General features: G+C 36.3%; 1 protein-coding gene and 1 non-coding gene across 2 annotated transcripts; both read right to left on the reverse strand.

Moving 5' to 3' along the window:
- Nucleotides 1-5,937: 5,937 nt before the first annotated feature.
- CRISPLD1 (cysteine rich secretory protein LCCL domain containing 1) lies at nt 5,938-49,206 on the reverse strand. The gene is made up of 15 exons (XM_006202399.3): nt 48,785-49,206; nt 47,495-47,814; nt 24,923-25,041; nt 24,443-24,575; nt 23,298-23,413; nt 22,329-22,429; nt 20,473-20,613; nt 20,071-20,131; nt 19,895-19,961; nt 19,563-19,693; nt 17,803-17,846; nt 17,629-17,701; nt 12,979-13,054; nt 9,725-9,855; nt 5,938-7,058 (listed from the first exon to the last, which is right to left on the reverse strand). The coding sequence occupies exons 2-15, from the start codon at nt 47,750-47,752 to the stop codon at nt 7,007-7,009; spliced, it is 1,503 nt and encodes a 500-aa protein (XP_006202461.1). The 5' UTR covers nt 47,753-47,814; nt 48,785-49,206; the 3' UTR covers nt 5,938-7,006.
- LOC116286043 (U1 spliceosomal RNA) lies at nt 20,273-20,436 on the reverse strand. The gene has a single exon (XR_004195808.1). It is a non-coding gene; the product is annotated as a U1 spliceosomal RNA (small nuclear RNA).
- Nucleotides 49,207-72,089: the final 22,883 nt, after the last annotated feature.

Here is a 72,089-nt window from a genome sequence, read left to right on the forward strand (position 1 = left end):
AAAAAGGAACCATTATGTAGAGATGGATACAAATAGAATGATTGCAGAGTGTTCTCTTCAGAAACTACATAAGCCAGGAGTCAATGAAATGTCATCTTTAAAATGCTAAAAACAAACAACTGTCAACACAGAATTCGATATCCAATGAAAACAGTTCTCAAAAATTAAAGCAAAATAAAGACTTTTGAAGAATACCTGTAATAAATTTGTTAGTGATTTTCTTTAAAGTAAGCAGACGAATGAAAATCTATCAATCAAGCAGTATTATAAGAATCCTTGAGTGGTAATATTATTATCAAATAGTCTCTTGAACAAAATTATTATCAGATTTTTATATAGATCATATATTGAAATGATCATCCTTTAGATGCATTGGGTCAAATAAAAATGAACTTGCTCATTTTTTCTTCTATTAACGTGGTTTAAAAAAAAAATTTAAGATGGTATATGTGGCTCATGTAAAATTTCTTTTAGACATTGCTGGACTAGAGAGTCCCAAAATAGACCCACATATACATAATCAGTTGGTTTTTAACAGAGGTATCATGATAATTCAATGAGAAATGATAGTTTTTTTAACCAAAATTGGAAAACTGCATATTCATATGGAAAAAAAACTTCCACCTTAAGATTTATATAATGCACAAAAATTAACATGAGTGGATCATAGTCTTAAACCATAAAACTTAGAAGAAACCAAAGGAGAAAAAAATCCTTTCTACTTGACGTAGCTAAAGGTTTCTTAGTTATGACAAATAGCATAAACCACAAAACAAACAAACAAAAATTAAATTGGACTCCATCAAATTTAAATCTTCTGCTCTTTGAAAGACACCATTAAAAACAAAGATATTTATACTTATATGTATATACTACTTAAAATACATATTTTATACACATACATAACTTACATATTTATATATGTATGTATACGAGAAAGGCCTCATATCTAGGATATATAAAAAACTTACCATTATAGTACAGTAAGAAAAAGACACCAATCTAATTTAAAAATAAGCAAAAGATTTGAATAGACACTTCACAGAGTAGATATACAAATGACACATGAAAAAACTCTCAACATTATTATTCATCAGGTAAATGCAAAGTAAAACCACAATGAGAGCACACTACCCATGGGTCCAATGGCTAAAATTAGAAAGATTAATCAAATTTGAAACAGGTGGAGCAACCACGAGCTCTCCTATATTATCTGTGGGAATTTAAAATGGTACAACTACTTTTAAAAGAAGTTGGTCAAAAATCTTTTAAAGTCAAACGTGTGCTTGCTATATAACCCAGCAGTTCTTCTACAGTGTACCTAAAAGACATGAAAATAAATGTATAGACAAAGCCTTGTACATGAATATTCATAGCAGCTTTATTCACACTAACTAAAACGTGGAACAATTTTAATGTCTGCAAGTAGATGCATGGATGAGTAAATTGATGGATATTTGTACAATGGAGTACTAGTCAATGATTGAAAAATAAAAATTACTGATATATGTAACACCGTGAGTAAATTTTTAAAACATTATGCAGAGCAAAAGACAGACACAGAGCAACACATATTATATGTATGTATATATATATATATATATATCATTATTTTTATATGAAACCCTAGAGAAGATAAATCTAATAGTGACAAAAAGTATAACAGTAATTGCCAAATCTGGGGGCATTTGGAGGATTGACTAGAAATAAGTGCTACAAAATTTGGTAGCTTTATGGAAATGTTTTATATATTAATTATGATGGAAGTACATACAAATGTATAAATTTATCAAAACTCCTGTTATGAGTTGAATCGTGTCTCCAAAATTCACGTTTAAATCCTAATCCCCAGTACCTCAGAATGTGACTTTATTTGGAAATAGAGTCACTGCTGATGTAATCAGTTAAGATGAAGTCACACTGGAGTAAGTTGGTCCCCTAATCCAATATGACATCTCTACTTATAAAAAGGGAAATTTGGACACAGACACACACACACAAAGAGCATGCCATGTGAATATTGGGTTTATGCCACATGCCAAGAAATCCACAAAAATGCCAGCAAACCAACAGAAGATGGGAATAAGGCATGGAACACATCATTCTGCAGAGCTTTCAGAGGGAGCATGATCTGCCAACACCTTGATCTCAGACTTTCTAGCCTCCAAAACTGTGGGCCAATACATTTCTGTTGTTTAAGCCACTTGGTTCTTGGTACTTCATTAGATCAGGGCGAAGAAACTAACACAACTCATCGGAGTGTGTGACAAATGCATACAGTATCTTGAATGTAAATTATACTTCAATAAATTTGATTTTAAATGATTGAATCTAGTTCATTAATATCTGAAACAAAGTACATGTAACTTCTGAGAGTCCACACGGACGTGAATCACTTAATCTTTTGGAATCCATGTTCTAATACATAAGTTTGGGAAAACAATTTTGCCTCACAAGTTTGTTGCAAAAATCAAATAATATATATGAAATGTAAAGCTGTGTTTCTAACACATAATTGGGGCTCAGTACATGTCACTCCTTCTGTTTCTGACACAATCGTCTGCAATCCATTGCTTTCCACATGTTAATCATGTAAGAATCAAACCTTTCAGATCCCAGTAATATGACATAAAGCACTTTTTTGTAAAATGCTTTACAACTCTAAGATTGATAATATTATAAAACGTATTCAATGCTTTCACTTCTTTGCTCAGACTCTGAATACCTGAGTGTCTTTTGAGCATATCAGTGTCACGTCATAGTATTATTCAGTTTCAATACCTCTAAGCTCCACTAGTGCATTTGACCTCAAGGACATCCTGTGCAGTCTGCTCTGCTCCTCCACTTGCTTCTCCAGACTCAAACTGTACAACGTCTCTTGTTTTATGCCCTCAAGACACACTCAACTTTGGTTTTTTGTTGCTGTTGTTTCTAGAATGTTTCTGCAGTAAGGCATTTGCACTTTCTGTTCTTTCTGTTCCTTCTCATCCTTAAGATCTAAGCTTTAACGTCAGCTCCTCAGCAAAGTCATCCTTCCTCTCTCCCACTAGGTCAAGTCCCACTTTTATTTTTTTTATTTAATCTTTCTATTGAAGTACATCAATTACAATGTGTCAATTTCTGGTGTACAGCACAATATCCTAGTCATGCATGTACATACATATATACGTTTTTATGTTTAAGTCCCACTTTTAAATACACATGGTACTATGAACAGTTTCTTTGTATTTATGCAGTCCTACAAACTTCAGGGTTTACGAGCATATTTATTTGTGTGTATTTCTAAGTAATATCTGTCTTGCTCAATAAATTCTAATCTCCTGAGGGCATTTTTGCTTATAAGCACATATGGACTTAATATTTTTGGAATGAATGAAAGCAGAAAGCTTCAGGAGGGGCTATGATTTTTTCATTTGTTTGTGTTTTTTATTGTATTGTTTCCAACACAACCTGTTCTCATATAGCTTTAAAAAAAAATCTTTGTTTTAGCATAAGTTAAGAGCTCAATCAGGCTGGGATTTAACATTTCTAATGTTCTATTTCTAATGTTATTTTAAATGAATCCATACATACACTTGTAAATATTTATTCCTGATTTCTACTTCATCTTACATGCGTGCTCCTTTTTACAACTGAGCTTATCAGATACAGCCCTGTGGAAGCCCTCTGTTTTCATCTTCAACAGCATGGTCATAAAGGTATTAATTATGGTTTTCATTGGAAGATATTTTTAGTAATCATTGAAAAAATGAGTTTCCACAATTTAATGGTCTGGTACAAATATATTTGCTTATCAGCATTATTTTACACTCTGATTATTTTGTGGAACGTAACAGGGATTGGAGAATAAGAGGAAAATGTTTAACTGCTAGCCGTAATAGTAGAGTTCTAGAGTTTGTCCTGTCTTTTAAAAATCTAACACGTGTAATTTAGCCTTTAATTCTAGCAAATTAGTGAGAGGTTCAGCTAATTCGACTAAACTCTTTCTTCAGCTCCTATATATTATGGTGCCAGGGTTGAAATACCACCTCAGATAGTGTTTTAAATCAACCTCAACAGTGTAATTCTTTGTGCAATAAATTCGCTTAAACCCCAAATCTGATGTTAGTATGTTTGTGAAAACTACAGCTCTGTTTCTTTGCTTAACTGACCATGTTCTTCAAAAGAGTTTATATTTCTTTTAAGAACGCTGTAGGAATGCGAGAGAAAAGTCAAGATTTCAATACAATATTGAATAGAAAATATACATTATAACATATAAGCTATCAAACAGATTAAGAGAGAAAAGTTTTGATTACTCTGCTTTGCTTGAAGTGCACAATTTTTATTAGATGCAGAACATTAAAGTCATAATTAACTCGTGGTCTTTGAAAGCTAAAATAATGATATTAATACTGTTATATAAGCCTTGATCTGTTTTAAGTCCACATTTGGAATGTTTATCATAAACAATTTTAATTGGCTATATTTTATCTTCTGCTGTGATAACATGTACAATGTTTATTTACGTCATCAAGAATAAAATTAGGAACATTTATTATATACTACTACTTAGAGAAGGTAAAAATTACTGTATCTCTGGGGTAGAGAGATGGATAAGAATATTACTATTCTCAAGGAGCTTATCTTTAAAGAAGTAAATATAGTACAAGGCAAAATTTAAAAATTAGTATGAGTAAATTAAAAGGGCATATTAGAGAGCATTATTTTATTCTTACTGGGAGAATTGCAGAAAATTCCCTGGAGAATTTCACATTTAGTTAACTGCTGAAGGATCAGTAGCCTAGTATGACAGGTGCACACTTTCCCCAAGGTAAGTAACAAAAATGATATTAAAAATAAAAACTAACATATTGACCACATATTATGGGTTTAATGTTCTTGTAAGTACATTATACATAGCATCTCAGTTAACCCTTAAAACAATCCCTATGAGGTATTATTTGTCCCATTTTCCAGGTGAGGTAACTGAAATAGAAAATAATTTAGCTTACTCCAGGCCACACCTTGTCACTGCTAAGTTATATGGAGCAAGACTATAGAGATTCTTAAATGCTTTTGGAAGGTGATTTGGTTTTCTTAAATAATGGAGACTTATGGAAGAGAGTAATTCCAGTACAGAATAAATGATGCACTGGAAAGGAATGGAGAGGAACAAAACGAAAAGTCTCCAGTTGTTGACATTGCAATAGTACAGAAAACATGATGAGTAGCTAAACTAAAGACAAACATAAAAATTTTTATACTGACAGAACTAATGGGGTTTCCTTATGGCTGGGGGAGCAGTGAGGAACAGAAGATGAATCTGACTAAAGTTTACATTTCAACCACAGTATTTAAGAAGGTGTACCTGTCTTTGAGGGAAAAAAGTGTTTTCACAAAATTTGCTAACTTTTGCAATTTTTAATATATAAATGATGACTTTTTGATTACCTATATTTTGAACCCGTTTCCAGCCAATATTGACAACTGATCATGATGTTGGTCTCTTCACAATTTGCTCTCCAGCAGCTGTTCATGTGAACCCCTTTTCTTTCCTTTTTTTGGTATTATCCTGCTCTCTTGCTTTCTCTGATCCTTGTGTGTAATGTTTCTATCTGCTCGTAAATGCCTACTTATCTACTTTCTAAAAATATGTGAAGTATTTGTTGTCAATTCTTTTATAATCACTTTGTAGCTTTCACATTCTTTCCTTCTAGTTTATAAATTAACCTCTCCCCCTCCCCAAATTTCCTTTGATACAATGCTTCTAAATATATGACTATCTTCTCTTTCACAAACAAATACCAAAATAATCAGCGTGGCTTTCCCCACATCTGGTATTAGGGGTGCTGATTATATTAATGTCAATAAGCCAAATTTAAAAAGACTTGACAATTTTGTTACCTGAAAATAACTTCTAAATCAAAGTAAGGATACAAAGGGGACTGAAACAACACTTTGAAATATGATTAATTTTAATATGTTTTCAGGGAAAGAGTAAATTCACCAGCAGAAAAAAAATTACCAAAGTTAACATTTTACAGATTTTCAGTCTCAAAGCACAATACATATTTCATACAAACAAACATATCACCATTATAGGTACCATAATATGGCAACATTTATACACAAGGCCATTTACCATTAAGAAAATTCAGTGGCAATGGTGATGCAATGCATTAGTTCATCTTTGTTAAACTTTTTGCTATTATACTTCCTGGCCTGCAGGAGTATTTGCCAGGATACAAAAGGAAATGTGTGACCTCAGTTTGAACAATGCATAGAAAGCTCTGGTTGCCCACACTTCACCCTCTATTTACTATGTGATCACTAGAAATGTTTTTGTATCACTACCCTGACTTCATTCCATGTACTATTAAGGCCATTCCCAAGGAATCAAACATTTGTACAGATTCACTTGTATATTATGGAATTATTTTATAAAAAAATAAGTGCAATATCAGGACTTAATATTCTATATGCCTAGACTTAATAAAAGAGAAAACCTATACAGGTATTATGTAGAAAATAATTTGATATATATGGAATAGGTAATCATAACACTGAACTGGGGAAAACGTAGTACGTTTTTGTCATTTTTATAGTTATTATTTCTGTTATTATTGTTTTTAAATGCACCAGAAGATTTACTGAGGGCCATTCACATTCAATGTTTAGATTCATTTTATTAGTGGCATATACAAAGCACCGTATCATATCATATATGAAATGTAGAACAATTATGACTACCTAATTAACTGTAAAAAATAACTGCTAAGAAAATATAGCAATATTTAACACAGGATTTCTAAAACCATTACATATTCATTACTTTTCCCAAAGCTAATAATGTCCCATGTTTTATTTTACAGATGAAGTCTATCAAGATTTATAGGCATTTTGGCACTTTTAGGGGGGCTGAAAATAGTTGATATCTTCTGTACAGTAATGTTACAGTTTTATACAAAATTCAGAAATATGGCATTTGGAATAGTCTTTATGATTCTCTTCCAAGTGTTCCATTTCACACAACAGCAAATACTCTGAATGCCTTTCCTCCTGGGGGATTCTGTAAACTGCAAAAAATACACAAAGTATATTGATGTCATCTCCACATGTAGTCCTTCAAACAAATCATGCTCTCTTATGACAGTCAAGAAAGTTGCTCTATGAATCCAGATGGCCAACTTTCTTAGACTCCCATAATTTATAGCTATTGGAAAGCTTGAGTGAGGGTGATGTAATTCTTTAAATCATGGTTGTATGCTGACTGCAAGTTTACTAAAGAAATTTAAGGTGCATAGGAAATTATAATTTCCTAAGCCTGACAAAATTTAAATTATATAGTTAGTATACTTATTAATATTTTTAAGACTATGGCTTCAAAAAAGTTTTACTGAGGAAATTTAATGGTCAAATCTGAAAGGTCCTAAGAATTTCTTCACTGAAGTGGAAACACACACACACACACACAGCACTAAAGTTCATTTCAGAGGTATTTGAAAACAGAACTTTAAAGCAATACAGAATCATCCTTTTTACTCTTTATTAAATTATTTGTATTTTATTTGATAATACTAATCAAGGTATATGTTTTGTTTAAATACCTCAAGTTAAAACCAGGTTGACAATGCCGTTAATCATTATTTATTCTAATACAGTGTAAACTTTTAAAGTTTATATTTTTGCATAAGGTTTTAATTTTCTTAATAATATAAAAAACTTTTAGAGATAAACACAATAAATGCTAAGAGCAAGACAAAATGCAATTTCTTTTATACAGTTATTCATGTACAAGAAAAGAAAGAGAATTTTTAGAATGAAGAAGAGATGAGAACGTCACAAGTGTATACACACAACATTACACAATAAACACACACAGGCGCCAGGTTTTTCATACAAGCAGATGGCCAACTGAAAGTCATTTATGTTTGTAGGAAACAGGTAGACAATGTGTTCCAGAAAGCAAATGTGTTTGGTGTTTCTTCTTTATACACAGTGAAACATTGGAAAAATACATATTTCTAAACCTCTAGAACTAGTGCTGAATCTGAGTTCTGACTGACTAGTTATGTGACCTTGGGCAAATCATTTAACCTCTCTGAGCCTCAATTAACATGCCTGTAAATTAGGGTTTATAGAACCAGCTTAATAAGGCTATTTAGTGGAGCTGAGTTAATACAATTAAAAGGTCCAAAAGCATCTGGAAAATTCATGGCAGGTGTTCAAAAAAATATTTTTCTCAGTTTTCCTAGAATATCATCTATCTTATAGTTTTAAAATAAACTTAAGGAATATGACAAGCAAGTGAAACCACATCACTCAGTTCAGCTTATGAAACTGCAATCATACTCAATAACTCTAGAATCTACTTTATATATCATATTTAGTATTCATGTATATAGATAAACATACGGGAGGAGAGAAATGGAGAGAGAGAGGGATGGAGGAAGGGTGTGTGTGAGGAGCGAGCTCTGCATGTTTTTCATTTCAGAGAAGAAATTCTTAGGATCTCAGCTTTGTCCATTAAATTTCCTCACTAAAATTTTTCTCGAAACTATAGATGTTAAAAATATAAGTATGATGGCAATATAATTTAAATTTTGTCAGACTTGGAAAATGGTAAGCACTCTGGGGTATTGCTATGAGCCTGATGAGCCAGGTGTAGAGAAGTCACCTTCTTAACAACGGCTCCTTGATACAGTCTCATCTGAAAAGAGATGCTAGGGGGAGGGTGTAGCTTAGTGGCAGAGCATGTGCTTAGCATGCACAAGGTCCTGGCTTCAATCCCCTGTACCTCTACTGAAAAATTTATAAAATGAAAAATTAATTAAAAATACATAAAGAATAACATACATAAAATAGAGTTAAGCAGCAAAACAAAACCAAAAAGGAAAATAGATGCTAAACACAAAGCTTCCATGTAAAAAGATGGGACCCGGATGCTCATGTGGAAGGCAATCTAGACACTGCATGATGCACCTTTTGGTGTCCGTTAGAGAAATTTCACCATAGTGTAAACCCTCCACTGGCAAATTTGAAGAACCCAGTAAATGTGTAAAAGTTAGGGACTTTTTTGTATCTATACAAAATACACGGGACTTCATATTACCTCCACAGGTACCAAGTATTTGAAAAATCATTGCAGTTTTTTTTTCTCTTAAGTTTTATTAAGTCACATGAATTTTATCAAACCACTAAATATATGACACCAAATACAAGAATGCCTGAAAGAGTTCATTTATATCGTACTAGGCATCCAACTTCCAATCAAAAAGAGAATCTGGTTCCAGGGAAAATCAGACTCATTGTTTGTGTCAAATACTCTGTCAGAGAACTGGATTAGAGAAATATTCAGTGCCTTGCTCACCTAGAAAGAATTACATATAAAAACTAATCTAGAAAATCCAAAAGAGGATGAAAGAAATTTCCTTATTATAAGATCAATTAACAAAAGAGTGGTTCTGACTCGTATCCGATTTTCACGTTGATTTTTATAAGCCTGCAGGAGACAGGCACCTCTGGTACTACAGCTTCTCCCATCCCTCGAAGACCGACTATTACACAGTGTGCAAAGGACACACACCAGCTCAGTCAGGAAACTTCAAACCCACTCTAAAGCCAGATGGTTGTAAAGCAAGTATAGGGATAGATGATATAGATAGATGATAGACAGATAGATAGGTAAGTTTATCTAAATATTTGGATATATGTTTATAAATACACATATCAATGTATTTACCTTTCTGAGAAGATTCCATTCTGAAAAGAAGCAGTGTAAGTCTTTCTTTTGTCCACAGGCATAACGTCAACATAGCCACCATGATTTCGAACCACCCCAGCGTGTACTGCTGCTCTGCAGATACTGGACAGCTGAGGGAGCAAGGAAAAACCCATCACTGTTAGGAGATGTCTGCTGAACCTGGTCAGCCTACTCTCCTGGTCGCTGACATCTGTCTCTATATGGATACCCAGTGAGCAGCTGCGGGATGTTTTGTATGTAAAGAAATGTTTTCAAAGTCACAAAGTTGAGGCCAATTTTGAGCAAGGCAGATCTGAAGGCAGATCTTAAGGGTGGCGGCAATGATAAGATGCCTTCACCATCTAATCTGTCCAGACAGCAAGCTTTTACTTTTGTTGAAGCAATAAAATGCAAATTCACTCCTTTTATCCCTTAAGGGCCTATTTCTTATTCTTAAATTTCAGCCTTTTGCTAATGCCTAGTCGAGCCACTCTGACCAAATGTTCACAGGTTGGATTATCTGGACCTCATTTATATTCAGTTTTGACTTAAAAAAACACAAACATAGTTCTGTATATCGTTAGTCCCTCTTCCAAAATACAGGCATATATTAAATGGAGAGGTTTTTCCTATTAGATAATATAATCTGCCCAGAGAAAACGTGCCCAAAAGAGTAACCCCCGCAAAAAAAAATACGAAGAACGAACATAGCTCTACCTAGATTTGCAACGTTCATGACTCTCATCTGACATGAGGTACTGAGAAAGTTCTATTTTTGCATTGTATCAATTATAGAATCTGAGCTGAACAGAATTTCTATAAAGGAGAAAATGGTTTCCTTTTTTTTTTTTTTAAACAACTGAGTTCCTTTGGTCAATTAAAGTCTTCTGCAGATTTTAACAGTGGCATTCATCCAAATATTCTACCAAAATTTGTCAATTGCTGAGTATAGCCTGAGGAAATCCCACAAAATGAAACACTTGAACTGTTTCAGGATAAAGCAATCCACCTCATAGCCCCACGGGTCCTTTCTGATCCCGCTGGTGCGTTCTTATCTCACTCACATGTGAGTGACTTAATGTGCTTTTTTAAGTTCACATAAGCATGTGCATCTTATGTGACCTTGCTTTATTACTGCGCTCTGAACTCTGTAGCATCAGTCAGTATTTATTAGATCAGAGACCGAATGCCAAGCTGTTTAATCCTTTTCATGTTTTTGCTATATCACAAAATACCATCCATCTAAAACCCCATATCCTTACTCTGAGAAAGCAGTTTATTCACCATTTAAAGTCCCGCACAGAATAACATTTGTGTCCAATATGGTTCGTAACAGATGGAATTAAAAATAACTCTGGACACATTTCAGTATTTATCCTGTTCTGTTAAAAGGGTATTATCAGCATTTTTCCCAAGGCAATAAGAGTGTTTAGATACAACATTCACTAAATCCAAGCACTTAATATGGTTCAAAACTATTGTTTTGCCATAACTATGCAGTCAGCAGGCATTCCGATTTGAGTTCAAAGGTCAGAAGAGATTTTCTTTTTCTACTCACACTTTGTAAGAATTAATATATCACAAAAAGAAAGGCTACATCTGTGAAAACAGTGGAACATTTTTAATAAATGCAGAAATTAACTTCATCTGTAATGAATGAGAAATGAAAGCTTAAAGTAATAGAATGCACAAGTTCTAACTCTACAGATGGAGAGAGAGAGAGAGAAAAAAAAAGATGCGGGAGGGAGGGAGATTGGTAGATTGTTTCTCATCTTTCCAAATCTTGTTTTAAAAAGATAATGTAGGGGACAGAAAGATTGATTGATTAACAAATGGTTGAATCTCTGACTCTGTACTTAGCACATAAGAGAAATTTTTACATTTCCAAATTCTTCCACATAGTAAAACATAATTTCTTACCCCATTTCATGAGGTAGGAAGATAAAATGATCTCAGGATACAGTTCTAACAAAACCTTAACTCTAGCAAAGACACGGCTTATAGGTATAGAAATGTATAGGATATTTTGGAGCTGGGAGAGAGACTTGGGTTTTGGAGAATCATTTTAAATGTAAAGCTGAACTGGAAAAGAAAAAAAAAACTGGACCTAAATGAACTCACCAAGAGAAATAAGGTGGTAACACATTTCAGGCCTCTCTTCACAATCATATTTCCATATTAGTCTTTTTTTTATCTAGATAGTTTTTTTAATTTTTTCTTTTCAATTGAAGAAGAGTCAGTTACAATGTATCAATTTCTGGTGCAGAGCATAATGTCCCAGTCATGCCTATACATACATATATTTGTTTTCATATTCTTTTTCATTAAAGGTTATTCTATTAAATAAGTGCATCAAGAATGTATTTCTTAAATTTGTTTTTGTAGCTCTTTGGATTAGATATTGATAGTGGTTTCCAAATGTCTGCCACATAAAATCTAAACTCATCAGCATGTATGTAGACTCTCCAATTACATGTTTCAAGAGCCGGACCCCTCCCTCCATCCCTCACTAAATTGGCTGCAGCCCCTTTTAGCTTCAATTCTCACCAGCTCAGATACAAGCAAGCCTACATGCTATGTCCACTTCCAGCTCACTTGCTGTCACCTCCGTGTCTTTGTAGATGCCATTTACCCTGCCTAGAATGTGCACTAATCCTCTTGACAAACCCACCCTTGAGACCTGGATCAAAAAGCACTTATCCACACTGAAGCCATCACAGCTAATCTTCCTGGTCCAGCCCCACCCTAGCTCTGTCATCCATTACAACACACCCTCAAGTGGTTTCCTTCTGTACGTATTTTAATATTACCTGTTTTTGATTCTATGCTACTTTTTTAAACACCCATTTAACAGTGGCGATATTGTTCAGACATTTGACAAACTCTTAATTATCCAGTTTATCCGTCAAATACTTAAGAACTAAAAGGAAGGTTAAAGAAAAGTAAAATGCTTTTTCCTTCCCAAGGATGTGTCCAAACTATTTAATTCAGTGTCTAAGACACATGGATAAGATATGAAGAAAAATTTAGTCAAAATTAATGATTCTGCAAGCATATTTGCACACGGATATTCATTTTTAGTGTTACTGATAATTGACTCTTCTGAGTATATATATATATATATATATATATATATCTCGACACAGAATCTGTTCCTTTTTCTGTATATAATGTACATATATACATTTAAACATACATGTGCATGTACATATAGACGGATAGATACTGAGAGCTGCACAAATTAGGATACTTACATCAGAATAAATTCGAGTTCCAATTACACGAGCATAATGTGGATTTGCCTGCATACAGTTACGAGGACAATATACTCTGAAAAATGAATATATTTATTTATATTTATAAATATTAAGTAGCTGGTTATTTCAGTCTTTTTTTCTTAGTAAGACCAGACATGCATACCCAAAAGTAAAGTCAGCATTCTAAACTCTACTCTTTTTTTCAATGGAAGTACAGCTGATGTACAATATTATACAAGGTACAGGTGTACAATGTGGTGATTCACAATTTTTAAAGCGTATGCCCCATTTATAGTTATTATAAAATGTTAGCTATATTCCCTGTGTTGTACAATATGCCCTTGTATTGTATTTTATACCTAATAGTTTATACCTCTTAATCCCCTACCCTGCATTGCCCCTCTCAAGTCCCTCTCAACACTGGTAACCACCAGTTTGTTCTCTGGATCTGTAAGTATGTTTCTTTTTTTTTATATTCACTAGTTGGTTGTAATCTTTTACATTCCACACATGAGTGTATCACACAGTATGTCCTTCTCTGTCCCACTTGTTCCACTTAGCATAATACCCTCCAAGTCCATCCATGTTATTGCAAATGGCAATTTTTTTTTTTTTACTTCTAAGGGCCTCTCTCCTTACATTACAGATGACCATCTTCTCCCTGTGTCTTTTCACATTGCAAATGGCAAATTTTCATTCTCTTTTCTAGCTAAATAGTATTCCTTGTGTGTGTGTGTGTGTGTGTGTGTATTTATACACATTTTTTTCCTTCTAAAATAGGTCAGTTGCACAAGCCAGACAGTAGACACAGTTGTTTCTGCTTACTTTATCCATTTCCAGCTTTTGGCACAAATGTGGTTTTTTTTTCTCTTTTTCTTACTTTCTTTTTTTTAAATTTAGCCAGGAACCATTCTAATTTGGGGATTCAAAGCCGAAGGAAACATCAGAGAGTATCTCTCTCTCAGTATCTGGGAATTTGGTACCCCATGTGGCTGCAAAAGTTAGTAAACATATAACTTGGAAAAACCGAACCATTGTCTGCCTCACACATCTCAGTTTCTTTGGTGTCTCATCCAATTTCATGGTTTTAATTATCATCTGTAAACTGTTCACTGCCAAATTTACATCTCCAGTTGGGATCTCTTCTCTTAATTCTAAATGTGTACATCCTACTGTTTATTCAATATCTTCACTTATATCTCAAATTTAGCATGTTGAAACTAAATTCCTGATCTCCTCCCCCGGCCCCTAAATACCTTCTTTCTGTAGGCTTCCTACAATAAATTTCAACTCCATTGTTCAGGTGGTCAGGCCGAAAACATTTATTCTATTTCAACCCTTTCCTTATCTCAACTTCATGTTCACCCCACTAGCAATTTCTACTTAGGTAAGTTCAGGTCAAAGAAAGACTGCAGGAGCTTTCTTGCATGTTTGTGTTCTAGTCTTTGGTTTTAACACCTTGTAATATACTTGTGAAAATGTAGACAGTGATCTAGTAAACACTGCTTTATTGACAACTTGCTTTTAAGCTTTGAACAAAAGTGCTGACACATTTTAACAGTACCTGCTTTTACATCTTGAGCCTTCCATAGATTTTAAAGATCTAATTGTTTTGTAGACAGATGTAAAGCAGAATAAGATTTCCAGTAACACACACACACACACACACACACATAATTTCTACAAGGTTATGGTACTAAATAGTAGAGACAGTTTATTTCAGGCTGTTCTGCCAGCTTTGGAACCTCTTAAGGACATGACTGTGCGGGTAAATCTTACTTCCTCACCCTCATCTTCAGCTAATTTCCTGTCATGTATCTGCTGTTGGCATTTTTCTCCAGAACAGATTTATGCCTCAGCTTCTTCAAGTGATATGAAATTTTCAAACAGATGTACCAACCATATGTTCCCTAAAAGTTATAAACTGTCATGTAAATAATACCATTATGACCTAATTTATCAAACGACTCAAAATTTTATATGAGAAAAGAAAAGATAACCTTTGTTCCACCACATTTCTAAAATAAAACAAGAGGGAAGCTTTCCAGACTACTGTAGGTCAAAGTTATGCATAAATTATCACTTCTACAGACTTGTTATGATAGTGACAGCAAAAATTAAAACTGAATTTTAATAATTTATACCACTCCTGTATGGAGGATACTTCCCCTCAAGCCAACAAAGAGAAAACTTATTTACTAATATTTCACTTGAATGATTTTGGGGAGGACAACAATATTGCTACAGACTGTTCTCTAGATACAAAATTACTATTTATTGAGCATATACTAGAGGAAGGCTTTATGCTGAATGCTCTACAGAAATTATCCTTACTATTTGAATATCATAAACCTTGACACATGGCTGAAATAGGGCCTAGCATAATAATGGTATATAATAAGCATGTAATAAATATTTACAAACGGATAATTCTAAAATGCTTGCTTTTTTTCCACCATATCACAATGGCAAAATTTACCAGTTTCACCTAGCAATATACCTTATTCTTTTTATAAAAATACAAGCTGTAAGTATAGGCATTTGAGAAATGTGGGGAAAAAATTTTTTTTAATTTCCTGAGATTATAAAACACACCACAATTTTAATTAAATTTGTTATCCTTATGAGAGCATAATTTGTAAATCTCTAGTTAGAGGAGAGTGTACTTTTATAATAAAACTATTTGGCATTTAATTTATCCATGATCAGATGGTAAAAATATATTTTTCAAACTGTGTAGGTGAGCCTCAGATTATCCTACACGTTGTATAAACTGCTGATTCCAATAAAAATACATGCTGAAGAATTTAAAACTTCTCAAAGCAGTAGGTACCAAGTTAGCTGACCAGAAATATTACAACAGTATTCTCACAAGAGAGTAGAGACAAACAGATTTGGTTTTTTAGAAGGAAACAGGTTAACTATTGTTACCTAAAGGAACTGATTGCTTATATCACTGCAGTATCTGTAACTGAGAAACTTCCCACCAATGGAAAATTGAAGTATTTAAGTCTTAGATCAACATCACAGTATTTTATCCCTTTGCGAACAACTAATTCTCATAATTTAAATGAAACATTGCTTTAATTTTAAAAGGGTAAATGAGGAAACTTCTCCAAAGTAAGTAAACTTTTTCATAAAAAGTGAGCTTCCTCAATTTTTACTAAACTATACTTTATCAATTATAATCAAGTTTCTAAATCTCGTTACTAGTTTTGGAATTAAAATGGGCTTTCTTGGCATTGATGGAGGTAATGTGGAAGGAAGTGAGGCTGGATGAGCAGGGACATACTTCATTTCTCTTATATGGTTATGGCTTATGGCCATAGTGCTTCTAACTGCTTTCACATTATCTTGCTCAAGATACAGGAAGCCTTTTTCCCCATTATTTTATAGTAGACAAATTCCATTATAATATTTTAAATGAAAGAGTACAAAACAAAAATAAAAGAAAGGCAGAAGATAAACTTTTGACTTGCCACAATTAGACTTACCTAATTTAGCAACTAGGATGACACTGCTTAAAAATACAAGCCATTCCATTTTAGTTTCTGTAGTGAAATCTTGTTACAGACCAAATGCTTGTGTCCCCTAAATTCATATGCTGAAATACCAATCCCCAATGTGACTGAATTTGGGGATAGAGCCTTCATGGAGGTGATTAAAAGAAGTCATAAGGGTGGGGCCTTTATCTGGAGAGAGAGAGAAAATGCTTTCTCCCGCCCCAGCCATGTGAAGGCACAGAGAAAAGCCAGCCACCTGCAAGGACAGTGGCTTCAAGAAGTCTTCAGAAGAAGCTAAACCTGACAATAACTCGATCTTAGGCTTCCAGCCTCCAGAACTATAAGAAGATAAATTTCTGTCCTTTACACCACCCAGTCTGGGATGTTTTGTTGTAGTAGCCCAAGCTGGCTCAGACAGCACACTGCAGCACGTGTGCACACACAGACCACACGCACAAACTCTATTATGGCGCAGCACAGGGTACTTGCTACTGAAATTTATTCTATTGTTGATTGCCTGCCTGCAGTCTAGAATACAATAGAAAAAAAAATTTTTTTTCTTTAACTAAGCAGGTAGTTTTTCGGGTTTCCCCATTCCAGAAAGTTCCACTTCAATAAAAATGACACTCTGAAGTGAAAGGTGCGGACAAGTATTGTGCTAAATTGACTGGTTTCATAATCTGGAGGCAAGGCTCAGGTGTGCACATCTCACACCCTGTTTTGGGGAAGGCATCCTGTGAATGATGCACTCGGAGCCTCACCCTGGGGAGAGGGGCCGCCTGGCCCTGACGTGATCAGCTAAACAGCCCTGCAAGGACCTGGCAAGGGCCTGATGTGTGGAGCTTACTGAGTGGCCACGCCTGGGAGAGCTGTCAGAATGAAGCAATGAACACGTGATTCTTTCTTTTAAATGTTAAAGCTTTTTGTATAGACAAAAACAAAGAACCCACTTTTTTTGGAGACAGTGCCTGGAGTGCACGTAGTCTGTCCGTGTGGCCCCACTGCTCCCCGCTGCTTAGCAGTTCAAGACCATACACCCTCTGAGTCCTGGACGCACCAGGACTTCGGGCAAAAGCATTTATCCTGGCTGAAAGCCCCACTGTTCACTGGTTGCAAAGGAATGAGGAAATTTAGAAAATGGTACCTGGGGCAATGGGAAGCAGGCTTATGAAATGGACAGAGCTGTTCCACAGTGGTTTCACAAGTGACAGCCTGGACTGGAGAATTCAAACACAAAGCAATTAGCCAATCCTTTGGAAACAAGAACATGCAACAGAATGGTTAAAAAAAAAAAAAATCAGATGAAGAAAGTGCTGACCTGTTACTTTAGAGACTGTGAAGGAATTAGCAGACTGATATTTGCTGAAGATAAAAAAATAAAAATGTCAATCATTTTCTTCCGTGCATGATCATCAACATAAACTCTCCTATTTTTCACATCTATAAATATTTGATTTCTTCTTAAATATTCTTATTTAAATACCTAGTCATGTAGTAGTTTAAGAATCCATCATTTATTTTATGCTAAACTCATATCGTCTTCAAGTATGAACCAAGTCAATACCATTCTTGATATTAGAGAATGATCTCTTTTCATTATCAGTCTCAAAAACTTGTAGATAACAGCATAAAATAATACACATTTGAATCCATATGTTAGTTTTCTATCAAAATTAAAACTGTCAGTATATTTATTTCCTCTCACCACAGAATCAAACAATTTAATATCACAAAATAATCAATAAAAGGCAGAGTAAAAAGCTACTAAATAAGAAATACCTTAAAGGAATGTGCATTATTTGCTTTTTGCTTCCCCACTGTATAAAATGTCTACAACAAATGAATGAATTCCTCTTCCTTATGTGTATTATTAAAAAGCAGGTATATACAAATAATATATCATTATATATGAAACATTTAATTGGCTTATCTATACCCAGATTTCCAGAGAAATATGTATTGCAAAAGGTGAGGCTTATTTGTGATGGTACTTTAATATGACATGCCCTGCAAGTTTCAAGAGAGTTTCTACAGTAAACAATAAAAAAACAAGGTAAGAGAAAAAATTAAACAATAGGATAAAAGGTCTTTAATGAAACACCCAGTGTTTGGCTTCCTAAAGCTAATAACTAATATTTATTATTTATTGAAGGTGATTAATAAAGATTTGCTGAATAAGTTAATAAATTAGGTGTTTCTATAAAGCTTTTATGTAAGAGAGTAATTGCTAATGGCTGAAAACCACATATCAAGCCTTTGAACAAACTGTATGCATAGGATGTCATTCCACCAATTTTAAAGGATTTTTAATACATTATTTCTTAATGTTATGAATTTCCTATGTGGAGTTTCACGCAATTGTACAGTTACAAGTGAAGGAAGACTATGTCATATTTCCTAAGAAAAGGCATTCCGTATGAGGTTCAATAAAGTTATTTTTTTACATTAGGAAAGAGAAACTACAAAGATATTTCAAAAGCCTACATGTTTCTACTTTCCACAGAGTACATATGAAAATATGTTGTTTTAGAGTAATACATTTAGTATGTCCAATATGAAAAACATTTCAAAAGTTAATCAATGCTTTTATGTTGGGTCAAATTACATTTCAATGGACAGAAGAAAGCTGGCATACTATATTACATATTTAGAGACTTTTCAAACTGCTTTCTTCCCTAGTAATCTAATTTATCTTATTAACAAAGCTATTGTTGCATGAAAAAAATAATTCTCCCAAAACAGGGCAGGAAGAAGTCGCAAATTAATTAGCCTTCTCGGGCATTTTCTGTCACAGCTGAAAAATGTATTTCTTCACAAAACGAAAAACTATAAATGTGGACATTTGTAATGAAACTAGAAAATTTGGAGTTTTAGCATGATCTTTATCAGCAAAAGGGTTCAACTTGAATTCAGATATTCTTCCTTCTTTTTATCCATGAAATGGATATAGTTGAAATGAGCTTCAAAAAGTTACCTTCTCTCTTTTACAAATTAAATTATTCTATGTGTTGCTCTAAAAAAAATAACTCATTGTTACAACTTAAAATCTCTGATCCAAAAGGTTATTTGGGTACTTACCCAATTGTCTGAATACCATTTCTATTGGATTTGATGAAATAATGTTTTCTTCCTTGTCTAGTGATATCCACCCAACCACCGTCATTGTCTATTATACCATAATGAATTGCAGCTCTACAGATGCTGGATTGCTGGGAGAAAAGGAAGGGAGAAAACGATGTTAAAATAATAATAGCTCTGCACAGAACACAACTAGTTACTCTTGATATGACTTTAAACAAACACTTCAGAGCAAAATATCTATACTTATAAAAATCATTATATTTCAAATTAAAAATCAAACATTATGTGAAAGGAATCTATCCCCAAATAATTACATTTATAATACTTACCATTTCATAATGTACACTGCCAATAACTTTAGCTTTGCTATCCAAACAGCCAGCAGGGCATTCATATCTAAACAAAGGAAATGGGGGACAAAATTTAGCTTCTCTGAATGTCAGTATAAAATGAAAATATTTTTTAAATTTTGTCAGTTAATTTTAAGAGTAATAATAAACATTACCTATTGCAGGTTGTTCCTTTGCACTGATCTCTTAATCTTACTTCACAAGAAACAATTTGAGCTACAATTTTAAAAATAATAATAATAATTTAGATGATGTAACAGCTGCCCTAATTCATCCCATACAGTCTAATGCCAAGTTTTTGCTATTCTAAAAATGCAGCTGAATAAGCCATCAGTGTAAACTTTAATAAAAATTTTTTAAGGGAAGGTGTGAAAGCAGTCCCCCATTACCACAAGTTATGCAGTCGAGTTTCCCACATTTGGGAAGATCACAGGGGTCAGGACACCCGAAGTGCAATGGCTAAGCCTCACCCTGGGAAAACCACCTTTGTGATCATGGCATCTCCCCTGCCAGGTATTAAAACGGTAACATGTTTGTAAGCAATGCAGAGATCTTACACATTTGCTGTGTGCTTATGACTTCGTTTCTGTTACTGTCATCTGCTCTTGTCTGGATGTGGGTGTCGTGGACGTGGGGCTGCTGCCGTTCAATCTCATTTGTCTCTTCTTCTCGACGAGGGTAGTAGCTGTCTGATCCTTCTGTTACAGAGAACAGATTTAAGAAACACGAATCCATTCTAAATGCGCACAAATTATAAATAATGATATATCTTTATATGCCTGTTTAACATTAAAAACATTTATACACCTGTTAAACATTTGAAAAAGCAGTACTGTGTATTGGCACAGGTTTTGGCTTAAGGTGGTGCCCTTACATACTGTATTGGAGTAAATAAACCATGCACATCAAACTTTGAGCCCTTGATTAATTTGTGCTCTCATTTAGCTAATGTTAAATGGAGTCATTTCTAAATTTTGCTTATATTTTAAAGTTATATCAATCATTGGCTTTCACCATAACACCAGGAAGTCTACACAGTGACCTAGTAAAGTCGAGGCTTAGTGACTTCGAATTTTCTTCTCAAATGAAACCATATTTTCAGGAGGATCACATTTAAAATTTTCAAAAGGATCACGTTTAAAATTCTCGTGAAAGGAAATTCAGATTGGCATGCCGTTCTTATTTACCACACTATCAGGTTCCACAGAAAGGTTTCTTTGTAGAAGGAAATTCAATGTGCAGAAATTTAAACATAACAATGGAAAATAAGCAAACCTTGAATGTAATAGTTTTTCCAGGTTGGCTTATATCAAGGGCTTGACAGGGCATAGCTGGCATATTTTGAAAATGATTTTCATGTATGTCCAAGAACTCAGAATCCAGAAAAAGGAAGTATGAATTCAGAGGAAAGTTAGCATTAGTAAAATTCTGTGGTCACTGATGACAGAGCAAGCAGGTTGGAGGTTTGGGGGTAGAATGAATGGAAAACAGACTCACACACGATGAAAAATGTTTTCAGAAATTAAAAATGGCTCATGTAACAGTGAAATATACGGTTACCTCTTGGCTACTTATTATAGTTAATGACCATTTAATCATTAAGAGAAAAAAAGAGACATCTCTTTACAAGTACTGAAAAGTGGCTGCATTTACTCATATTTTCTACTACACTTAGTCTGCATTAATCCTCATTTAGTCATTATTAAGAAAAAAATAGTACAAGGGAGTAAAAATGTTCATTTGAATGGCCAGTAAGAGGGTGACTCTCACAAAGCTTTGTCGGGTAAATTTTAGCTTCATGTGCTATAAACAGAAAACCATATTTATATTTACTTTTGAGGACATTAAACACATTTGAGAACAACACTTTTTCCAGCAGTTTGTAATACTGCTATACTTTTCTTGTTGTTTTGGCATGAGAAATTGCGTGCTCTGCAGTAAGAAGCAGAGAATTAGTATAACTCACTGGGCATGATTCAGCAAGATTTATGGATAGGTACTTAGGCAAAAACCTTCAAAGTGCTAAAAATAAATTGTGTTAAATTTCTAAATTCTTCAAAAATGATGACACTTACAGAAATAATTCTGGTCAACACTAAATCAAGATGGCTTTCAAAAATAGTAATATACTTGTCACTCTGAGATAATTTCCAAGTAGAATTAAGTGGTTATCTGGAATATATCTTAATATCTTAACATCATGAAACTTTCCTTCAAAATCACATTGGTATAACAGACTTAATATTATAAATACTTCAAAAATATTTTAAATGGCTTCAAAATATTTGAAATACAAGTTCGAGGACTTTTCATGTAATAATTAAATGTGCTTTTGTCTTTTTAAACTCAAATTAATGCAGAATTTGGATTAAAATATAAATCAAACTGAGTATTACAACACAATAGCACATACCTTTGTAGCACAGATTTTCTCTGCAGCCTCCTCCAAAACTAGGCGGGCAAGCAGAGCAGGGCCGGCCATGTTTGTAGGGGGCGTGGCCCCACCAGTTTCCCCTTAAAAAGATAATCCACTCTAGTAAGAGGTAGCCTACTTTCAGTTTCAGTTTTATGCCCCATATTGTTTTCCACATTTAGAATATTTTTGGAAGAATGATGTAGCAATCTATTTTTAAACTTAGTAACATTGAGATGTCACCCTTAACCTGTTAAAATGGCTATCATCAAAAAGAACACAGATAAAAAATGTTGGCGAGGATGCGGAGAAAAGGCAATTCTCCTACTTTGTTGGTGGGAATGTAAATTGGTGTTGATGATAGGCATTCTAACAGGTTAAGGGTGATATCTCATTGTTATTAAGTTTAAACATAGATTGCTACATCATTCTTTCAAAAATATTCTAAATAATATACTATGAATATTGTTTAAAACTACAAAACCAAATTTTTGCAAAGCACAAATTTTCTGCTTTGGGATATTCATCTACATTCCATTTGTTTTAATAAAAACAGATTTCAGACTTACATTTAACCCTACGTTCAGTTGTGTAATATTTTCAATTAATTACTTGAATGGTCTTTACACAGGTGAAAATACAATTCTCAGTCTACAGTTTTTCATCTCTAATAAATCCAAATTATTGAATATTTACACAATATAATAGTGCAATAAGTAAAACTGAAAGCTTAAAAATATGATTCCTGTCTTTACAAAGATTGTATTTTCAATTTCCATATTCCTTTTAAGCATTGATTTTATGCATGAGGCAACTGTAACTGTTGCCATATGAAGTAAACTGAGTTAGAACAATGGACTTTACTTGATAATCTACACGGAAAATGAGAAAAACAAAATCAAGAATATACAGTTATTTTTATGTCGTTAAGAAATATTTGCATATGGAAGCAGTACTTTGTCTACTTACTTTGGGGAATAATTGCACACTAAGTAGATAGCTTTGGGCCAGATCTGCCCCCAGATGTTCATGTTTTGGCACAAGTTAATGGCACAGCCTATTCGGCTACTTGTCGCCCACACCACCTACATTAGAGAAAAGAAATGCTCAGAAAAGTAGGCTGAGACAAAGCAAGACAACAACATGTCCAAGAGAAAGATGTATAAAAGCGGACTCAAGAAACAACATGTATCATTCAAAATGAAATGAAGCAACAACAAAAAGGATATTTTTCCTGACACTTTGGAAAGTATTTAATTTAAATTAAAAAAAAAAAAGAGAGATCTATAGGTAAACAACTGTATCCAGATAGAAAACATAAACATCTTATGTATGACTCAGTAATTCAAATGTTACATCCTCACAAACCGAAATGCTGTATGAATTCTTCTATGCAGAAACTTACCTAACAAAGGAACAGAATTTCTCATCTTAAAATAGAAAGAACCAGAGTAAAAGTTTAGGTGTTCAAATTTCTTAGACAATGCGACATTTTCACTGTCACTGCTGATCTTGATCTTGTCCCATGCAAAGGCACGCAGAGCCATTTGTCTGCTTTCTCATCACTAATAATCAGTCATAGAAATTCCAGACACTCAGATCTGTGGTGAGCTTTATCAGGTCAAATCTGCCCTTAGTTGTCTGATTTAGAAGTTTAAAACATTCCCAATACTAAATGTGAACATTGAATATAAAAAAGAAAGACAAATTCTGCACACATGTAAATGCTGAATGCCATGGTAAATAAAACTATTCTTTATTCTTTGGAAAGTAAAAAAAAATAAAGACACCTGACCTCAAAGATGGTAAATCTCTCCCCATTTGCATTTATGGGGGCCATATTAAAAATGTTTTATATGTAAAATCATTGAAGTAACATATTTTTAAAGAAAAGTCTGGACTTTTTTTCTGATAATTATTTTTATTGTTCATAAAAATTCGTAAGCCTATTCTAAATAAATCAATACTTATGTAAGTTTTTTTTTTTAATAACCACACCAAATGACCTAAGACAAATGTTTAATATCCTAAGTTCCCGCACAAAAAAAAGAAAACTTTGTTAGTTTACATGAACTCAACTTAAAGGAATGAAGCATAATGTACCCAAAACATACCTGTGTATAATGAGTACATACAGGACCGGAACATCTGAAGGGACAATAAGGGTTGCATTCGTGTTCGTATGGGAAGCTAAAGTCTCTTACTTCATCATACCATGCTTGTACATGAAATGTTGGGGGCCTATATCTATTTGAAAGAAAATAACCACAAAGAGCAAGTAAAGTTGGAGAAAATATAAAATCAAATATTGCAAAAAAAGATTGATAAAGTTTGGTAGAGAGGTATTTTTATGTAAGTTTTAATATTAAATACTTCTGCACATTACATCACTAATATATCAATAATTTAAAACAAAAATAAGTTTAAAATACTATCAATCATTGTAGTATGACTTTTTATCATTATTTGTCTTGGTGTGACTGCTTGTTTTTCTTTTAGGCACTAAGCCTTTGAAAATTTACAATGAGGCATTAGTAAGTATTTCATCTCAAACACTAATGTTTTCAGAAACAAAATGTTACATTTTAAGCTACCTTCCCCAATGTGCTCCCAAATTCTGTCCAATTGATGGAAGCAAGCTTGCAGGTCCATGTTCCCACAAACAACTTTCAGCCCAGGATGCTGCAGATCTTTCCAGTTCTATATCCCATGTCTACAATTTAAAACAAAAATAAAATACAAATACAAATGCATTATGCACATGTAAAGTTTGGACATTTCTTTAGAATACAGTGCTACTCAGTTCTTTTGTTTTCTCTCTCCTTACTTCTTTGCAAAGTCTGCATCTTAGTCTCGGTTCTCGCCATCTCTCACATAGGTTTTTGCACTAGCCTCCTAATTAGTCTCCTTGCATCCATCTCTAAGCCCTCCAATCTGCTCTACAACTGTTTAGAATTGCCTAAGTGGATACAAACATGCTTAAGTGATTCCTCTATCTAAAGGCATCCAGCAAAACCCTGTGTACATAAAGTCTAACCAACATTTTGGTCCCACTGTTTCCTGTCATAAAACATGCTATTCCTTGCTCTTGCTGGCATTGTTTCTTCTGCCTAAAACATCATTCTCCCACTTATTTCTCAGACAGACCCTTACTCTTTCTTCACAATCTACCTTTATATATTCTCGACACACTTTCAAGTCTCTTAGATGTAAGTATCCTCTCCTTTGGGCTCTTCAAGCTTTGTAATGCTCCTTTGCTTTAGCAGCTAATACACTGCAATGTTAGTATCTGTCCATGTGTCTCTTTCCTGGGACTGTGGGATGCTTGGAGGCAGTTATTTAACTCACACCAGTATTTTCAGCCTATTATCTGTGTCTGCCATATGGACAAGGGGGTTAATAAATGTTTGCTGACTATACGAATGATGAATGAATCTGAATTCTGTAAAATATAAAATTAAATAAGAGTGATTAATTTGTACTTTTAAAATGACTTATAAAGAAATAGTTAAAATTATATAATTCTTATTTCATATGCCTTGGGTTGAATATTCAATTTGTTATTTTGAAAAGCAAGCAGTACAGTAAGCGTGGTGATCAAAACAAGAGAGTCGGGTAGAACTGGGTTCAATCCTGGCACAATTACAGGACTCTGGGCATGTGAAGAGGACAAAAAATAGTCCTGGAACTAGGAAATGAGGACACCTGAGGTGATAGCAATGAGACTAGAGAAAAGCAGACAGACTGAAATAATGAAATCCTGATAATAATTTAGGAATTTAAATTCCTAGAGGTTGATGGATGACTGAAAGCAGGTGGTGAAGGAGGGGAAAGGTGAAGACTGACGAGGTCACCGAACTGTGAGAAAGAAAATACAGAAAGAGAAATGGATTATTGTACTAGACGTGTATGCCTGTGTATTTTAAGAGTGATGTGTGAGGAGTCTGTGATACATGCAGTATATATGTCAAGTAGGGGGTTCTGGGGAGAGAAATATGCCCTGAAGATATGAAATTTTGAAGTGATTCACCCAGAGATAAACTTCCTCAGGAAGATGATAGAGAATTAGAAGAGAAATGAAAAGAAAATTCTGGGGTTATCAAAATTGAAGGTAAGAAAAAAATGAGCTAGTAAACTTAACTAGGGGAAATGGTATCGGACAGGTTAAGGGAAAACTGAAAGAGGATTCAATTACAGAAGCAACAGGACAGAGATTTCAGGAGTGGAGAGTGGGCAACAGCCCAAATGTTACAGAGAAGTTGAAAAAGATGAGGTCTGGAGGTACTAATTTATTACTAAAAGCAATTTCGGATCCATCCTCGGTAGAAATATCACAACACAGAGGGTTAATAAGTGACTGAAAAGAGAAAATGGAGAAAGAAAATGTGAAGAGGAAGAAGAGAAATGGGCAGAGCCTCAAAAGACTGGACGCCAGACTAGGGAGAATTTGATTTGATTTTTAAAGGATGGAAGAAATCTAATCATGACTATAGGACAAAATGACAAGACACTAGAAAGAAAGACGCCCCCCTCAAAAAAAAAAAAAAAAGGTGTGTGTAGGGAACAGAAGTGTCTTTATTCTTCATATAATCTTTTTATAATGAACATTCCTCCTCATTCAACTGTGGATCTGAAATATATAAAATCATGCTTTCAAAGCCAAAAAGTTAAATTTATACAAAATTAGAGTAAGTATATTTTTATTATAGTGCATCTTTATTATCTAGCAAAAACACACAAAAAAGTGTGTTTACATGCTACTAAAAAATTAAGGGCAGCAAAATAAAAAGTACCTGGTTTTTATGAAAATTTGAATTTTACTTTGAATTAATATCAAATGTGTAAGATGACTGGTTTTGTGGTATAGACATCAAGAATGCATGCATGCTCCATATACTTATCAGATAAGCACTTGATTTGCCAAATACAGACATACTATTAGTTAAATTCATTACTTAAATTAGACCTAATTTTATAACTAGACTTTACATAATTATGCAAAGGCATGATTCAAGTTGCTGTCATTATCTACCCAGACAAATTAGGTAAGAAACAGAATTTGGCTGAAGTTTCAGAAAATGAGCAAGATGCCGATTTCCTTTTGTATCCAAAAGGCTGGGGAGATGGTCATCTTTCAAAAGGAAGCATGTTCTCAGGCAGAAGTTCCCTGGAAAGTCAGTTGTCCTTAAGAGACAAACTTTGTCTTCAATCTTGGAAATCAGATTCTTGGTTAGTAATTTAGTCATATGCACAGTGAAACCATACTTCATGGGTTTCTAATCTAGCAACGTAGCAACCTCTTAGTCAAAGCGCAGCCAGGAACCATAAGAAAAACATAAACATTCCTAGACGGCAAAAAAAAAAAAGCCTTGAAACCATTGGAATGGTTTTAAAACACTCTTCCCACAAAGGGTGGAGCTGAATTCCCTTCAGTTTGAGCTCGATAGCGACTGTCTTCTAATAAACAGAATGGCACTGTGAGACTTTCCAGGCTAGGTTAGGAAATACAGCCTCTTTCTGATTCTTTCTCTTTTAAGACACACATCTTAACAGATCTCAGCCAACAAATTAGGAGTTCAGCTACCCAGAAAAGGTAGCTGGAAAAATAATACGGAGAGACCACACAGAGACAGAGACAGATAGAAGAGGGGTTCCTATTGTCTGAGTTTTCCTAGCCCAACCACGAGAGCCGTGGGTTTGCATGTCCAGGTCACTGTAAACAAGTGAGATCCAGGGCAAGAACCTCCCAGCTAAGAGAGTCCTTAAGGTCCTCATTCAAGGTCAATTTACTCTTGTTTTGCACACAATGCTACAACCTTAGATGTCAGTTTTTCCTACAAAATTGAAGATGGACCCTTTTTAGAGAAGATATACGACCACTTCCAAATTCACAAATATGTTGTATTTCCAAAATTTGTTTATATACCTGATGTGTAGAAATTGGAATAAAGTCTGAAACATATCATTCAAATACTTAAGCTAAGTTTTCTTACCTGTAAAATGTGTCAGTTGAAATAGATAACTCAGGTCTCTTTGAAGACTGAAATTCAATTACTGAGTATATATTATGGATAAGCTGTTTTTACAGCATGACTTGTTTTCTATTTAATCCATTAAAACTGGGAGGTAGAGCATAGCAAATGAACTATGATATGCTAAAATAGGGACATACATTATTTTACTGTGAGAACTGAGGCAGAGAGCATGCAATTAAAATTTGCTACCAATATTTAATAAATATTAGTGACAATTTAAAGAGTAATTATTTAAAAAATCTAATCAAGCATGTGGTGTTTAGGTCAAGTTCAATAATACGAATTAAGAACATTCTTTAAAAAAAAATACTGAAAATAGTTATCCTGGAAGAAATACTATCATAACATGACAACAGCACAGAATGTATATTTTTATGCTACAACATAATATTTCAGGTTTTAAGACTGGCAATAATCCATACCCATCCCATTTAAATGCAGGTTACTCTCTACAAATTTCTATTTAAATTCAGGATTGTAAATTAAATCAAGATGGCCTAACTGGCTTCAGTTTTTCTCTCTGAACTATTCACCCAGGCCTAATTTAAAGCTAAGCCACTTTTAAAATTACCATTTCTTTACAGAATGGGTACTTGAGGTGTGCAGAAATGAAAACCACTCTATTTTCCAACTACATGCGTAAGCTGTTCCTTCTGAGAACACAGCAGAGCCTTCAACTGAAGTTTTATTACTAAAAGAAACATTTAGCATAATATTAACATACTTTGTCTCCAGTGATATTTTTCAACCAGTTCAACATAGAGGCTCTATCATTTTCGGGTGTGTGTACATAAGAAACCTTGAACCTTGACAAAGGACTTTCAAAAGTAAACCTAGAAATATATAGTCATTTTAGAACTAAAACACTGTACTTGTAAAAATCAAAAGTTATGTAGCTCTCTAGACATGTACAGAAACAAGTACATGATTGCTATCCTTTGTGAGATACGGACAGCATACACAATTCATATTCCTGCCAGAGTGCCTGTTATCCTGTTCTAATAACAGTCAAAGACAGTTGCAAATCACTCAGGAATGTAGTTTTTAATAGAGTTACTATTGCTAGCTTACCAGAGGTTGTATCACCACACATTAGGCAAAAACAGTTATTAGCAGTGTAACTCTTTCTTTCTCTTTGATACTGAGAATAGTTTCTCTCTTAAAAAGGATTAAATATTTTCAAATACATTTTCTTGACCATAGTAAATTTATATAGCTCTTTCCAGAGTCAGATAATTTTAAAATTCATGTCCTGGTAATCATTGATTCTTTATAGCTTCAAAATTATTATTGTAGTACATTAAGCAAGAGTTGAAAGCCAGTGTAAATTAGTTACTAAGAATTTGTCTGAAGAGCATTTTCTTATAACTGAGACTTCAAAAATGTTAGTACAAAAATCTAAAGTGAATAGTGGGCTGTTTTTCCAAATAAAAGTCAAATATTTATTTCACACAGAATATCTAACATTAAAGAACTTTTTAATTATTATTTTAGATTGTATTAAAGAATACAGAGTAAAGATCTGTGATACTATCTGCTTGGTGCAAATCTGTGTAATTAGACTCTTCAACATAAATCCTCGAAGATCAGCAGTAGGCATGGAAATGATGGACTTTGTCCAAAAAGTTACTGATAAACACTTATTGGTGAAGATAACGTGATAATTAGTCTACCAAAGGAAATACTCTAGGTAACACTGAAGCTGTTAAGTAGTTCATTTCATATAGTGATATTCACTATTGAAAAAATTTATAAGTGAATTAAGAATTTTCATTGGAAATTGACCAGCGTGATCTGACACTTTTAAATGCACACAGAAATAATCTACTGACTGAAAACCCTCACATAGTTCAATAATTGTTAAATGTCATTCTCAGCAGGGGGAAATAGGATTGCACGACTTTCTACCATTTTAGAAAACCAACATTTTTTTAGCCCACTCAGGTCTGAAGAAGCAGCTGAAGAAAATCAAAGGCATATACAGCTATCTCTTCCTAAACACCACGTTTAAAAGATAATTCTTGCCCTGCCATAACTTTTGGAAAAACAGGTTTATAAACATTCATCATACGTCAAAACAAAATCCCTCAGAAATCACTGTTGTGTTTTCCTATTTAAATCAGAAAGTGCAACCCCCAAATCTGATGGAATAAGCTATCAACGTGATCCTCTCAATAGCAATAACTTGACCTCTAAGAAAGAATTTGTTTCTATGGAAGTAACACACTTGACAGTTCACAAGACTTCAGATTCAAAGTCCAAATATAATGCCTCATTATAAAATCTTAGCCACCTTCTTTTTCCTCTGTTGGTGGTATTATCAGAACTACACTCGAGAAACAGACATCAATGAAATCAATCAATCAATCATTCAATCTATGCTAAAAGAGTGCAAGATGTTTTTGTGACAAAGTCATCTGGCATCAAAAACACGACGGAAAACAGCCGTAAATTCATTCCTCACAACTCAGAAATTACCTCGGGTGTTTAATTTCTGTGCTTCACCTGTTTTGAAAAGACTTTGTAGTTACAGGGAAAAATGCACCAGGGTCAGGTTTCAAAGGGAACACCTGTGTTTCTGGACAGAAGGGCTTCGCCAAGTATTGAGAAAGTAGCATTACCTTAGGGCAATGCACATATTAGGGTCTCCTGGAAATTAGAGAGATGTGAGGGAGATGTGGCAGTATTTTACTTAAAATCTACTTCAAAACAAAACCTTAAATTTTTTTAAAAAGTAACAACCTAACAATTTAAGGAACTACCTCTTCTTTTTAGTAAAATTAAAATAATTGGGGGGGAGGGTATAGTTCAAGTGGTAGAGTGTATGCTTTGCATGCATGAGGTCCTGGGTTCAATCCCTAGTATCTTCTCTAAAAATAAAACCTAATTATCTTCCCTAGCAAAAAAGAAAAAAAATTAAAACAATTTTTGGAATGGAAATTTAATGTGTGGATAAACTCACAGGATCATTTTAATTAAACCCATTGTTTCAATACTATGCAGACTGAATGCATGATGTAGTGTAGATTATCCTCGTGAGGCAGCAGAGACATTAATTCAACAAAATCCTTACATTTCCACAAAATGTACTCTGATTCATATCTTGTTTCCCTGCCAATGCCCTCCCAAGTCTGGTCATAACTTACCTACCTCACTTATAACCCAGCCCTCTTCAACACGGGCCCTCTACTGCTGACTCTCTAGAACTTAAAGTGCTTGGAAATCACTACGAGATCTTGTTAAAATGCGGAGTCTGACTTGGTAGGTCAGGAAATCAAAGCTATGACACTTCTAATACCCAGTACCAGAAATATACACTGAATACCCACAACAGAAGAAGCAAGGTCCTAGTACTTGGCCGTTTACATTTCTTGGCCATTGAATCCATCAGAAATTTCCCCCCTCAGGACTGTTCTTTCTCCCCACCCCTCTCCTTAGTTAGTGAAACTTTATCCTTTCACTGAAATTCTGTTCACTTCTCTCGCTTCTTGGAAGTCATCCCAACCACAATACACACTCCGTTTATCTCACCCTTCTCTGCACTCTCTCAAACACGTAATTTGCCAATTACCACATGGTCTCCTAGAGCTGTTTCTACTGCTTAATTCTCAAACTAGAAGTTTAAATCAAAAACTGTGTCTCATACTTTTTCTGCATTTTCCAGGTGACCTAATGAAAAATTTGGCATGTAATACGTTGCCAATATGTACTCACTGGTATCTCTAGCGTCACAGCTGGGCTTGGCAGTAACTTGGATCAGGGATACAGGGACCTAAACCCCCTAAACCAAACATACATGTGTGGTATAAACTCAGGTAAAAGGGTATTCACGACGTACCGAGGCTAAACAAAAGGTAAATTCTTGAATAGCTGAACTTGGATTATTTTTGTAAAGGCCATAACTTTGTATTGACTTTGTGATAAATTTAAGGCTATAATGTTTTCATTATTTTTGTTGTCATTTAGGAAAGAAGTAGTTAATCCTCCAGACTACGATCTGGATGTTTACAGAGACATCAGTATTTAAGGAAATGTTTCAGTAATTGAGAAGGTACAGTACCATCTATCTATCAGTTCTTTAAGTCTTGATCTATGGATATTGGGTCAATGTACAAAAATGAGCACTTATGTTTTAATTTCTCTGTAACATAAATTTAGATAGATACACGATTGATCTAGAAGTCAAGCCTAAAAAATCGATGCTAGGAAACATAAGCTCTCATAACAAATCATCCTACATGTATTAGTTTACAAAGTTGAGTATCAAAATGAAAAGCATCAAGTTCTGAAGTAAATAAGATATGAATTGCTTTTATTTATTGTACTTGGGGATGTCTTTTCAATTTTCAGAAAGAAAAAAGAGGTGGGTTAACAAATGAAAACTTCTTTTTGAGAAAATTAGTAAAAGATAAGGTTTATGGACAAACAGAAACCAAAACATACAGTTTAACATGATAATGATAAATAATGATAACTTCAATTTAAACCAAAAGCCAATATAAGACACATTTAATTGCATACACTTACATACTTTTAATGAAAGTACTATATTAAGTTGTTGACTATTCCTATATTGAGAATTCTATCTTAAAGTTTCACTAATAATTCCTGCTTCAAGAACATTAAATTGTTATACTTTCAAACAGTCATTGAGAGCTATGTAAACCATATGGTTTCCTGTTTTCCTTGGCTACTAGGAAACTCATAGCTGGTTAGGAACCACAGCATGCTCAATCAGATGTTCAGGTGTCCCTTAAGAATATGCCTATAAATTTTTGTCTTCAGTGACCAAACAATGACTAAAATGATGATGTAAAGAAATATGGTTTTCCAAAGTCTTTCTTTGAAAATTTGAGAAAGAGTATTGTGTTAAATATTCTCCATTGTTTTCCACACATAGCCATTCTCAGCCACTTACTGCCATACTCTGTGGCCCAAAAGGCTCAACCCTACATCCTGAGTTTCTTCAGGCTCCCTTGGCTCCTGGATTCTAGTTGAATTTGGCCACTGGAAGACACAGACAGGAAGTTAGAGGGGGAGAGGTGAGTTTAAGGATGTATTATCCCCTCCTCAACCCCACTCATCCCCTCTGAGTACCTGCCCCAGGTGATGGTGACTGGGCCCTTTCATACAGCCCTTCTGCCAGGCTCTAGTCCTCACCAGGAGGTGATACTACCATTCATGCCTGGGTCTCTCATCCTTTGTGGTCCACAACTCTGCACACAGAGTTAAACCCTGCTATTTTTTTTTTAAACCCTTGCTATTGTGGCATTTGTTTCCCTGATGAGAAATAATATCTGAGAATAAAAACATCTCGCAGAATTTGTGTTAGTAAACTGCCTATCACATTACCTGATACCTACTATATCTTAACACATGTTCTCTTATTCCCCTGTTCCTTTAAGAATCTGCTTAATTTGCTGTGATTCACATAGCTTTTTATGGAACACTGTTAATATTCATGGGGCCGAGGATGAAATTCAAATCCAAACTTTTGAATGATTAAAAAATAAGATAATCACTGCCACCTAAAGTTTCAATGAAAAAGCAAATTTCTTAGAATTCAAATTTAGCACAATATTACTTACAAAACAATGTTTAGAGTAAGTTATTTCTAGCTTTGCTTTGAATCTATTGACAACAAACTAATTCAGGACCTTTGTTTGCATTAAATTTTCAGGATGATATTTCCACTGAAGCCTCCAAGTAAGTACCCATGTAGTTTAGGTTTAGTTTAGGACACGCGTGCGCGCACACACACAGAGGAATAGTTTAAAAAGCGTTAATGAACTCAAAAGTTTGGAAATCCTCTGTAATAACTGTTTCACTTACAAAAGTCATACAAATACCAAATTATATCAAATAAAATGTTTCTTCATAGCTATGCAGAGAAGGAGAATGGATAGGTCTATGAGGCTCAAGTCTGCCACGAGTCACACACAATGTTATCTCCATCGTTTCATCTGTTCTCACAGATCGTGACTGCCAAGTCCTCGCTTTTGAATCAATCACACACATATTTTCATATCAACAGCTTATCATCCAAGGTTCGCATCATCCATTGCCCTCGACCATAGTCCCTACCACACAATGACGATAACGTCTAATACTATTTCAAAATGTACCTCTTCTAAGAAGCCTTTCCTGGTTACTGTTTTATATTGAAGTATTTTTAGATTTATATACAGCTTAAACTAGACTAATCAGTACTTCTTATCACACTGTGATTTACATCTTGAGAACAGCTCTCCATCAAAAGCCATAACACTCTGATCATCGTGTCTCCTGGAAGACTCTACCCCTACTCGCAGAGGCGTCCGGCCATCCCCATTTCATGAGACAGAGAAGTCCATAACCCATATAACTCTGAAAAGTCACTAAAATCCAAGGCTAATCTAGCCACTTGTCACACTTATTAGAATGATTTTACCTTAACCAAAAAGCTACTGTACATAACATTAAGTAAAACATTAATACAACACTTTAATGAAATAAATCCTTTGTGATTTTCTAATAGTATTTTCCTATCAACACAGAATTAATCAAATCCTTTTTCATTCCGCCCAGTTTAGAATCACTGTTGGAAATCTATCTAGTCATCTTTTTATTTTTTCATTCATTCACTCCATTTTTTCCCCTTCCAACTAGCAAAAATTGAGCTTAGAGCATGTATCAGCCTCTCAGCTGGGGAAATGCAAAAATTACTAAAGCACAGTCCCTTCCCACAAAAGAAGGTAACGCTAGAGAAAGAGACAAGAATGTAAATAACAGACAGGCGCAGGTATGAAATGCTGTGGAAGCCAGGGCATGAGGGGAGCGGGGGGCGCGGAGTGCACTTTGTATGGGAGGATTTAGACAAAAGCAGATTAGTCTTTAAGTGAGTCTTGAAGGAAGAGGAGAAATTCACTAGAGAAAAAACAAGATGCACATAAGGCATTCTAACATCTGCAAAGGCAAAAGGGCTTGGCAAGATCCATATGGTATTAAAAAAAAAAAAACCCCAAGGTGTAAGGAATAATGGTATAGATGTTCCTGTGAAACAGCACTGCTCTTTGTTTAGATGTATTCATCGTTTTCCTGAACTCAGGTAACAAACCTCTTCTCGTGGCCCTTTCTTTCTAGACGGGATTTTGAGGTTCTTACTCCATCTTCACTCCAGAGCCTCCCCTCCTCCAAAACTTTTTTTGTCACCTTGATTTCCCATCCCTGGACAACATCTGATCTCACTGTAGTTTCTTTTGAGCATATCAGTCAATCATCCAGGATTTCAGATTTAAATTTGCCATGTCTTGAGCAAATATAAGATATAGTTTTATATTTCACTCCCAGAAGCTTTATTGGATTGTCCCCTGGTTAGATGGTTACTTTCCATTGTTTGATTTACAACAACAACACAAAGGAGAGTTATACAGAGTAACTCCCAAGCTTATTTCTGGGTCTTCTCTAATAGCTCATTATTGGATCGGATCTAGCTGACCCTTCGCCACCCCACTCCTTTCTTGCCGGCTTTGAAGTTCTGCTTCCTCCCTTCTCACTCACACGGCCTTTAGAGTTTGCCCTGTTACTGACTGCATTTCACTTTCCAGTCTCCTGCAGAACTGTGTCATTAACTAATTTTGAGATTCCACTTTCCACCCCTCCTCCAAGTAGACAGATTTAAACATTAAGCCTTCTGAATCTTACTATTCAAGCTTCTTTACCTTTTTGGTAAAACACTTCATGAAAGGGAGTGAAAGGAGTTGCTATCTGATAAAAAGGAAAAGGTGAATGTAAGAGTTGAGGTGAAGAAGAATCTGGATTCTAGAGTCAACTTGTAATGTCTCAATTTAGACTTCGTTTCCTCCAGAGAGTCTAAAGCTGACTACTCAAAGTGTGGTTCCCAGGCAGTGGCTGCCACATCACCTGGGAGCTTGTTAGGAATGCAGAAAATTGGGGCTCACCCAGACCTACTGAATCAAAACCTGTATGTTAGCGAGAATCCCAGGGGATTCATGTGCACGTTAAAGTCTGAGTGGCACTGGACTAAAGCATCCCTTATATCGAGTCTCAAAGTTATACCTGCTGCTTTTCCATGAAAAACACATGCTACCTTTAATTTCCTGACGCCCGACTTCAAAATTTTCTTTGATTAAATACTTAAAATATAAAGCATATACGGCCTACTGAATAGATTGTATCCATATTCATATTTTGCCTGTGAGGCTGATGAGCTTCTAATAAAGAAAAATTGTTGCCTTTTTCCCAATAAGCTACTTGGAAGCAGTTGATTTAATTGAACCTTATTGATTCTGTTAACTAGTTTAAAAAAAAAATCTTCACTGGATCATAGTTCCAGATTCTTATATTTGGTGAGTTTCATAATCCACTAATACAAGTCCACAAAATTAGGTCATTTTCATAACTCGATTCTTAGAGTTCCCATACAACTATCTGTATTTAACCTTCAGTCTGCAATGTGAACCTCAAACCCACTATTTGGTCTGAATTTCCATCAATGCTTGATCTGTATTACATTATACTTAAATACTTTAAAAATCAACACCCCCCCCAACTAACATGCCTTTAATCATCTCTTTCACATCTCCAGGAGCTGCCTAGTCAAATGTCTTCTGGGGTCAAGCAGGTGACACCACATGAAGTGGCTGGAAAGAGTGGTGTGACCTATGGCAAATTGGAGAAACCATTACTTTAAATCTTCCTGTTTTTTGGAAATACTTTACCATGATATACTATAGTAATACATACTACAGTTAGCTACTTCCCTATCTATTAGATTTTGTAACTTAAAGCACTGGAAACCAAACCAAATTAAAGTACCTTAGAACATCCCCTACATTTGACTCCACAGAGGTCTTTATGGAACGTCTCTAAAACTGCCATTTCACAATATCCTAAGCTCAGGCCCCTTCCTTTCTGCCATCTCAGTCTGGCTGAGGATCTCGACTGGGAAAAACAGAGGCATCCACATGGAAATTCTCTTTGATCATTACGGTCACCAGACTTCCTGCTTGTGTACCTACAGCCTCAGCCTTTCCTGTTAGAATAAATGAACTGACTGCAGTTATATTTCTCCTTTCCATGCTGGGTTTTCTCAACTTGTGCATTTCCATCCACTCACAAATATGCTCTTTAAAAACAAAATTTTAAAAATTCCCATATACCTCTCTAGCACTGGCTACTTCCATTTCTCTGATCTCCTTCACAGCAACAGTATCATGAGGAGTTTCTCACAATTACTTCTCAACTTCCTCGCCCCTCCTTCTCTTCTGCCCACCACTGAAATCACTCTTCTCAAAGCCACCAACAACCTCCAAGTCCACAAAACCTTTGCTGGCTTTTCTTCATCTTACTCGGCTTCTCAGCGATACGGAAACTGTTGAACTCTCTTCTCCAGGCTTCTGGGACACCAGCCTATCCTGTCTTTTCCTTCAGCCTTACTGACTACTTGTTCTCAGCTTCTTTTGCTAGTTTCTCCTTTCTGTTCAACCTCCACATCTTGCTGGGCCAGGACTCAAATCCAGGTATTCAGCCTTTGTCCATAAAAATCTTCTCCTTGGATGGTTTTGTTCAGTCAGTTAAGATAAAATGGTTCCTAATAGCACCTGCATGGTTTCCACATTTTTATCTCAAGTCCCACCTCTCCACTGACCATAAACTCAACGGAGGCTGACATGGCATCCGAAATAAGCTTGGCCAGAAAGAACCCCCTGATTTCACCCCCACCTTCTCCTTTTTGATTCTCCTCCTGTCTCCACAAATGCTTCAACTATCCACCAACGTGCTTGAGGAAAAAACCTAAGAACATTCCTCCTTACCCTTCACCTTTCACATTAAGGCTATCGACAAAACCATCAGCAATGCCCCCTAAACATAGCCTGAAAGTACTTACCTCTCTCCATCTTTGGCACCATCACCCTGGTCCCAGTCACTATCATCTCTCACTCAGAATATAGCAGTGGCTTCCTGACTGTCTCTCTGCTGTCAGAGCCTCCTTCAGATTACTCACCACTACACAGAATAATTTTATGAGACTGGAAATAAGACCAGGTCAATCCCTTGCAAGGACTTTTCCAATGGCTTTCCATTGCATTCCAAATGAAATCCAAATTTTTCCTCGCCAATATGGCACAAAAGGAATACTGGCCCCTACTTATGGATCTACTTCATTTTCTAACACTTTCCTCATTACTAAATACAGTTCAGCCACCGTAGCCTTCTCTGTGATCCCTGACCTACCTCACTCCTGACTTAAAGATCTTTTGCCGGGTATCCTTCTGCCTAGATGTCTGCATCTTTGTTTAGCTGGCTCCTTCTCATAATTCAGGGCTCAGCTCAAAAGCCACCAACTCAGAGACGCCTTCCCCAACTACTCAATATGATTAGCTCCATCTCTGTCATTCTCTACCATCTCACTGTGTGTATTTTCATTAACTTGTTGAACTTTTTATACACTAATGTATTCTCCAGCATCAAAATCAGTGCCTGGCACAAAAATGCTTAATCAATATTCATCAAATTAATGCTTTTTTAATCACAAATTAATCAATAAGAATAACAAAGTTTTAATCCCTTATAAAGAACTTCCTGAACCTTCTTAAAATTATGAAGGCAACAAATACTCAGGAAACCAACGAAAGGGTTACTTAGACATACCTACTGTAATATCTTCACCAGGCAACACATCACCACTTGAATTTACATTTTCTTCCAATGAACTAAATATTTTGTGTAAAATATAAATATATTATACATCATAATATGGAAGACATATATTTATGCTAGCTTTATAAACTTTAACTCAATTAGTAAAAATCAGCAAAAATGTAAGAATTTAAATATTAAATCATGTGCAATTATTTGGTTGTATAAATTCCTGAAAGAAGTATGTGAGAGAATACGGTTGAATAATAGCAAAGAATGTTCTTGAACTAAATGTCACTCTTGATTATAATTATAAATGATTACAGATGATTATAAGTGAACATTTTGCTTTTAATGAAGGCATTCGGTTAAAGGTAACTGCAAAACCAATTATGCAAAGAAAACTGCATTTTCCTACTGACCATGATTATACACTTGGGATATGTTTCCTAACTGGATTACCTCTTCTAAAACTAAGTTGGAAACTTTTGGTTAGAAAAGAGTTAAGGCTGTGGATACCACCTGCCCCACAGGAGACGGTTCACATATGACAGATGAGTGGGTGAACGAGCAGCTCACTTATCCCAACCATTCTTCCTTGAACCACTCTTGGACCACTGTGCCACCCCCCACGCATCTATCAGACCTCCAGTGTGGCCTCCGCACTGCAGAACTCAAAGGTCCTCATTTCACTTGATCTTTACAAGCAACATTTAACAGAGCTGATAATCCTTCCTGCCTTTCTTCATTTGGCTTCCAGGACATCAGGCTTCCCTGGCTTTCTTCCTAATTCTCAATTCCCTTTGCTGTTGCTCCTCACCCTCCCTACCTCCATACTGTAAAGTATGTGAGGCCTCACTTCTTGAACATCTCTTCCCATCAATACTCATTCCCTTGATAATCTCATCTCTCTTCAAGTTGCATCTAAATTCCAACAAATCCTAATTTTATGTTCCAGATTAGACCACACATGTCTAATTGCATATTTAACAAGTTCACTTGGATATTTAAGCAAAATCTAAAGTTTAATCTGTCCAAAATTGAGTTCTAGCTTTCTCTATCAAAAGCTGGTCTATCTACATTCTTCTCTAACTTACAAAATGGTAATTCCAATACTTCCGGCTTCTCAGGCAAAATCTGCATAACCATACCCCACATGCAAAATCTGTGTTACCTCCAAGAAATTAAAATTCCCATGATATACCCCATGATGCTGCAACTGGTGATGAATGAACAAGAACTTGGCCACTGTCCTGTCCTGATTCTCATGCTAAAGGTCTCATCTTCTGTTGTTTTTGGAGGAAGAGACTAGACTGGAGGGGTGGCGGGGGCAGACCACGTGGGGTAACTGCAAGCATCTTTATCCTGGAAAGTGAGGAGGCAGAGACTGCTTCTACCTCCTCCAGCCTCTTGGCATTGTATCAGTAACCTGCTGTATCAGTAACTTGCTGATCTCTGGAATCTCTGTAACCATTCTAGAAGTCAGTACAAGTCAAAAGTCCCCCATTGATATTTAAACCAGAATGGAAACTATCATCAGATTTCAAAACACTGCAGCCAGGGGTTGGATGGATTTAGACCTTGCACCAGATGTAGGAACTTCCAGCCTACTGGCTGCCGGGCGGGGCGTTTAGTTTTGCAACAAGGCTTCCCTGAATTATTCAAGATTGACGTCATGCTTACAAAGGAGTTTTACTGTGTATCACACTGTGCTACTTCTCACCACCTTCAAGGCTACCCTCCCATCCCTAGCCACCATCAACTGTTGGATTAACTACTGCAATAGCCTTGAATCCCTGGCTCACACCGTTGCCCCACCACTCACCACTTAAAGTCTATTCTCAACAAAGCCAAAATGATTCTATCTGTAAGTAAGATCAGGCTATTCCTCAATTCAAATGGCTCAAATGGCTTTTTATCACTCCGACTTATCACTCAGAGTGAGTCTTTACAATGGCATGTGTCTGTTCTCCTCAGTTAAACCTCTGATCTCATTTTCTTCGTTACTTCCACACTCACTCTGTGTCAGCCACATAGGACCCCCCACTGAGTTGGGAGATTCAGGGTCTTTACAGCTGTTTTAGGAAAGGAAGAATATTTGTGTGTTTACTGCTGGGCCCTGGATGGTGCCTGGCATTTGGTAAACTCCTAATCCCAGGTGAATGAAGGAATAAACAACAATAACAATTTCAAAATTTTGTGACATATTTCTGGCTCCGAGTGTCCACTCTCCTAATGAAACTGCTTCTTGTCTCCTGCATTTCTGAGATCCTAGATTTGCTGCTTATATGTAATGAGGCATCTTTAATCTCCTAGAACTCTAGGGCAGCCACCAAATTCAACAGAACTGAGCTGTAACGTCACTCTCTTCCTATAGGCATTGCCATCTACGGTGCAACTTCCAAAAAGAAAAATACATTAAATTGAAGAATCGATGCCTTCAAAACAAAAAACAAAACAACAAAAACTATGTATTCGAATTAAGGCTCTGTAAACTTTGAAATTTTGTAGACCAAGAAACTGAAATAAAACATAGCTTTATTGTATCTAAACAATAATAGTGAAGTAAGATAAAAATAATTTAGGAAAAATAAACAAGCCATTTCAAATATAGAATAAAGAAACGTTAACAACTTTAAACACTAGTAACAGTCTTTAAACCAAGCACGTTACCTCATATACCTTTAAGTGCATGTAGATTATACTGTATATCATTAAAAGACGTGAATATTTAATTTTTGAAAATTACCCGGCAAGCGCCAGTATTGAGAGAACCATCATTTTAGGAACTAAGAGCTGCAATAAAATCTTAATTGCAGTGGAATTCCTGCCACTGTTAGCAAGATAAGAAGTGTATAAACATTGAGCTTTGGCTAAGTGAGTTATGAGGCCATCATTTCATTATCTGCATTTATTCTGGATATATGCCATTGGTGGGAAAAAATGTCAGAAATGTGGATTCATGAGAGTTGCTTTGTGAGAGTTGTGAGAGCAACTCACAAACTAAAATCACTTTTTCAGGTTTGGATTCAGCTACAGATAGTCAGAAAGAGGGCAGGACCCAGAGCAGCATCACCCTGTTCAACAAGCTAGGTTATCCCTTGTCTAGTTTCTGGAATTATCTGCGGTGTTGAAGCCCCGAAGAAAAAGAACTCAATTTCCAATGTTAAGCATGACCATATAAAGAATGTAAGTGACAGACTGGAACTAAGCCATTGTTTGCATCAACATGCACCACAGAATGCAAGTACCACTGGGTGTTTGTCCAAGAGCCTCTGGTTGCCCAGCAGATGAACAGGTATCCAAATGGACTTGGTTCTACATTTGGGGAAAAAAAAGCTGTGCAAAGCTTCTGCCCCTAGTCTCACCATATCTGAAGTGAGCAAGCAGGTACATCCATCAACCCTCCCGGAAGAGCATCTGTCAACAGTCATCTAGAAGACATGGAAACAGCTATAACAGTGGAAAATGGCTTACATTATTGGCATTATATAATGACACATATGTCATTTTTAGGTAACGTATCCTAATGTCGCTAAAGCACATTCTAGACTTAGGTACACTTTGAATCCCAGTGAACTACTTTGGATTTCAGCCAATCTCTAATGTTTTAGAGGCTCTACTAAAAATTTGTTACAGGAGATAAATACTCACTAATTTATTTTATTATTTACATTCTAGAGCATTTGAGTATCTTTACTATTATCTCAGCAGCTCTACATTACAGGACAATTTTTAGTATGCCATGAGTATTTTTAAAAATAGAAACAAAATCTTATTATTTGAAGAATTCATTCCTTCATCTCCAGTATTTCTAATTTCCATGTCAGTATCTCTGGTGTTGGTGAAACCCTACCTCCTAGAACTTTTATTATTTCAATTCCTCTTTCTAACGTGTCCTTCATATTTGTCTCATATATAATCCTGCCCATTCTTACATCCATCCCTTTGTTCAACACAGCTATTGAACATGCAACAATATTCACTCAACAAACATTTACTGAGTTCTGCTTCTGTGCATCAGGCACAGGGTTGTACAAATAAGTAAGGTACATCCTCACCCTTCTAGGAATTCAGTCTTGGAAAGGTAAATAAACATGTTAAGTGTTTATCTGTAACAAAACTTTAATACTATCAATAGGCTTGAATAAAATACTTTCAGGAGCACAGAAGGAGTGGGACGGGGGATGAGTGCATCAAAGAAAACTCTACAGAAAAAGTTTGAGCTTAGTCTTGAGTTTTCAGGAGGAGACAGGAGGCACAGAGGAACTAAATTAGCAAAGAGGCACCGAGGCATGAGAAAACACGGTTATCTTTAAGAAGACTGTATAGTTTAATGTGAACACAGATTCAAATAGATGCAAGGGAGCTGAGTGTACGGGGTATGGTGGACTAGACGTGCCTCCTCTTGTCGGTTAATCAAGGGGGCTTTAACTTGTGAGCAACAGAAAGTTAACTGAAGCTCTGGGCAGCTGAGTAACCACCACAGATCTCTTTGAGTGAAAAGAGATACAGTAAAACAGTGAGGGAGGTGGACTACAACAGAAATACAGCAGAACTGGACTAGGAGAGTCTGCTGTCCGGGAAGCTGCGGTACAGCTCTCGGGTGAGACAACAAGCACGGGTTAGGATGAAACAGAAGAGATGGATTCAAAAGACATTTCTGAGACGATCTAAAGAATGATCAAGTAACTGCGGATTTCTGTTTGTGTGTGTGTGTTATGTGGACGTGGGTAGAGGGAATGAGAACAAGGCAGGTGGTCAGGACATGCCCAATGTTCTGTTATTTGTTTGTTTGCTTTTCATTTAGAGGGGATGAGGCAGACGTCCACGACATCCACTGAGAAAGGACCCAAGAGGGAAGCAGGACCAAGGGCAAGGGTGGAACGAAGGCAGTTCATTCTCTTTCTAGACATCTGAAACCTGAAGTAACTGGGGAGCAACATTACATGGTGATGCCCCAGTGGGCAGCAGAAATACAAAACCAAAGCCCAGAGAGGATTGCTGGATACTGTCGACTGTGAAGCCATCAAAAGACACACAGGATAGAAGGTCAAAGGAGTAGACCAGGTTCTGCAGGAAGGGGGAAGGTCAAAAGCAAAACCTTGGGGAATAAAGCTTTCAAAAGATGAGCAGGAAGCAAGAACATGTTGAAGAAATAACCCGAAAAATAAAGAACCAAGTGATGGGGTGAAAACCCATGCAAAGGAAAAGCTGGTTGAAAACAAGAGTCAACAGCATCAAATATCTTATCTCCCTGCAGCCTGTGCGGTGTATATTCCTACACTGACTTTACCAGTGAGAAAAGCAAGTCTCAGAACGGTTGCTGACTGTCGGACTTCACATCCCAGTAAGCAGCATGGGAACCTAGGTCCAAAGCCAGTGTTTTTTCCTCAAAATACCACTGCCACTTCAGCAACAGCTTCCTTTGATGACCTAAACGCTCCAGTTTTTCAATGTACCCGAAACTAAATGCTGGTTTCTGCAATTGGTAATTCATTTCTCCCCTCCCTGATTCTGGGCCAGGTCTTTGCTTTCATCAATGGACTCTGCTTCTAGTCTGCCACCCCACATTCGTCCGTTCCTCTTCTAAGATATGCCCTCCACTCTTGGCCATAATTCCTGGTCCTGACCGCCCTCCGGAAACAACAGAAACCGCATCTTCCTCTTCGTCAGGAATATTCCATTACTCTCTGCTCCCTTGGCATTATTCATACATGTAAACAGGATTCTGCGTCCTTGCTTATTTGAAAAGTTTCGAATGTGTCTACACTTCCTTCTCAACCAGCCTGTAAGGTCTTCACAGGAAGATGTGGCCTTCCAGAGTCCATTTTCAACCCTATTAATTAAATGAGCCCGAGAGTAAGGGTAAGGATATGATGTTGATAAATGTGGATGTGGCTTGGCTGCCACAGGTTCAAGGACAAAGAGCAGACTAAGACAAGCACCAAACGTAAGTAAGGGAACTGGCTATTCGAACTTCTATGTAATATGGCACGTAGAGTGTCAGGGGCCAAAAGTGGCGGCACTAACCTAGGGCATTGCAGCTTTTATAGGAAATAGCTCTTAGGTTAGCTTTTAATATTGTTTTATCAAAATAAGTATACTTTAAACAACTATTTGAATAAATTTTGTTTTCACAAGTTGATCGACATCTCTGCTTATTATTAGGCAAGACATAAATGAACAGTATTTGAAATGAAATGATACTGCTCCTTTAGATGTGCCCTTTAATGCGTATTCTAGAAAAGGTGCTCCCGTATGACAGCCGCGCAATAAACTCCCCCGCAGCCCCGTTACTGGCCAAGACACAGCTCCAGGGCTAATGGTATCTAAGGGCAACACAACATAAACCCTGGCTGGTTTCTGAATCTACATTTCAAGGACAGACTGAAACCAGTGAAACTAAAAAGGAACTCACATAAATACCCTAGACTAGACATCATACAATAGGCAGTTATTTTCTTTGGAAGTCAGACACAAAAACGAATCACAGAACTGCTCTTTCATTATTTCCATATTACTTGAAACACACACAGATATTCTCGGACTTCTTTTTGTGGGTTTGAACTCCCAAGTTCTTCCTTATTTTAAATAAAAAGTAGCTGAACACCCATCCACATGGAATAAGCAGACAGTGGCCTACTCGGAAAGGCTCCACAGTGGGTTCGTTCTGTCTGAGAGCTCGCAGATGAAGAGGTCGTAGAATTCTGTACTTTGAACAAATACTTTAGAACACACAAAAAGCAGAAATGTGAGACATTACAGATGGTATGTCCTGCACAGAACGTTGCAAAGGGCTAACAATTTCCTTAGCTATTCTATTTAAACAGTAGAAGGAGACATAAAATTGGTTATACGTCTTAGTAACATTTACTGAGACGTTGCAACAGTAACACACTTGATAATGAGCTAGACTTTACATAGGTCACTCATTTCTCACGTAACCTTCACAACAACAACTCTCTGAGGTGAGTACACGTGCTAGACACAAGGAAACTGAAGTAGAAAGAAATCAGTAAGTTGCTCAAAGTCACACAGCTCTTCAGTATCACTGCCCAAATTTAAACCCAGACGGCAGAACTGTTGGCCCTGATCCTTAATCTCTGATGAGTTCTCTTAAGTGCTACCTACTTTCCTTCAGCGTAAAATATTTTTCTAGTAAAAGTTAAAATAATATAATGAAATATTTTGTAATGGGTAACGTGAACTTAGAACTTCCATGTTTCATGAAAGTTATCTATATAAAGAATACCCAACAAAACTAACGTAAATGTAAAATAAAAAAAAAAGAGGAAAAACTAGAATGCATTAAAATTTACTGCCCCTGCAATGTATCCAAAGGAGAAAAGTTATCCCCCATGTTCAATAAGTTTTGTCACCAATGATTATTTATTATCAGTCTCTGCTAGTGCATTCCGAATTCATGCAAGTAGAATAACACATTTTTGAAAATTTTTCTAAATATTTAGGATATAAAGCACCCTAATACCAATGAGTTATAGTCTTTAAAAAGTAATTTTGTTTCCCAAACTTGCTAATTTACTTTAAGAGTGAATATAAGGTTATTAAGGATAAGTCACACATATCTATTTAATCCTTTGCCCAGGCTTATTTTCACACTTCAAAGTTGACAAATAAATCCAGAAGAAAAAAAAATTGCCAAAGCATTCCTTAACATAAAGCAACCACATGCCAAGGAGGCGGAGGGTGGGAAGGGATAGACTGGGATTTCAAAATTGTAGAATAGATAAACAAGATTATACTGTATAGCACATGGAAATATACACAAGATCTTATGGTAGCTCATGGAGAAAAACATGTGACAATGAATGTATATATGTTCGTGTATAACTGAAAAATTGTGCTCTACACTGGAATTTGACCAAAATTGTAAAATGATTATAAATCAATAAAAAATGTAAAAAAAAAAAAAAGCAACCACAGAGAGTTACATTTTACAGTATGTCTTTAACATTACATACTTCTAATAAACAAGGGATCATGGAAATTATACAAATCTATATCTATCTCTGTGTGTGTACATATATATGTACATCAGCCATTTGGAAAGCTTCGTCAAATGATTGGTCCTTGACTTTTTCAGATCCACTATTCATAAGAAGGTTGCATCAGTTAAAAATTAGGAAGCAATTATTCTACTAAATCACTCAAAAGCAAATATACCAGCTGTTCAGTTTTTTTCAGGATAGGAATCTTTCTCCTAAAAGTAGAATTTAAAGCACTTAGCAGGAACATTACATCTAAAGGTATTTAATTCTACTCTGAAATTCAAAGAGCTCTAAGAATGAAAGGAATACTCACTCACAAAAGAACATGCAGAGGAAGATACTCTTGAAGAAAATCTTTTTTAATTTCACACAGGACAAATGGTAAAAAATTAAATACTATCATAAGCGAATTTAACCATGGAGACTAAAAGCATCATTAAACATTTCTATGTACATACCATTTGAAAAATTTCCTTACCATATACTCCATATTAGAAGCTGTTGGATACACCTGACTTCGTAACTTATTATGAAGGTCCAAGATACTCTGCATGTCATTGTCTGTGATGGCCCTTTTCCCTCTTTGCTTGGCCGTCCACCACTCACCATCTTCATCCATGTACTTTTCCAAAAGTTTCTCCAATAAAGTGGCATTAGGAACCACCATGGCTGGAATCGCTCTAGCCATGAACAGCACTGTGGTTACTCTGAGCCACTCCCGCGCGGTACACTTCATAATGAGTGATCTCAGGATTTCCCCGGGAAAATCTCCAAGACAGGCTCTTCCACTCCTTTTGGCTATAACGACATGCAGTGTGATTAGGGTGAAAATCCTGGCAGATATTAATTTTCTAATAACAAAAATAACACAACAGTTACAAAGGGAGTGAGCCTGTTTGATTTGACTATATAATGCCAGCAAATGGGCATGCACTTTTTGAAATAAATTTTCTCCAATCCGTTTTTCCTACAAAGGACTCTTCACAACGCATTGTTTCCATAAAACAGTCAGCTCTATGTCTCAAGATAATGTATACGAGGCCAAAAATAAAAGGCAAAAGTAACCCAGAAGAGCCAAAGCTTTTAAATAATTCTGAATTACGAAGCTTTAAATGGCTATATATTACAAACAGCCTGCAGAGGGTATTATGTACCTGGAATGTTTTATCGATCAAACCACAGGCCCATGTTTCTCTATCTGTTTTAAGGTATTATTTTATCTTAGTGTCCCATCTCTGGTTCATATACATTCAGAATGTCCACAGTATTATGAATGTTTTAAGGCAGTACAAAATGTTACTCATATATATCTCGGTGGGTACTTCTAGAGGGACCAGCGAATTAATGCGAGTGAATGGTGAAGGTCACTGGGGTAAGCCTCCTCTGATCCAGGCACAGGTCACGAAGAACTCAATCACTTGTTTCCTAGAAAGTGTGCGCTGACTTGTGACCCGCTCCCGATAAAGCCAACAGTTCCCGGGCAGCTTCAGAGCTTTTCCTCCCCTGCGCCTCAGGAACACTGTTCCCTGAGCCCAAACGGAAAGCGCGCGACAGAAGGTGAAACTCACAAAGTCACTTCCAAAAACGAGCTCCCACAAACCCCCATCGCGGCTGCTTTCTGAGTAGCCCGCCCACCCTCTGTGTCTGACCACTCTCTGCAAGTTGTTGTTGTTGTTGTTTCAATACAGAAGTTTAAGCAGAAAAAAAAGTAGAAAGGAAAAGGTGGCAGCCTGCAGACCCAGCGATGCGGCTTTACAAACGCCCTTACCTCTCCAGTGTGAAGTTCCCTACGAGAGCTGAGCCAAACGAGACGGCCGGCCTCCCGCAGCCGCCCGCAGCCCGCACACGCGACTGCACACACACGGCCCGGCTGGGGCAGCGCCGGGGCGGGGCGCGTCCTCGGGCGACCAGCGCGCTGGCTGCAGGGGGACGCGAGCCTCGGCCTCCGCGGGTCCCCTGGGCCCTGGAAGAAGGCGCAGGCACAACGCTGCAAACTCAGAGCCTGAGTTTTGGGGCGGAAAGGCAGCTGCCTAGTTGGCCGGCCAGCGTCTCGGGGCGTATCTGCAGGAGCGAGGGGCGGGGACACAGGCCGGGGTGGCGGCGAAGGCTGGAGGCGACGCCGCGCTCCCGCTCGGTGCAGAGCCGCCGCCGCCGCCGCCGCCGCCGCGCGCAGAGCCAGGCGCCGAGCGCTTCCGCCGCCGCCTCCAGCTCCCGGGCATTTATTGCGGCCCCGGCGCGCGCGCACGTGACGTGGGCGCCCCTCCTCGCCCACCCCCGCCGCTCCCCAGCCCTGGACGCCGGCCCGCGGCGGGAGCGAGGAGCGGCCGCCCTGCTTCCCCCGCCCCCTCCTCACCCGCGCGCCCAGCGAGGCCTGGACGCTGGGCCTTTGTGGGTGCGCTCTGCGCTTCAGGGACCCGGGCGTGGGAGGTCCGGGCCCTGTGGGAGGCGCCTGCCAGGAGGGCCCCAACGCCCCCCGCCCCCACATCTACCCAGCTTTCTGAGATCCTTCTACCAGGTCCTTCCAGAAGATACTGAAATGACTTTAACAGCCCTTACATGGAAAGCCAGCCGCCCTAGACTGTGCGGAGGGGTCGGGGGTGGGATTTTGGAGAATCAGAAGAGAAACTGGGGGTCGGGGGTAGGGCAGGCCGGGAAGCGAAGGCTTTTACTTTATTTTCTCCAGGGGGCCACTTCCATTTCCAGGACCCGTTACAGGGTCTCTCGTTTAGACCATTAGCGTCTAGAATTGGGAAGTTGTTCTTTTTGGCTCCCTTAAAACCTTAATGATGGTGACCAAATTGGGGAAGGGATTTCACAGAATGGTGGGTGATCTGTAACTCGGGATTGTCTGACAGCTGAGAACGCCGCTTCGTCCATAAAATAAGTGGCATTCGCGTCCTAACGTGACCATGCACTTTTTGTCCCCCTAAAGATACAAACATTTTTGAAGTTGATATAAAGGGTAGCCTTAATTAATTTATCAGAGCTACCTGGACAGGAATTCAAAACGTAAACCCGATAGAATTGATAGTAAAATGATAAGAAAAGTACTGATTTTAAATTCATGAAGTCTCACCCTAGCTAACGTGGTGCTGCTCCTACGGGTTTGTTTTTTATTAAGCAGCCTTTCTTGAATTCATTTATCTTTGCTTCCCCTCTGCAGTGAGCCATGAACTCATTTTCTTCGTCTTTACATGCTGAAGTACATAGCACAGGATCAAAAAGAATAAAAACTTCTGAAAGTAATTCCCAAACCATTCCAAGTCGCTAGCTGTCTCTTTCCACCAGCCATTTACACTTTATCAAACCTAAAAATTCCAATCTAAGCCTCTGGTGAACATGAAACCTTGCTTCCTCTCACAAACATGACCTATCAGAAGGGCAGAAAAGTTGAAAGGTTTTGGTGCACATACAACTTTCTTGGAAAGTGTAGTTTTGCAATTTTATAGCAGCTTAAACACCAAAGAGACTGTTAACATTTGTACTCTTCAAATATTTATAACTCTCATGCATTGGCTTTCTCTCCTGGAAATTGATGGAAGACCCCAAAGTTTGTTATAAAAGAATGATCATTTGTCACAACAGAAGAACGAATTTATATACTGCAATTTTAATGTGATATTGAAAGTATACTGAGTGTCAAATAAAGAACAATTAAAAGTAATAGCATTACTTGAAACATTTTAAAAGAGACTTTAAGTTGGGAAGAAGGGGATTAAGATGGTAAGAAAATGAAGTTAAGTGCATTGACTCTTGAATGTTTCCATTATCAACTTTTTCACACAATATGCAAGACAGACACCTAAAGAATTGCATTAGAGAAAATTAGGTTTGGTTTTAAGGTTTTAACTCCAAAACACTCTCCAGGCAAGAATAAAAGTTCACAATCTTTGTCTCAGTGTTTCTCCAATTTGGTACTGCAGGTCATATTTCTACAAAAAAACAATGATTTATACATTCACCATATTAAGCATTAACACTTCAATAATATATCTTGTCATATCTGATTTAATATGATGCTGGAAATGCCATTTTGAAGAGTAGTCAAACACAATATTCTGGAATAATCAAAGATGATACTGCTCACTATTTTATTTGTTGTTGAGAAATCTGTGTGTAGACAGAAGAAAATGTCACCAAATTCATGTAAACGGGGCACTTTGGTTTGTGGCTAAGGCTGTTACTTGTAAAGCCATGACTGTTTTTAGCATTACTACTTTCTTGTGGGAGAGACTGTTGGTTTCCTAACCCCAAACCAGCCTTCCACCCACTTTCTTCTAAGCCCATAGCCTCCAATTTATCAGGGGGTGTTCACCCTCTCAACTAGGATCCTTAAGAGGTGAATGTTGAGTAGTCAAAGGCAGTCATCATACTCCATTCCTCCTACCAGTGACTGACTTAGCATGGACATGCCTTGCAACCCTGGCTACAGAAAGGAAAGAAGAAATATGCTCAGGGGTGAAGAGAAGGGCTGGCAAGGATTGTCTTTTCTGATTAAAAAAAAAGGAAACAGTTGCAAAGCAAGAAAATATCCCTTTAGGCGCTGATGTGTACATTTGTGAAATTGAAAGATGCACCTGTTACTGTGCGAAGAAGAGGAACAAGCCTGAGGACGGACTTATCATCTTGCCGGAACAGAAAGACAGATAGTGCCTGAGTCTCCTTGCCACTGAGCAATCATTGAGCACCTAGCCTCCGTTTTTCTAGCCATAAGAGACAGTAAATATATTATTTAAGTCACACTGATTTGGCAGTTCAGTTACTTGCAGTGCAAAACAGTCTAACTGATGCATTTCTGCAAAGAAAATACCTTCCACAGACACTGTTGTATTCACTCCATGCTGCTGCTGCTATTACGTTCTGCTCATGTGCACACTTAGGAGCTGTCTTTAAATATATTCATATGTGCCCTTTCTATCCCTTACTTGCAAAATCGGGTACGCATTCATCTCTAGGTATTTCATCCACTGTGTAGTTTCATAACCCCAAACCTTAATCTCAAGCTGAGGCACACTGGCTGTTCTATCACCACATTGCTGGTAAATCCATCCTCTGTTCGGGATTAAGGATAGAATTCATGTTCTGTTTTGGGAGGTGGAATTAGTGTAGCACAGTGTTTTATAGCATGCAATTTTAAATTAAGATGCCTGAGTTAGTTTCATGATGTGTCACTAGTCCTGGGGTCTTGATTATCCTGCTTGGCCTCTATGAACCCTGGATCCTCTTCTCTGTAAGGGAAGAAATAACAATAGCCATTTCACTTTGTCACTTTGTGCATTAAAATGGGTTAATACAAGCAAGCACTTAAGACAGATAAATAGAAAGTACCCAGTAAGAGTTAAATATTATTATTGTAAGAGCTAAAGTAGAGGATTTTTAGTCACTATTTTATAAACTCAGTGGGCTTTAATCAAAGCATTGTGCAGTTTAGGAGTTTAATTTTTAAATAGAAGGTAGAAATAACTGGCCATACATGTGAAAAACAATCTATAATGTTTCTGGCAGTGCGTAGTGAATTGTCCTCTTACATCTGATAAAGTATTCAATTCTGTTTATGTAGGACAGTTTCTGTTTTTATCCAAAGCAGCCATTTGTCTCCGCCTCAAGATGGTCACACCTAAGTCTTTCTATTCTAACTACAAGTGTGTAATCAATTATTAAAACCTGATTTTTGAAATGTCACATACATACATTGAAGTACAAAAATCTTAAGTGTACAGCTCAATAAAATTTTACAAAGTTAACTCATCTGTGTAAAAACCACTCAGATCCAGATGAGAACGTAAACATTTTTTAGAAGCTTCCTTTGTGCCTCTTCCCTGGTGCTTCCTCCCCAAAGGTAAGTAACATTCTAACTTCTTATCCAAAGTTAGTTGTGCCTGTTTTTAATCTTTACATGAATGGAATCATACAGTAGACGACGATTTCATCGTCTGACTTCCTTTGTTTCTTGTTTCTTTCATCCAGTATGTCTGCAAGATTCATCCATGTTGTTGTGTAAAGCAGTAGTTTGTTCTTTTTTTTTAATGAGCATTCTACAATTTTTTACCCATTCTGTTGTTGAATATCAATAGTCCAGTTCAGAGTTATTAAAAATAATGCTACTAAGGGCATTTCTGTACATATCTTTTTGTATGCAAAGTCACACTTTTTTTTTTAAGCGATACTGCTAGGAGTAGAACTGCTGGGTCCTAATATATACTTATGTACAATTTGAGTAGCTAAATTGGGTTGTATACCTTTTTTTTTACTGATTTGTAGGAATATTCTGTAAGAGTTGTGAACATGTCCTTTTTAGATATAAAGGATATTATAAACTTTTTATTCCTTTTCCCTCTTTGCCTTTTCACTCTCTTAATCATTTCTCTTGATGAACAGAGTGTTCTAATTTTAATGATGTCCAATTTCTCAGTCTTTTCCTTTATGGTTAGTAATGTCTGTGACCTGTTGGATAAATATTTGCCTATGCCCAAATCATGGAGAAAAATCTCCTATGTTATCCTCTAGCTTTATTATTTTACATTTTACAATCAGGTCTTTGATCCATCTGGAATGGATTTTTATGTTATGTTATGACAAGGGAGTAATTGAATTTTTAAAGAAAGATAGCAATGATTATATTAAAAGCCTGCATTTCTTATAGCCATCAATATAAAACTCTTTGTGAATTTGTTCTGGAAAAAAATGTAAATTTTAGAATTAAGAGGTAGAAAAATGTCTTTGTTCTTTAATCTAGAGTTATGATGCTTTCATCAGATTATTTGAAAATACAAATGCTGAGATCCACGTTGATGACATAACTTGAAAACTCCTTTATCTGTCTCCTGATGTACAGGAAAGTAATTATTTTAAGCTTCTTTTTAGATTTGCAGATGACCTATTTTTTCATCCATTTGAAGCCTGATCTGCAATCACTAAGTACACTAAGTGCAACTACCACCCATATGCATTGAAAAAATATTTCAGTAATTTCTGTACCTGCTTCTGTGACTTTCTTGGCACTGTTTCCACTGGTTGAAGTCTCTTCCACTTATTTTCCTTTGAATATTCACACTCTAACCGTTCTCCACAAAGATGTTCACTGATCCAATCAACAATTTTCTGTAATGGTTTGCCTCTAAAGCTTATCAATTTCTATTGTATAAATTATGGCTAGTCTTGTATCTATCTTCTCTCTCCAACAGTGCTACAAACTCCTTAAGAAAACAATCACGTTCATGTGACCTGTTATTAGTTATGTTAAATGAACAATTAAATTAATTACATTTGGATTTTTGGAATATTTTGTATTGCCCAGGAAAGTACACACATGTCCCTGGATGTACAAGCCTTTGGGTGGGACCACTGGAATCTGTAAAAGTAACAAAGTTCCACATCATGCTAGAGATGACTGTTACCTAGAGACTTTTCTTTTGAAGGAAGTATCTTATATTGAAACAAACATTTGACGTTTATGTCATAAATGATCTATAAAGCAGAAAGGCACTGAAGATTAATTTTAAAATGAAACAAGCCATGGCATAACTGGTCTTCACAATATTTCCAGACCCATTACCATTAGTGGTTCTCAGGGCAAAAGTTTGAGGAGTGCTGCCCTACTCCACTCATTGGCAAAGTTCATGTGTGTAAACTTTTCTTTTTTAAAAAAAACAGAATACAATCCACTTCTAAACCACTTATTCTTCTCACTATATCATTTCTAAATTCATAGCGAAATGTTTCCTACAGTAAAGAGAGAGGAGTCAAATATTTATATAAAAGTATATTTCAGAACATTGCTCTACCTGATGGATGTTCTACTATGTCTGTTTTATCTATTGATGGCTTCTGTTTCCCTAAGTCTCTTAATTAAGATCTGGCACGTGTGTATTGTCAGCACCTGCTGCATTGCGGATCACAGCAGGAGCTGACGATGCAAAACTGAAAAGAGCTATTCATTAATAGAAAACTGTCCATCCTGGTTAAAACCCTGTATTTTAATTTCTTTAAATCAGAATATCCACAACAGTAGGTGATGCTCAAAACTTTTTAAGTTGAAGAAGTCTCTATGAAGTACTTCAGGGTGGCATGAGAGCTCTGCAGCTTCCTCTTTTGATGATCACTTTTCTTTCTAGATCTGCAGAAGTGCTTCACAGTGTGGCTGGGTTAGGGGTTGCCTTTCAGGTTTACCGGGAAGGGCTGTTGAAAGGCAAGCATTATAAAAGGAAAAGTATCTACTCTTTCGTCTACAGCATTAATGTCAGAGACAGGCTTTTTATCCTAATAAAAGGAGGATGAAAAAGTTCTCAACTAACATTAGCTAACCCATAAAGGAACAGTTGGCAAAACCCTGCAGTCTACTTTTAATGGAAATTTTAAAGACTCATATTTAACAAGAGTGAAAAAAATTAAACTCCCTGATGTTTTTCTGCAAATACATACCATCCACAATTAAATAATTTTCTCCATAATTACAAAATATAAAAATTACATGTATGTATAAGTATAGGTAGTACTTGAATGTTAAACATTATTTCACTAGAATATCAGAGAGATTACAAACATTTGATTTTAATTAAATAATTTATAGAGGAACACACCACAAACATGGAAGAAAATGTGCTACTTTTTGTTTACTATAAGTTATCTCTAGGTATTCTCCTAGAATTAGCTCCAGAATTAACAGAGATTTTTTTCTAAGTGCTTTGGAATTAAAAAGAAAAGAACGTAATGTAACTACAAAATAACAGTTTTCAGAGATAATGATTTGATAAATAATAAACAGAGCACATGGACAAATTGGAAATATGCTTAAATAAGCAGCTCCATAAACAAATCTGAAGCTTTCACAGCCTCAACACTGTGTAACTGCATTATTCACGGAAGGTGCATTTTGCTTCTGTTCCTGTCTTGCTTTATGCTGTTCCCTTAACTCAGGTCCCCACTCTTGGCATCTCTGCCTCCTAAATATTCCTGTCTGGGCCCTCTGCCCAAATTTTTCCCCAGATTATAACATTGTCCTCAGTTGTTGCATGTGATTCTCTGCCTCTTCCTTTCAAAGTTTCATCTCAGATTCTAAATCAAAAAATTGTCCTAATCGTCCTTATATAGAAGTGTTTTACCTACACTCTTAAATTTCCATAGTCACTAAAACTTGGAAGAAAAGCCAAGATTGACAGTAAGAATGCTTTTTTTAGACTTGGGAAGATGCTATTATTAAAGTGGAAGGGTTAAATACACTGGTGATCCAGACATTTGGATCTTTAAAATATAAACTCTTTTATATAGAAGAAATCCTTATCAAAATATATTCATAATGAACTCATAATGAGCAGAATTAAATTTAACATATGCTTTTCTAGAGTTTAGGTGTAAAAAATGTGACATTTCAAAGGAAGTGGCTTTTCATGATTTTTTTAAAGCATTCATTGAAAGCCACACATGTACCAGCTAGTGTGAGACTGAATTGCTGTTGACCCTAAGCAAAACGGGTTTGAGCTGAGCAGGTCCACTTACCTACAGCTTTTTTCCAATGAATAGGTATTACAGTACTACTTAATCGGGGTAAGTTAGACAAGGATTTTTGACTGCAGGGGGGGTTCTGGTGCCTTAAACCCCATGTTATTCAAGGGTCGACTGTATTTGCCTACAAACCTTTCTCTTGCCATTGGCCTTGACGTTGGCCATTTGACATGCTTTGCTCAACATAATATGAATAAAAGCCAAGAATTTTGGAGGCTTGGCAATTTCCACCCACCCTCTTGGAGTTTCTGCTTTTTGTCATGAGAAGAGCACGTCCAGGTGGCTGTTGCTGTTTTAGTTTGGGTAGAACTGAACCAGTCTAAACCCTGGGGTCCAGCCTCGTCCATGGGAGGTCAGCCAAGACCAGAGCCAATTTGTCAGATCCCTGAACACCCAATAAATATTTCTATAACGCCTCCAAGATTTAATGTTGAGTGCTTCACAAAAGTATCACAGCAAAAACTGACTGATAAATACTTTTATATTTAACACATCAACATTATAACAATCCTGTGAAATATACATTACTGATGCTCAGAAAGATAAAGTGACCTGCACAGCATTTGATGATAAATCTTTCCCTCAAAGCTAATGTGCTCACCATGACACCCCTCTCCCTGCCACCACTCCTTCCCTGACCCCACTGCTCCTTTCTCTTCCAGGTGCCAGTAAAGAATATTTAGAAAATGCAAAACTTGAAAGTAGGGAACAGGAGTTAAGAAGTAGCAAACTAATAGACAACATGTATGCCAAGTATTTTGTTTTGAAGTTTCTAAATCTTGCTCATGACTAAATACCCTCATTTGTGACTTTTAACATTTGGGAACATTTTTGTGAGCCTTAGCAAAATGCTGACTGATGTTTCATAGCAAAATAACAAAGGCAAACAAGTAGTAGTGTCTGTGTGACTAACCAGTGAGAGTATAAGGATGAAAGGTTGTATCATGAGATTCCACGATTATCTAGGGGTAGAGATTGCTCCTCTTTGGAAGAATTGTATCACTTCTCTAAATAATTTCTTGACTTGTAAATTTCTGTTTTAGTTAGTTCCAGGATAATGTTATATTTTAAGAAATAATTATGTTTTATATATATATATATGTGTGTGTGTGTGTGTGTGTGTGTGTATATGTGTGTGCGTTATATATATACACATGTATATATATTTAATATCATGGTTTTCTACAGGATAGCAGAACAGCTTGAAAGACTGGTTCAGTGCTGAGCAGGATTCTTGAGTTTGGAAGGATCTGATGGTGCAAAAATATATAATCACCTAAATGAAGAAATGAACAACAGAAATACACTTCTAAGAAGTGTATAAGCTCAAATCCAAGGTAAGGTTACGTCTTGATACCAGAAAAGGGAAAATGAAGCACAAAGGCTTTCTGCTTTCACCGATATTATATAAAGGAAGTTATGTTCTAGAAAGTAGGGTCAAGCTTGTGCCAGGAAGGAAGAAGTAGGTGTGCATGTTTTGAGATGTGAAGAATGGCTGTGATCCAGATGGCAGGCAGGACGGCTGAAGAAGGAATCAGAAGAATTCAAGACACGTTTCTCATTTTGCCAAAGCAGCGGTCTCTCCAAGTTTATTCAAGATTTAATACTTTAAATGTGAGGTGAAACTATAACTTTAATTATACATTTGGTATATTTGAAAATTAAGATTGCCTGTAGTTATAAAAAGAACATCTGGAAAGGAATATGTAAGAAAAACCATTACTTCTGCAAATCCCATAAGACGGATTCAATTTCTATTTTAAATTAATAGCTGATCTGTTAGTAACAATTCAGCTTACAGACCATCCATTAACAAGATGAAGCCCCTGCTCCCACATGTTGAACAAATTGCCTTTGCTTTATCAAACCAGGTTTCCTGTTCCACTTTTGGCTTCTTAAAATTTGTTTTAAGTCTGCCCTTGGCTTGCTTTGTTAAACCAAGGGAGAGGAATAGAATTAAAGGAATGCAAACACGAAGAAAAATAATTCAAAGTTATACAATGTACCCTTTCTTTCACTGTTTTCCTTTTTAAGATTCTATCCACGATTCCTTTTCTTTTTTACTACCTCTTTTAAAAGACAACTTTTCATGAAGTTCCATTTTACTTTTAATATTAATACCTTAAACCTGCATTTAATTAAGAATTTTGTTTTTAGCTATTTAATTGGGTAAAATATACCTTGCTATTGATCTTCAGCTTGTGGCATAACCCTGGCGTCACTGTACTACTGCGGCCAGCTAAGGGAGAATATAATATCCCTACACAGGAGTAGCTCTGTCTTGGCATTTCATGAACACTCAGTAATTATGACTTACTGATTCATAAGTCTACATGACTTTGGTTGCTTTCCATTGGTAATCAACACCATGAAAATACCTACAGAGAGCTTCAACAAACCTCTGGAAATGTATTTTATTCATTAGTTTTCACTTACTCATCTGTTTTATAATAACATGGTGAATACCTTTGGGTGATTATAAAAATGGGTAAATTCAAATTACTATTGCAGTAATGGTATCTAAAAAAGCCTATTAAAAAGAATTTTCTTGATTCATGTTTATTGAAAAGAAAAATAACCATTTGCTATTGTTTATGGGTATACATTTACTAACCCAAATTATAGGCAAAACATTGTCAATTTTTAAAAGTTAGAAGTCACCAACTTAAAATAGTTTTCTGCCAGGAAAATGCCATAATTTGGTTTGACTCGATCTGTTCTCAGATGTAAGAACCATGTCTTTCGTGACTATAAGAAAATAGTGGCAGCCAAAGGTTTGTCTAGGCTTGAGGCTTAACCATTGGAGATGATATCTCAACAGACAGAAGTGGGCAAGATATCATTTCATTAATATAGGCATTTAATTAAGTAAGTCAAACTCAAAGGCCATCACGCCTGCTAAAGACAACTAACAACATTGGCTCCATATTCTCAGCTGATATTTCTACCTGTTTTGTCAAATTTACTAAGACTGTTTTCTTTTTAGTTCAGAGCTATGTCTAGATTTCTGGTGCAAGAAAATAATCTTTGCTTTTGGACTCAAGAATCATAGTTTAACCGATGCAGCAAAACTGAATTCAAAAGAATGGAGGACTCCATTTGATTGAGCTTCTAATGGAATTCTTACACTAATCGGATGCAATCTGAGTGTTAGTCCTTGACGCTGCATTAGATGAGGCTCTCAGGCACGCCTGGACAGTGATAGTCTTTTGACCGTTGTCAAGACCAGACATGTCACCTGCCACAGATGATCATGGTATAAAGGTAAGGCAGGGAACCATCACTGAGGAAATAGTTTTAAATGAGATTGATGGGTGAACCAAGTGATTATAAAACAGTGAGTTCTAGTATGTTACTTTAGACGGAAGGTTTTCAGATATATTCCAATTGTTTTTTACTGAGCCTAGTTTATGGGGGGGTGAAAATTTCATGAATGTATGAGGATTTCAACTCCTTCTATATAACAAAGATATCTGCACGATGGAAGTGAGGTAGCTAAAGATCGCTAAGTATGGCCTGAAGGAAAGTGGCCAGTGCTGTCCATGCAGTTGGCTACAGAGCCTCTTGTCAGTTTCAGTCTCTTAACAAAATCCTCGCTACCTGTCATTAAATATGCTTTCTGGTTCAGGGATTGACTGTTTGAGCAATGGGTCAGAACACAATAAGCCCAGATGTAATTGGAAACTTGGCATATAACAGGTGTGGCATTATATATAAAGGAGTGAGACTGGATCATTTATTAAATTGTGCTGTGAAAAAATTGTTTTCATTGTGAAAAAATAGAATCCTAAAGTTATTCATATCACAAACACAAACAACATCACTAAACAACATTATTAAAGGTGTAGGGGAGCTTGAAACTGTAGAAATAAATATAGGTGAAATAGCTTTTTTAATACCGGTTGAGGAAAGAATTTCTTAAATGAGATAGAAAAACCACCATACCCCAAAGAAAACTTGATATATTTAATTATGATAATAACTAATTGTTTTGGTGTGTACTGGTATGGTATTACCATTTGTAACGGTAAAAGCAGTATTAAAAAATTTAAAAACAAACCGCAGATTTAAAGAAGGTAATTGTAACTTATATAACTGACAGATTTGTGTTCAAAATAAGCAAAGAATCTCAAAAATTACTAAGAAAAAACCCAAGTACCCAACTGGAGAAAATGACCAAGGAACAGAATAAGAAAATTGACTGGATGAACCTATGAAATGTAATACCTCATTAGTAATGAGGAAAATGCAAATTAAAGTAATAAATACCATTTTAAAACCATCATGTTGACAATATCGATATTTGACCAGGAAGCAGAAAAAGAGAGACTCTTATACTAACGTTGTTGGGACTTACCATATGCCAGAAACTCTGCTGAGCACACACCATTATTGATATAATTTAAATATGGATAAAGAAATTATAAAACATGCATGGGAATGATACATACCATCTTAGAGGAGAGGTTGCCTTTAGGAATGATGTCAGAGGAATGTAGTCAGGCAATACAGTTCCAAAGAAGGTCTGTCTGTTAAGTTTTTAAATTGTGAGAGAGACAGAGAGAAGGAAAGAAAGAGAGAGAAACAGAGAGGGTCAGAGAGATCTGAGTCAAGAGGGTTATCGTTAGATTGTGTGCCCACTCCCTCACCGCTATCCTTTAGTAGTTTTGTCCCAGAACTTAGGCTCTTAGTATCTCTATAAATGCTCACAGCAAGATAATTATTATTCCACTTAATGCACAATGACACAGAAACCAGAAAATTGACTTACTCATAGCTAGCAATTGAGGGAGCCATAATTAGAACCCAGATCTGACACGCTCCAAACTTTTTTTTTGTAGCAAATTGTTCTACCAACTAACAGAGAGCCAGGGCACACACTGGTTGGAGGGCAGCATTTTTGGCACAATGGGAAGGCGTGGTGTGGAGTCCAGACAGGAGGTCCAGTCCAAGCTCAGCTGCTGATGAGCAGCATAAACTCAGAAAAGTCACGTAAGCTCTCTGAAGCTCCCTGACTCTTAGTTTATTCATCGCTAAAACTGCAAAGAGTTGTGAGGGTCAAATGTGATGCTAACTATAATGTTCTTTATCAGTGCAAAGAGATGGACAATTTCCTTTAGAAAAAAACAACTTCTGATTGGGAATTAGCAATCCCCAAATTCCCATTGCCTAGCACGGTATGTGCACATGGTAAGCACTCAATAAATGCTCGCTGATGGGAATGTTGACTAGTCCACACGGGAACCTAGAAGTCAGCCGGAACTGGCAGCTCTCTCTCTACGGAAATCCCTATAAATGTGTTACCCTACCAAGGCGTAAAGGGTCCCAGGCTGACATATATGCGTTTATTATTAGTAGTCATTCTAATGGAAAGGAAGTTAGAAGCACACTACGGATGTCTTGCAGGGAGGCTCTTGGGGTCCCAGGGAGAGAAGAAAAAACAAGACTAGGAATATGCATATCATGCACTTATTTGCTTTATTTCTTGCCTACTCATGCTTGGATAAAATGCAGTCTATGAAGCTACAGGCACGAAAAAACACGACCTAGCAATGACAAGTTGATTGGTACAAGGTGCCCAAGCTCTGACAGGAAGCAGCTGGCTCAGCAGGTATGGTCAGAAGCCCACTCGGACTCTGAGTCAGGGCCCCAGTCAGCTTCTGTGACAAACGTATCAGCTTAGACAGACATCAGGATCCCCTTTAAAGAAAAGGGAAACAAAATTATGAAACAACAGAAAAAAATCAGTGCTGAATATTTTCTTTAAAATGAGAAGACAAATTAGATGACACAGCAAAACGCAAGTTTAAAAAACCCAATACTAATAACCCAAAATCTAGAAAACTGTAATATATTTATCAGTTACTACATGAAACCCTTCAATAACATGTAATCTTTTACTTGTTGGATGCGTGGTCTTTGTTTCTTCCTATGACAATCTCGTAATATTTCCTAAAGAGATAATAGAAGGATATTTAGTCTTTCCTCCGGCATGGCTGATCAAAGAAGCCATTTCTAATGCAGAGCTATAGATGCTAGCAATAACTTAACTCTATCCAGCAGAGGTCCCGAGCTACGGAAATAGGCCCTGCCTATTCTGAACTAGGTGGCTGACGGCTCAACTCAACTCCTGCTTTCCCAACACTCCCTGGGGCCATTTCAGCATCACCCTGTAAGAAGCAAAGTGTGATGGAGGCGGAGTTCTTAACTCATCAAAATATACTATTTAGCAAATTTTACAAAAACGTAATATCCTGGGAACACATTGCTAGTGCCTTTTCTGAAGTCCTGCAAAGGCTCCTACAGATGACAGACCCTGAAATGTGAGCTTCGTCAGCTTCAGCTAATCTGTTTCTACTCAGTTTGCCCTCCACCCATGAAGATGTGCCAAAGGAGTGCAAAGTCAGGAAGCTGGTAATAAAGGGTTGGGGAGAGGAGGACCTTTCCCCACCCACCCCCGTCCTGTGAGTTCCTATTGGCATCATAATAATCTTAGTTGTCAAGCCTCCTGGAATACCGGCCAGAATTTCAAGACTGCTCTCCAGTGGAAATTGTAGAAAAGAACGTCACCTTCCCGCCAAAGCTCATGCTCCTCCACTGTTAAAGAAATTAGAATCCAAATGCCATTTCATTGATGTTTGAAGTAACTCAGCCTGACAGAAATGGCTTTTATTGTCTTTGGAGAGAGTTTCATTACTCCACGATAATTTATTGGGAAGATGCTTCAACATTTTGAGACTAGAAAGGTCTGACTGGCACTATGAAAGCTCACCATTACTAAATTGCTCACGGAAGGGGAGATATGAGTGGGCCATATGTGAATTACATTGATATTGGATCACCATTAATACTTCCTTCCAGGTGCTACATGGAACCCTGGCAGTTCAAAGAATCACCGCCTGCCTAGGTTGCCATCCTGGAGTGACATTGCATGTACGTTGTTAGAACCAGAGGGCATATTTGGCATAGAGGAAAATAGGACTCAATGTGCAGTTCAGCTTATTGCCTTTCCATCTAGGTCACAAGGAAGAGGGAGCTGGAGGTTCAAATGGGGACAGCTTCACAAGGCAACTAAAAAAATAAAATAAAAAACCCTTAAAACCAAACCACAACCATGCTCACACTAACCTGGCTCGGTGGAGCCCTAATTCCAGTAACACCCTTGGATGGCATCCACTCTTCCCAAGGCTCTCTCCCAAGACTGAATGAGCTGAGGAGTGACTTTTTGCTCACAAGAGACACTGAAGAACAAATTCAGCAATATGGAAAAGCTCTTGGCACTTGTGGGCACAGGAGCCCCGTGAGCGGCTACAAGAGGCAGATTCGTTCTTCCTGATTCACAGGCCTCAGGCTGATCGTCCATCCGTGAAACCAAGTCACCAACTCACCTCTCCTCCATGCAGCCTCTGGAAAAAATCAATTCTGTATGTAAATATAACAGGTGCCTTTTATGTTACACCTGTATATTCATGATTCTATATTTCATATGTTTTCCATAATTCTAATATATCATATAGTTGGGGAATTTATTATTTTAAGAACAGCAACAGAGACATTTAACCTCAAAAGCTCCTACTAACTGTGAACAATAATCTAGCAATGAGACAAGCCAGGCTGAAATATTTTCATCATTTAAGTTAAAAAATAATTGTTGACACATTTTTGGACAGGGTCATCTAAAACAGTGTATTGAACATTATAATTGGCAGTGAGAAGTGAAAAAAATAAGGAAAATTTATATCTGATATCATCCCTTCTAATCTTCAGTGGCTAGTCCAAAATAATTTTATATCAGCCATTAATCCATTTCCATATTACATTTGTTAAGCTCCTGCAAAAACAAGAAGTAAAAGATCAAAAGTGTCCTCCAACATTGCTTAATTTGTTAATGATTAAATGATACAAATGGCATGAGTGCAGTGGAAAAAAAGAAATGATGAGAAACAGCTACTTCAATGTCATTAAACTCTCTTTTGACATTCTCCTTTTTCTATAATTCCATCTTGATTGTATCAGTAATTCATCTAATTTCTTCATGAAAGGGATATAACTGAAAGCTGATTTGTTCCTCAAAATATATTGCAATTTCTTAATACAATTTGGAAACTCTAATTTTTCTTAACTTTTATTTAAGTGCAGAATAAATTTTAAAATGCCAAAACACATACACATAAAACCATAGCTTTTTTTTTTTCCAAAGCTTTTATGTTTATGCGAATTATAGAAAGGTAGACTGGGCAAGCATTTAGAGACTAGATAGATTGCTCCCTCTTCTGGTAAATCAGTATATTTCAAACATAAAATATTGAATACGTGGTATTTGGTTTAGAGTAGTTTTTATCTTTCATAGAAATAGATGTTACTATAAACTATTTAAAATAGATTGCAGCTAAGCCCTTAGAGGGTAGCTTTAAAATGGGATCTCTGAGGGCTAGTGTTAAGTTTTTTGCCTTTGATAAGTAGTGAAATTTTTTACCCTAAGAACACTTAAATTATTCCCTGACCACTAGTCTTGTGTATCATTACCATTCAGATTGAAATTTGAGATGCCTGGTAAGCAGTATATTGGGGTGGAGAGAGGAGCCCCCTGAAGCAGAAATATGCTTTTCAGCTCCTTTATAAAGAGGTCTAAAAAAAGATATTGTGAAGATATTATTACCTGAGGTCTTATATATTTAATTTTTGCCTCTTGCTCAGCAGGGCAGATTAGGGAGTGGGCATCACGTGACAGAACCTGGTACAATCAAAGAAAAGCAGACCAGGCACTTAGGTACAAATGATGAAAATAAACTTTTTGCTATTTTTCTCTCCCTCTGTCTTATTCCACTCGTGGTCATTACTGAAAGTGATTTATTTATGAATGGATTGTGACTAAAACAATTTGCAAATCATTGATTTGGAATTTGTAAAAAAAATTTTTCAGAGACTCAAGGCTGTCAGTGGTCATTAGTCTCTTTACTAGTTTTTAAAAAGTCAAAAAAAATGTAATGTCGGAGAAAAGATAAATTATGACTTTACCACTTAGTATTAAGAGGGAAGAGTCATTCTGGGAATACCTTGAAAGGCTCCTTTGAAGGAGGATATATCATAGCTCTGAGGATTTCCTTTGCAAAGAGGCTGCAGGTTGGAAGTCCGCTGCGAGCTGAGAAAGGCCAGGCAGCTCAGGAGATGGGAACCCTGGGGAAACGCTGACCAAAGTGACCATCCCAGAGTCAGTGGAATACAGAACTGCTGATAAAGTGATGTCTTATTTTGTAAAATCCCTTTGTCTTCAACCTTGCTCTAAAGCAGTGACGAGGCTGGCGCCCTCTAGGGAATCTATTTGAAATTGTTAGAATTGGGAGTTTGGGGAATTAGGTGGTTTCCTGATCTGCCTGGCGAGTGGGGAAGCTACTCCTGGCCTCGTGTGGCCAGCGGCCAGCGGCCAGCGATACTAGACAACCACGAGCATCTTTATTCAAAGTAGGCTCTCAAAGTATTTTTCTAAACAGAATATGTCTCTCCTTCCAAATGCTATAATAATGATTTCTTCAATCAGCTTACATCTACTGCATTTACATGCTAATTAGTATTTAAAGACTGAGCTGAGAAACATCACTATTTCTGGCATTGTTTCTTACGAAACAGAGAGAGAGGTAAAGAACAGAAAAGGAAGGAGAAGGAAGAGGAGGAGGGGGCGGGAAGGAGGACAAGAAGAAAGGAATATGAATTTTAAATATACCTACATGTTTATGTGTATGTATGTGTATATATAAATGTATGTCTTTAGTAATTATTTTCAAATATCAAATATAAAACTGTGATAAACACTCAACTGAATACTTGAGAGGAAAATTAGCGGAGAAATGAACCCTTTAGTCTGTCAGTACATTTTCTTTCTGATGAAACAGAGAAAACTGTCAAAATTATACAAGCCTTCTATGAAGAAAGTTTTAAAGATGGCCAAAATATATCACACTTCTAAGATTTTAAGGAAAAGTTTGAAAATTGTAAACACAGTAACTAGAGCATTAAAAAGAACCTCATTAAAAGAATAAAGTTCTAGTTAACAATTATAAAACAACACAGATAATAAGTGTAAGAAGCCATGCTCTATTGGAGAAAATCTGAATATTCCACCTCTAGGAGAAACTATTAGTACAACTTTGGAGAGAAATACCAGTGATATAATTTCTGTGCCTCTTTTATAATGTTTTGTTAAATATTTGATAGTATTGCAGAGTTCTGATTCCATAAAAATTAAACATCAGAATTAAAATGTTTAAATGGTATGACACAGGTTTTTATGCATTTAAGAAGTTCAGCTTCTTCTAAATGGTAATGATATGCACTAGATTTCATTAAAGTGAATAGAATTATTACTGATTTATCAACAAATTAAAGTTGCTTTAAAAATTTTCCTTGCTGAACTAAAACTTTTATAGTGTTTGTTTTTTAAGATAGGTAGATTATAATGTACTAATTTGGAAACTATTAAAGAGATTTGCTGTTTGGACTTACATATTCAATGAAGTTAAATTCAGAGATTGGTATATTAATTAATCTGAAGTAAAAATGGAACACACTAGCCAACTTTTGCAGAAAGAATTAATTGAAAATAGGAGATGATCTTGATAGCAAACTTAAATTACCAAACACTTGAGTCCAGTAAAGGCTTTCATACACACAGTGTTTTGGAAAGAAGGTAAATAATTATTATGGTTTTTTTCCAAATCAACAAAAAGAGAGATGCAATGGCTTTGTGTCTCAAGCCTGTCTGTTGACAGAATAGAAAGTGCTCCAAATGAGACCTGCATTTTGAAATGTTATCAAAATCTTAGAAAAGCAAAATAAAGATGTATTAGAAACAATGATTTTCCCAAACACATGCCATTTTATAATTAACAGGAGAAATTAAGAGTGCGAATGTTTGCTTAGAACAGAACAAAATTTTAGCTACTGGTATAGACTCCCAATGTATTTTAGCCAGTCAATTCTCAAGCGATTTTTATTTAAAATTTTTTTCTATGTGTGTTTTTCATTACTTTGTGTATTTTTAAACATTGCATATATTTTAGGTGTGCAGTATGATGATTTGGTGTACATACACGTGGTGAAATGATTACCATAGTCAAGCTAGTTAAAACATCATCTCTTTAAATTAGTTGCCTTTTGTTGTGTGATAAATGCACCTAAAGTCTACCTGTAGCAAATATCCAGTGTTCAGTGCAGTGTTATTAAGTAAAGTCATCATGCCTGTGCGTTAGGTGCCTAGACTTACTCATCCTACATAATTGCAGCTTCATATCTTTGGCCAAGTTCTCTTCGTTTCCCTCACTGTGACCCCTACCCCCTCAGCCCCTGGTAACCACTGTTCTGCTCTTTCCAAATTTTAACCAGCCTGCAGAAACATCCAAGGGAGTATGGGCAATAGTGATTGAGGCCCCCATTCATTCACTTATTCAGCAAATATTTATTGAAAATCTACTCGACTGGTGCTTGTTTAACTTTCAGAGTTGGTACCATTCTGTCAACACCAATTCTCTCATGTTGGTGAGAAATGTAATTCCAGTTGTTTTCTGCTCCAACGGTAATTAGGACAAATTTCAAGTTGTGTTTCTTATTGCCTCACCTTGAGGGATGAGAGAAGGAGAGCAGGAGGCACCTTCTTATGAGAGATGTCCAAAAGAATACTATTTATGGTTGTCTCATTTAGGAAAAAGAAGTCTAAACAGGTTTAGTTTAGAATATGCTATTTTTAACGATTTTGTGCACATTATGAAGATCTGGCAACGGAATTGTTTTAATTTTAAGTCATAAATCCAAAACTTGAAGGAAAAAACTGTAGCATTGGTAAATAAATATGTTAATTACAAAAATGGATAATTTTCAGAGGAGCCATGAATGTCTAAAATTGACCAGAGGTGGAATATTCGAATAGTAAAGTGACTATGAGAAAAATTGAGATATTTGCCAAATCTTACCATTCCACGTTCACAAAAAAACACTGGGTTAGGATGATTTTAACATAAAATTCTTTCAAACTTTCATACAATAAATATTAACATTTTATTTAAAATCATCCACAGAAAATAGAAAAAAAATTTCTTAAAGATGCATACAAAGCTAATATAACCTTGAGAAAACATTAAAGAAATATCTCAAAAATATGTAAAGAAAAAGAAAGAAAAAATGGAAAAATTTAAACAATAGGTCAATACCACTGATCTTTTGAGACTCAAAATCCAAAATGAAATTTAGTAAACTGAATTCAGCAACATATTAACATAATTGTTCAGAATGGCCAGGAAAGTTTTACTTTAAGAACCCTGTATGATTGAACCCTGGGTAATCTGTGGATATGGTTCATTACAAGAAAGATGGTTGAAAAAATTATTGTATGATAATCTTGATGCATTTCAAAAAGCTATTTCATACATTTTCAGAATGATTTAGATTTATAAAGTTATTAATATAATGCAAATGAAAGGATGATTTAGAACAGCCAACAGTTGTTCAGGACTTTGGATTAGTGTCATTACTATTAAAATAAGGATAATAACCAACCCTTAAATGTTAGTGGCTTACTCAATAAATTTTCTCATGTCACTTCTCAGTATGAGAATTCTCAGTCTGGCAGCTCTGCCGGGCAGCTGTCCTCTAAGGGATGACTCAAGAATCAGACTCCTCTCTTTTTTGGCTTCAGCATCCATTAAGGAATGGAAACTTTTGGCCTCTAGCCTCAGATGGGAAAAGAGAAAGAGCCAGGATGATCAGTGAGGAAATTTTTAGGGAGCAGGCTTGGGAGTGATGCGTCTTACTTCTGCACGCATCCCATTCAATTATATGGTGCCACCTGACCACAAAGGAGGACAGGAAATATAGTCTAGCTGTGTACTGAAGAGGATTAGGAAATGAGGTTTGATAAGTGCACAGCAGTCTCTGTCTTTGTGAGAAACAAACCAAGGCTGCCTTTGTTTAGAAGTTCTAAATTTGTAGGAGATTAATTTTAGGTTTACATTAATGGTAAAAACCAAAGCAGGAAATGTTTAAAGGAAGCTCTATAATTATTTGGATGAAGGAAGAGAATAGTTGTTTAATCCTTAGAGGATAATGAGTGGGACTCAGAGAAAATGTCTGGAAGATTTGTTATTTAAAGTATACACCACTAAAGAGTGTACTGAAATCTTCTGCAATCTCCAACTATGATTTTTTTTTTCACTGCATTCACAAAAGTGAGGTACAAAGTCATTGTCACTCAGAGATGACTCAGGAAATTTCTGGAAACTTATAAGATAATCAACTCTATAATATACCTTCTTATAACTTTATTTTCTAAGGGTACCATTTAAGAATTATTTCTAGGAAAACTGTGCATTATAATAAAAGAGCCTGATTTTCCTGTTGAAGCCACCAATCTACATTTCCATTTTGATCACAAATTTTGCTTGGCTTTGGTTCTTTTTTCTCAGTTTAGGACTTGCTTGTGTTTATTTAGAATTGAATTTCAAAATTTGAAGAAAAGTCATTTCTTAGATATTATAATAATCTCTTTCTCACATTCTTTGATATGTTTTTGAATCATACATGATGGAATACTCATTTCAGTGTGAATTTCCTTAGAGGGTGAGTTATTAATGATGGTGGGAAATCAAAGAGTCCCAAAGAGTTAACAAATATAACATTAATGAAAGATTTTATTGTCAGTGTGTTTGACGTGAGATGCCCAAATAGAGCAGGGCAGCCATTTGCTGCTTTCCACTGCAACGTCCTTCTAATGGGTGTTGGAAAGGGACTAGGGCACAGAGTAGGGCGGATGATAGTGGAGCGTCTCTGACCTATGTCTTTGAATCAGCACTGTGCTATATTTACTAGATGGCTTTTCTGTACCTTGATTTCCCTCTTGTAAAACAGGTAAAATACATAAAATCCCCATGGCTTGTGGTGGAGAGTAAATAAGATGCCAAGGAACTCCCCACATAACAAGCACTCCTGTAGATTTTCTTCCTTCATTAGGCTGTATAGCTAGGTAATATACATATATATGTATATATACTGTCTATGTAATATATACAGATCTATCTATAAAATGTCCAGTAGGTTACATAGCAGATGATGTATAAGAAACACATAATAAATGTGTATTTACATAGAAATAAAGAGATTGGCAATAGTATATGAAACTATAAAACGGAAAAGGAGATGATTTGGATCAGAGACGGTAGCCAACACTTGTCAAATGATATCCATGTGTATGTGTCGGTAAGGTAACTTCCTGTCCTATTAAGCAACTGGTACTTTCCAGCTACTCTGACTCTTTCCAGTGTCGAACTCTAATCTTACATTCATTGTAATAATTCTCCACTAACAAGCATCTATTACTGGGGAAGGGGATTAAGGGGCTGGGTGCCAGATATTTAGACAGTGAAAGAGCTCTATAATCCATGGAATTTGTGGTAGACATAGTTATTTTTATGAGAGCATCAGGGTAGGGAAAATTATTCACTCATTCATTCATCAAATAATTATTGAATCTCTATCATATACCAGGTATTGTCATAGTCACCTAGAGTTACATCAGTGAATGAAACAAAGTTAACTTCTCTCAACAATATTACATCCTGGAAGAAATTAGACAGATAATAAATAATATATTGTAGTAGTAGATTCTATAATATTTTAGATAGAGACAAAAGCTGTGGGGAAAGAAGCATCACTCAGGGAAAAGAAGACTAGCTCTAGTGGTCAATGAGAGAGTTACAATATTAAATAGATGAAAAAAGTGAACTTCATTAAAGACATGAGATTTGAGCAAAGAATTTGAGGAAGTGAAAGATTAATCTAATGGATATCTGTGGAAAAGAGATTCCAGGCATTGGGAACAACTGGAGGAAAGATCATAAGAGGGATCATGCCTGGAGCACCATCAGGAGTTAAAATGAGAGATGAACAAGAGAAGTGAGGAGAGGCCAGATTACCAGCACTGTCAGCCTTTGTATGATTTTGACTTTATCCTGAGTGTGTGGAGAGACATTGCAGCATTTTGAAAGAAGTAAGGGGGTATGATTTAGGTCTACTCTGACTGCTTTGTTAAAGAGGACTGTAAGTAGATAAGGGTAGACATTGGAGGATACAGTAGGAAGCAACTGCAGAAAGCCAGCCCTTAAAGAATGCTTGCTTGGACAAATTTAGCAACAGTGCAGGTGATGAGAAGTGGTCAGATTTTGTGTATATTTCAACGGCAGAGTCATGAGATTTTTCTGGAGGTTTGGTGATACGATGTGTGAGGAAGAGGAGTCCAAAAAACCCCATGGTTTCTGTATTGAACAACTTCAGTGATGGACCCAGCTGAGATTGGGAAGGTGAAAGGTAGAGCAGTTTGGAGGAAAATATTAGGAACTTGGTTATAGAAATATGAAATTTTAAATATTAAATATAATATTTCTATAGAGAGATTAAATTTCAGCGCCACATCCAAGTGGAAGTGGTTGCATAAAGAAATCAAAAGTTCAGGAGAGAGTTCTAGGATGGTGATACAAATTTTGAGTTTGTTAGGAGATAAATGATTTTCAATGCTATTTATGTGTGGTGGG

The sequence above is a fragment of the Vicugna pacos genome, chromosome 29 (genome assembly GCF_048564905.1).
Source record: "Vicugna pacos chromosome 29, VicPac4, whole genome shotgun sequence".
In the NCBI taxonomy this organism is placed as follows: Eukaryota; Metazoa; Chordata; class Mammalia; order Artiodactyla; family Camelidae; genus Vicugna; species Vicugna pacos.

Bases quoted from the DNA above. Each gene is read 5' to 3' on its own strand.
- CRISPLD1 (XM_006202399.3), bottom strand. From the start codon at position 47,752: ATGAAGTGTACCGCGCGGGAGTGGCTCAGAGTAACCACAGTGCTGTTC. The intron at 20,614-22,328 runs GTATGTGCTATT...TCTCTGTAACAG, and splicing joins AGAAAATCTGTGCTACAAAG to AAGGATCAGACAGCTACTAC. The intron at 13,055-17,628 runs GTACCATTTTCT...TTCATTTTTCAG, and splicing joins CCTGCTTCCCATTGCCCCAG to AGTATATTGTCCTCGTAACT.